Source organism: Camellia sinensis, chromosome 2, assembly GCF_055761805.1.
Source record: "Camellia sinensis isolate YWXY chromosome 2, ASM5576180v1, whole genome shotgun sequence".
NCBI classification, from domain to species: Eukaryota; Viridiplantae; Streptophyta; class Magnoliopsida; order Ericales; family Theaceae; genus Camellia; species Camellia sinensis.
In genome coordinates, this window is record NC_138962.1 from 222,693,394 (window position 1) to 222,748,142 (window position 54,749).

The 54,749-nt window shown below is 32.6% G+C and overlaps 3 protein-coding genes across 3 annotated transcripts; all 3 read left to right on the forward strand.

The window, feature by feature from the left end:
- The first annotated feature begins 14,231 nt into the window (after positions 1–14,231).
- Positions 14,232–18,858, forward strand: LOC114260760 (ubiquitin-conjugating enzyme E2 28). The gene is made up of 5 exons (XM_028200945.2): positions 14,232–14,388; positions 14,487–14,604; positions 16,715–16,842; positions 17,881–17,985; positions 18,459–18,858. Exons 2-5 carry the CDS (start codon positions 14,535–14,537, stop codon positions 18,600–18,602), a joined length of 447 nt encoding a protein of 148 aa, XP_028056746.1. The 5' UTR covers positions 14,232–14,388; positions 14,487–14,534; the 3' UTR covers positions 18,603–18,858.
- Positions 18,859–29,065: 10,207 nt separating this feature from the next.
- LOC114260805 (ethylene-responsive transcription factor CRF5-like) lies at positions 29,066–30,729 on the forward strand. Its single transcript, XM_028200990.2, has one exon. It carries the CDS (start codon positions 29,537–29,539, stop codon positions 30,497–30,499), a length of 963 nt encoding a protein of 320 aa, XP_028056791.2. The 5' UTR covers positions 29,066–29,536; the 3' UTR covers positions 30,500–30,729.
- A 16,882-nt stretch (positions 30,730–47,611) lies between these two features.
- On the forward strand, positions 47,612–48,984 carry LOC114260806 (uncharacterized). The gene is made up of 2 exons (XM_028200991.2): positions 47,612–47,959; positions 48,390–48,984. Exons 1-2 carry the CDS (start codon positions 47,723–47,725, stop codon positions 48,846–48,848), a joined length of 696 nt encoding a protein of 231 aa, XP_028056792.2. The 5' UTR covers positions 47,612–47,722; the 3' UTR covers positions 48,849–48,984.
- The last annotated feature ends 5,765 nt before the right edge of the window (positions 48,985–54,749 follow it).

Genomic DNA, 54,749 nt, shown 5'->3' on the forward strand with positions numbered 1-54,749 from the left:
CCCAAAGCTACCGGGAAAGAGCCCATGAGGCAAGGTCGAGTGTTCGCACTAGTACCGGGAGACCTGCAGAATATCGAGACCATTATGTCAGGTATTCTCTCTATTTGTACTCAAAATGCATATGTTCTGATTGATTCGGGGTCTACATATTCGTATGTATCGCATGTTTTTTCGCGAAAACTGAATAGACCATTAGAACCCATGAATTACCTGTTAGCTGTATCTTCACTTGTCGAGGGATCTGTAACTTGTGCTTATATGTACCCTGCATGTGAAATTATTGTTGGGGATATGCATCTGTATATTGACTTACTGCCTTTGAACATAGATCATTTTGATGTTATATTGGGGATGGACTGGTTAACGAAATATCATGCTACCATAGATTGTGTGACGAAACAAGTAGTTTTCCGTCCACCGGGTTTACCTAAATTTGTGTTTAATGGGGTTGGAGTAGTACCTCCTCCATATCTGATTTCCTCTATGAAAGCCTTTAAACTGATTAAGAAGGGGTGTAAAGGATATCTGTGTTCTGTATTAATTGTACCTATTGATGATAAAACTGATGTGAACTGTATTTCTATAGTCAGAGAATTCCCAGATGTTTTTCCAGATAATCTGCCAGGGGATTTGATTGACAGGGAAATTGAGTTCACCGTTGATATGATTCCGGGTACACAGCCAGTGTCTAAAGCTCCTTACAGAATGGCTCCAACTGAATTGAAAGAATTGAAAGTGCAACTGCAAGAACTGTTAGACAAAAAGTTCATCAGGCCTAGCACTTCACCGTGGGGCGCACCTGTTTTGTTTGTGAAAAAGAAAGACGGCTCATTGAGACTCTGTATTGACTACCGTAAACTGAACAAGGTAACTGTGAAAAATAAATACCCATTACCGCGTATTTATGACTTATTTGATCAGTTACAGGGTGCTCAAGTCTTTTCTAAGATTGATCTCAGATCCGGATATCATCAGTTGAAAGTTAAACTAGAGGACATTAACAAAACTGCTTTTCACATGAGGTATGGACATTACGAATTTTTAGTCATGCCTTTCGGAGTTACCAATGCACCTACTGCATTTATGGACCTCATGAACAAAATCTTTAAACCATTCCTCGATGACTTTATTGTCGTATTCATAGATGACATTCTGATTTATTCCAAGAGTATAGAAGAACATGAACATCATCTGAGACTTGCCCTACAGACCCTAAGAGAACAGAAACTTTTTTGCTAAACTGTCTAAATGTGAATTTTGGCTTGATCATGTTATGTTTTTGGGACATGTTATTAGTAAGGATGGAATTTCAGTTGATCCACAGAAAGTTGAAGCAGTAGTAAACTGGCCTAGACCAACAAATGTGACAGAAGTCCGAAGCTTTTTGGAATTAGCCGGGTACTACAGAAGATTTGTCAAAGATTTCTCCAAAACTGCCTTACCGTTGACTCAATTAACTCAGAAGGGGATATCATTTGACTGGACTGACCAAAGAGAATTAGCTTTCCAAGAGTTGAAAACTCGACTAATGACTGCACCTGTTCTTACCCTACCTTCAGGTACGGATGGTTTTACCATTTTTAGTGATGCTTCTCATAAGGGTTTGGGGTGTGTTTTAATGCAGAATGGGAGAGTTATTGCCTATGCTTCCCGACAACTGAGACCGCATGAAAAAAACTACCCGACCCATGATCTAGAACTTGTTACAGTAGTATTTACATTGAAAATCTGGCGTCACTACCTTTATAGGGCTACATATGAAGTATATACCGACCACAAAAGTTTAAAGTATTTCTTCACACAGAAAGAACTGAACATGAGACAGCGGAGATGGCTAGAATTGATTAAGGATTATGACCTACAGATTTTGTACCATCCGGGAAAAGCCAACACCGTTGCCGATGCATTGAGTCGGAAATCGATTGGGAACTTAACCTGTTTACTCACCGGACAAAAAAAGTTGCTTTGTGACCTTAAAAAATCTGAAATTGAAATTATTTTATGAGAACAAGGTGGAACAATAGTTGCTATTTCTGCTCAACCGGCACTGATTGAAGAGATTAACGAGAAATAGCAACAGGATAACTTCTTGAAGAAGATCGTCGAAGAACGGGAATCTAAACCGAGACCGAGTTTCGAATTTGAAAATAATGTACTGAAATTTCAGGGAAGATTGTGTGTACCGAATGATACTGAACTGAAAAGAAGAGTTCTGCAAGAGGGTCATAATTCAAAACTGTCTATTCACCCAGGGAATACAAAAATGTACCAACATTTGAAATTGAATTTCTGGTGGCCGGGAATGAAGAAAGAAATTGCTGATTTTGTATCAAAATGTCTTCATTGCCAACAAGCCAAAGCGGAACACCAACGACCCGCAGGCTTACTGCAACCCTTACCTATACCGGAGTGGAAATGAGAACATATTACCATGGATTTTATTGTGGGATTGCCTCGCTCCAGTAAAGATATGGACTCAATTTGGGTTATAGTTGATAGACTGACTAAATCTGCTCACTTTTTACCTGTCAAAACAATTTATAATGCGGACAAATTGGCTATACTCTATATTGATGAGATTGTTAGACTGCATGGAGTGCCTGTGTCTATTGTTTCTGATAGGGACTCGAAGTTTACATCGAGATTTTGGTAAAGCTTACAGACTGCATTAGATACTGAACTGAGACTGAGTAGTGCCTATCATCCTCAGACCGATGGCCAGTCAGAAAGGACCATCCAAACTCTGGAGGATTTACTGAGAATGTGTGTCCTTGATTTTCAGGAAAACTGGGAAAGCCATTTGCCATAGGCTGAATTCGCCTACAACAACAGTTATCATTCAAGTAATTGTATGGCGCCTTTCGAGGCATTGTATGGTAGAAAATGTAGATCTCTGATTTACTGGGCAGAAGATGGAGATGGGCCTTTATTTGGGCCTGAGATTGCAAATGAAATGACTGAGAAAGTAAAACTGATACAACAGAGACTGAAAACTGCACAGAGCCGACAGAAAAGTTATGCAGATGTCCGAAAGCGAGACAGAGAGTATGAAGTGGGTGATCACGTTTTTGTCAAAGTGACACCAATGAAAGGCCAGACTCGTTTTGGAGTCAAAGGCAAGTTAGCACCGAGATATGTCGGACCGTATGAGATTATTGAGAAAATCAATCCGGTAGCGTATCAAGTTGCGTTTCCTTCTGAAATGGAGCATATGCATAACGTCTTCCACATTTCTATGTTGAGAGACTACCTCCGGGATCCTTTCCATGTGATAAAGCCTACTCGTGTAGTGCTGAGTGATGACTACACTTACGAGAAACAGCCTGTTCAGATTGTAAATAGACGGATCAAGAAGTTAAGAAATAAAGAGATCCCGTTAGTGAAAGTTGACTGGCAAAACTATGGTGGCGTGTATGCCACTTGGGAAATGGAAGATGACATGGCTAAAAGATATCCTGAACTATTTCCACTGAATCTTGTTTACTTCCAGAACGAAGGTAATTCGAGTTTGGAGGACCAAACTCTTTATAAGGAGGGGAGACTGTAACAACCCTCACCACTGTTTACCGATTGATTACTGATTACCGTTAAACTGAGAATGATTATGATAAGTAATTAAATCGATTGAAATACTGAACTGACTGACTGAAATCTGGAACTAAATTGATTGCGTACATCTGTTTAATTGTATGTCTATCTATTGCCTGTTTGATTATCTGTTTGTGTATTTATGTTTAAACTGCAAAATGAAGGCCTTATCGGCGGCCGAATCTGAAATTAATTAATGTTCTATGATCCTTAGAATTTATGCGATTTTATGGCATATTTATCTGAAATGTGATTTAATATGATTAAATTAGATTAAATAAGCTAAATTGCATGAGTTAGTTTATTCACCATTTTGCCACCACTAGTGGGCCACTAGCTTAGCACTTTTAAGACTCATTTCTTTGTATCAAAACACATTTCATCAGCCATTTTGTTGAGCTCAACCGAACTAGAGAGAGAGAGTTAGGAGAGAGTGTTATTTCATCTCTAATTGGCTTGGAAACTTGGTAGAAGTGAAGAAATTGAAGAGTAATTTGCAAACTTGAGCTTATATTCCCATAATTGAAGACATAAGGTAGAGCTCTTACCTTCTTAGTCATGAATTGAAGTATTTCTTGCATGATTTAGAGGATTGTTGAAGATTGGAGTCAAGATATGGCTTATAATGTTGATTGGAAGCTCATTTCATGCATGCATGTTTACATCCTTGAGTTTTGATGTTGTTCTTCATGAAAGTGTACATGCATGTTCATATTTTTACAATGGACCATGATTTCATCTTGTTTTGAAAAGAAATTGGCTCATTAGAGCATGTATTTGAAGCTTTGAAGTTGTTTAAAGTCTTGCATGTCCAATTGAGGCCATGTTCATGAAAATTAGTTTGAAATTGAGTTTGATTGATCTTCCTTTGGGGTTTTGATGTTACAATTGAGCTTTGAATCATGTTAAACTATGAGTTGTGAAATGTTTTCTGGAAAATTAGCCCAAGAGGATCAAAACTGGTATTTTAAAACCTGATTTTGAGCTTGAGATTCAAATCTGGGAATTCCAGATTTTGAACTTACGCTCGAGCGGGGTGACTGGCGCTTGAGCGTGGAAATCGTGCTCCCAGCATTTTGTTCTGTTTTTGAGTCAGCTCGAACAGGGTAATTAACGCTCAAGCGGGACCTTGTGTCTTACGCTTGAGCGGGTGTTGAGCGCCCAATCGAGTGTGAATTTCACCTATCCAGCACTTTTGACTATTTTGCAGAACGCTCGAGCGGGTAAGTCTACGCTCGAGCGAAGTAACCTACGCTCGAGCGTGACCCCTGTTTTCTGAAAATGCTTTTAAAGGGCATCCTTGCATCCTTATTTCATCCTAGGCATTCCTAGGCCTAGTTTAATGCATCTTAATGAGGATATAGATGTAGAACACACCGAGGCAAATTAGGGATTAAGTTATTATCTTTCCCAACTGTGTAGCTTAGTGTGTGTTTGTCCTGTAAACTGTGTAGGGTTGGCAACTGGAGACGCGCTCTAGCTTAACTGTAGCCCAGAACTCTATGAGTAACAACTGTGTAAAGATATATTCAAAGATGAATATTTTCTGACTGTTAACTGAACTGCTTTCTGAACTGTTACTATCAACTGAATGAATGTATGTCCTATATTCTGAACTGTATTGTGGCATCCTTAGCAACTACTGTTACTGTTACTGTTACTGCTACTGTTACAGAGATCTCTGTCGGTTCCCATGTGGAACCACTGTTATGATGGCCATCATTGACTGCTCAGTCTTTTAAGACCTACTGTTTACATTACTGCTATGCTAATGGATGTACCACATATGACTGTTACGACTGAACGATTGAAATATTGATTTAATGAACTGTTTTCATTACTGTAAGGACATTCATTCTTAACCTCTTTACGCATTATGTTATTCACTGGGTTTTAGCTCACTGTTTATATATATATTTATGTAGGTGTACAGGCACCAGACCGGAGCTAGGAGCGTGGGTTAGACTCCCTTTTTGTCAAGCCAACCACTATGCCTCACTGCGAGGTTCCGAGCCTGTCAAGCTATGGCTTAGGGGTATTTTAATTTCCTCCGTCTATCTCTGTATCTGTTTTGTAATAACTGTATAGACTGATAGCACTGTACTGTACTGTGTAACAGGGATTAGGTCCCTGTTCTGATCGACTGTAAATGTTGCACATATTGTTCTGTATTGTTCATGTATACACGTATGAAAAATCTTTTTGCATACAGACTTACAACTCATTGGACATCGTTTATTTACTGTTTTGGCTTCCACCATGCCCCTGTACTCTGTATTATTGTTTGACTATTAAGCGGGCCTTTGGTAATCTTAGATTACTGGCCGGTTACGGTGCTAAACCCATATGGACGGGTTTGGGTCGTGACACCTAAAACCCTATATATACACCTTAGCCAAAGATAGCAAAAATAGTGAACTAGTCACCATACAACAGTTTCTTCAAGACCTCTCCATAGCAGGAGTTGAATGCCCTGGCATAGCTTATCAATGGACCTATACCTATGAAAATGAAGAGCAGCCCTGCTTAGAAGAAGAAAAATGCAATAAGAGGTTAGAGCATTTTGGCCGATGTCAGTGTAATTTAGATTTCAGCATCTGCCTTTGCCAGATAAATCTAGCAACATTTGAGCCATTGGAGATAAAGATTAGGGGCAAAACGCGTTATCTAACAGCCTCACAATTGTTAGATTATGGCTTTGTCTCCTGAATAGTTTTCTCAAATCCAGATCAGACAGATAGCTTTGGGAATAAACTTGCTCATGCCATACTTTGTGTAATGGAGGAGCATCATCCATATGTAAAAGCATTAATAGATAGCAGACTACCAGAGTAGAAAGGAATATGGTACAACCCAGCCAAGCATAAAATGTACCTCAGAGGAACCTCGACTTTCCCAAGATACCCAAGACTTCTCAATAGGAGACCCTGGCCATGCAGAAGATTTCCACTCAGAGAACAGCTCAATAAATGGAGAAAATTTGCTAACAATCCTCTATTAGAATATAATGGAAATTATGGACGTCTAGTTTGTGAAGATAGAAATCAGAAGATATTTTGTAATTTAGCTATCCCAGGTCATCCCTTCAGCAAAGAGACATTCGTCGATGAAAATCAGTATCCCAAATATCAGCATAGCGTCTCTCATGAGTCACCAGTAATGGGAGAAAATGACCAAGAATGGCACGATGAACCACCCATGGGGGATGGAGATGACTTTTATGACCAACTCTCAGCAGCAGACCTGGACGATCTCTCAAATAGAATGTATGGATGAAAAAAAAATAAAATAAATAATAATAATAATAATAATAATAATAATAATAATAATAATAATTAAGACTCATATAAGTTTTAAAGTCATCGATTGTTTCTCATTTTGGCCCAAAATAATTTTTGACAACTAAACAGTGAGTTGTTTTTGGTAAAAAAATTTTTAAGGTAATATTTTCTATCAGATTAATCATCTAATATATATTTATCAGAGTGCGCAGCGGATAGTTTGCACAAATGACAAATTTCGAGGACGAAATTTTAAAATGAGGGAAGATTGTAACAACCCAGATTTTTAATTATTCTGTAGAATTTATATTAATATTATTTAATCACAGTTAGGAAAATATACAATTTATTTTGTATTATTATGTGTAATTTTGTAAAATAGTATAATTATTAAGAATTTAGGGTCAAAGTATAAATAAATAAATTGGTTAAGTTTATCCATTGATTAGAGATAATGTTGAATTAAGGGGTGCAGTGATGCTAGAGACCTCTAATTTAGAGGCTCTAAATACACCTCTAATGAGGTGGAAAAAAAAAACACACAAACACACACAACACTGATGGTGGCAGTGGGGGGACCTACTCCCACATCACTAGTGGCACCTCTAATTAGAGGTACCAAGCATTGTTGTTAAGGGGTGTTATGGATATGCGACACGTGGCAGCGTGGCTGGGTGCCCACGACTGCATTTCTATATAAGAATGGGGGTTGGAAATGTGCTCAGAAGAAAAGGAAAAGTAAGAGAAAAAAAGAAAGGAAAATGAGAGAACGGAGAGATAAGAGAGGAAAAAAAGAAAGAAAAAAGTAATAGAAGCTGAAAGGGTCTTTGGTGGTAGAAAAAAAGAGTGAGGTATTAAAGTTAAGACGAGTTCTATTATACTTTTGAGTCACCAAAATGTATTTTACGTATGTTTTGATTTACCATATTTATCTTATACAAGTTATATTTTATAAATTTTTATAAAGTATACTAATATTTCAATTACGTGGTTTAATTTTTGAACCATATTTGTTAAAATGAAACCTATGGATATATTTGTTTATATTTTACAGAATATTTGACTATGACCTTATAAACAATTATGTTTTGTAAGTACCACCACAGGAGTCCCACGCCTTGGAGGACTTAAATAACCATTGGCCCTCTGATTAGTCACTTTGTGACCCTCTGTCTGTCATGGATCCATTGACCCTCTGAATTTCTGGTGTGGAGCAAAGTGCTGCACGGAGTTAAGTGTTACACTATGGTGGGAGCCACCTTTAGAGTTCGTACGAGTAACCTCTTGAGTCCATACATTTGTCCGGTTCTATACCATGGTTATGACTTCTGGTGTGAAGTAAAGTGCTATACGGAACTAAGTGTTACACTATGGTGGGAGTCACCTCTAGAGTTCGTATGAGCCATCTCTTGAGTCCATACATCTGTTATGTTCCGTTCTGTACCGTGGTTATGATTATGTATATGATTTCCGTATTTGATCTCTGTATTATATATTCTGTATTTTAATATCAAGCTCTGTTTAGCCAATAATTATCCATGGTGAATTTTATGCCCTTATACTCTTAGTATAATATGTCTCACTCTGCCATGTACTTATAGTTGTTTACCACTTTCAGATGATATGTCAGGGCCAGCGCGTGGGGTAGGCACGAAACACTTTGTAGAGATAGTTTAGCTCTGACAAGTTAATTAAATAGAAATTTCAGTGATTATTTTGATACCCTCACTTGAATATTATTTTCGCTCGCGTTTATTTATTTGTTTAAGAATTGGCTGGAGGTAACCTTAGTTATTGGCAATCACGATACTTAACCCTTGGGTACGGGGAGCGGGTCGTGACAAAAAGTTTATTCCAAACGAGACTTTTTAAGTTTAGACTAAGGCCTCGTTTGGGAACAGGCTAATTTAGTAATTTTTTGGCTATTTGGCTAAAATATGAGCTAAAAAAAACTAGTTTTTTTGAATGACTTTTTGGCTAATTATGAAAAGATGTGCAAAAAGTAGAGAGAAAAGAGAATCTTTGACTTTTTTGTATGGGTTGTTAGCTTTTTGACTAATTTAGTAACTTTTTGACTAAAACAGAGCCTTCCCAAACGAGGCCTAAAATAATTAAAAAGTTAATTCACATTCCAAATAAAGGCTTAATATATTAAGAGCTAGACAAAATTACCGACAATGCAGGAGGGGAATTGGAGACCTAGTCAATTACAAGGAAGGTAGCCACAAAGGCATTGTTTGGGAAGCTAAATCTCGGATTTTTTTATGGCTAAAATAGTCACAAAAAATAAAATAAGTTTTTTAGTTATAAAAAATAAAATATCACATCGAACACATAATTATTACATTCTTTTTTCATAAAAAAATCAAAAATCTTTTCCAAACAAAATTTTTTAACCCTAAATTAAAATTGTCAAAAAAAATCAAAAAACTAAAATCCAATCTACTTCCGAAACGAATCTTAAAACAAGTTTGGGCTATCCAATGCGCAACCCCATTGGCACTCCTAGCGCACCAAAAAAACACACAGATTACATTATTTACCAACGAACCTAATGTCTAATATAACAGTGCGGAACTCCAAAAAGGAGCATCGTCAAGCACGCAAAGGTAGAATGCTCTCTCATTCAAACGAATGACATACCACTCACCGGCCCTACTAATGGTATAGGGATAAGATTCCAATATATATATACGCGGCTGGTTTATCTTCGGTCTCGGATCAGAATAGAGAATATTATTAAATTTATAGAATTTTATTATAAATTTTATTTTGATAATTTGAACCGTTAAATATATAGAACTCGTTGAATACTGTATATATTTGTAAAAAATCATATTGATCGGATATCAATAGTTATTTTATTGGATCAGATTTCTGTCATTTTTTTTTTTTTTGTACAAAACTAATTTGATCACGTAACTATCGATATCCGATCAACGTGATTTTTATAAACATATAATACTCGACGATTTTTACGCATTGTATAATTCAAATTATCAAAACAAAACTTATAATAAATTCCCATAGACCCATTAATACTCTCCGATTCGATTAGAGACTATAAGGGAGCCCTACTCCATATTTAAATAATATAGAAGTCCAAGTTGGTCATCTAATCCTCCCTATTGGACTAGAAATTATTATTTTTTAGTTCATGAAAAAAAAAAAAGTGAACCCCACACTCTTATGCACTTTACATATCAAAATGGGTCAGGGTTACGCGGGAAAGAAACGGGTCATGATTTGGGTACTAAAAAATAGTGTAAATTAGTACGAATTATTCAATGTGTTTGGTTTTAATTTTTAAAATTTAATTTTTTAAAAATTAAATTTTTTATTTTTCATATTTTTTTATTTTTAGTGAATATTTTTTAAATTTTAAGTAATTTTTTTACTTTTTAAATGCACTTTACTTAGATGTATCTAAATAGTAAAATATTTATGAAAAAATATTTTAAAAAATTAATAAATATACAAAAATACGAAAATATACTAAATTTTCATATTTTTTTGTATTTTTTGGTATTTAGTATATTTTTTTAAAATTTTTTTACAAATATTATACTTTTTAAGTGTGTTTATGTTAAGTTTGTCTAAAAATTAAAAAAAAATACTTAAAATATTAAAAAAATCATTGAAAACATTAAAATACGAAAAACAAAAATTAAAATTTTCTAAAAACTGTTTTCTAAAAACTGGAACTAAACAAATTGATTATTATTATTATTATTTTTAAAATTTTGAAAATTATATTTCATTTTCGAGATTTTTAATTTCATATTAATCGTTCCTTTTATTAATAAATTATGAAATCAATTAACAGTTTTTAATGATGTTAAAAATATATTTCAATTCATAATTCAGATAATTTTATTATTGTATAGAAAAATAATTATAAATTTTATTTTTTTAATTAATTTTGTTAAATAAAAAATTCTGATAAAAAATATTTGTAATTTTTTAAATTAAAAAAGATAATCTATACTTTAAATAAACATCAAAAAAACGTATTCATAACTTATCTTTAAAAAAATATATATATTTTAGAGCTCTAAAATAGGGATGGCAATTTGAAACCGAACCGACGGGATCCGCGACCCCAACCCCGGTTTAAGCAGTTTTTCCCCAAAAAATATCCCCGACGGGGAGGGGACTGTATTTGAAAATCAATCCCCGATCTGTTTCGGGGCGAGGACGGTGATCAGTGTTCAAGCCCCGGCCCGGCCCCGTCCCCGAATTTCCCCAAAATTAAATTACTTTTATACCTCTTATATATATATATATATATAATAAATCAAACCCTAAACCCGTGCCTGCGTCACTCTCTCACTCTCACTCTCGTCCTTCTCTCTCTCTCTCTCTCTTTCAACTCTCTTCCTCTCACAGCAATCGCCTCTCGTTCTTCTATGTCTCTCACAGCACAGCCACCGTCGATCTCACCCTCAACTCTCACTCTCATCGACACTCCTCCCTCACCGTTGCTGTGCTCCCTCACCGCCGATCATCCCACTCTCTCTCACACATACGACGGAGATGTGCTCCCTCACCGCCGATCGTCCCAGATCTGGAAGATGGAGATGATGAAGATGGAGATCTGGAAGATGGAGATGATGAAGATGAACAACATCTGTGCTCCCTGCCGCCGATCGAAACAGATTTGAAGATGGACAGATCTGGTTCAGATTCATATGTTTATGTATATATTTTTTAAAGATTCATATATGTATATATATGTATATATGAATCTATTCAATGCAACAGATTGAAATTCATATATATATATATATATATGTTTATGTATATATAGATTCATATATACAGGTTCAAATTTTTTAATTTTTTGTTTAAGTTTATGATGATTGATGATGATAGACTGGCAGTGAGGGGTTGGGTGTATATATAGATTCATATATGTTTATGTTTATGTATATATATATATTTTTTAAGTTGATGATTGAAATTCATATATATATATATATATATATGTTTATGTATATACAGATTGTTGTTTTTGTGTTTAAAAAAAAAAACGAACAGGTCGGGAATTTTCGGGGTCGGGAAAACCCGAATTCCGATCGGGGGCGGGGGTGGGGGGCCGATAGGGTCACCGTCGGGGATCGGGGCCAGGGACGGGAAATTTTTCACTATCGGAGATTGAGGACGGGGAGGGTGGTCCCCGGCCCCACCCTGTCCCGTTGCCATTCCTACTCTAAAACAGCTCTAATGAGTTAGATCCCACTATAATATGATATATGTGCTAACTTTTTCGTTTTACTTTTATTTTTAGTTTTTTCCACTGCCACTTCAATAAAACTCAATTCTACTTTTCTGTCTATTATTGCTTACTCATTTTAGAATTCTACTTTTCTGTCTATTATTGCTTACTAAAAAACAAGAACTTATATAGTGGGGCCGAATAAAAAGGGACCCTCCCACCAATCATATGTGGATAGTGTGTCGACATCTCAATAAAGCACCCCACCTTTAAATATCCCATAAAACTATTTAGTTATGCTCGTAAATACATATTTTAAGATTAAAAATTTTATAAACAATAATAAAAAAATTACATATTGTAACAAATAAAACTCAAATTAGAAAAAAAAAACCAAATAAGATGCGTACAGAAATCTAAAAAATTGTCTACGTTTTATTTATTTTGACAAAAAATATTTTCTTACCTAAAGTATTTTAACGGACTAAAATATTATAAGGGAGTGATAGAACAACCGATAATGATGAAACAGAAAAAGTATAGAATTTACATAACGGTAGTGATAAGAGTTTTTATTTTTTAAAAAATTATTTTTCGATCGAATAAACATATTTTACACTTGACAACAAAATATTTTTTGTTTATATGAGGAAAAAATTTGAAAATATTTTTTAAAAAATAAATAATAAAAAAAATTGTATGAACCAAGTAGTTTATAGTGTAATTCATCCCATATTTTATTTTATTTTTTTAAAAATTCTTTAATTTACTTGAATACTTTCTATAAAACTGATATTATAATAAGTGCCTAAGACACAAGTAAAATATAAAAAATATGAATAACACATGACACTTTTTTATTAAATTCAATATACTTCTGTTAAATTAATATATTTTTTAATAATTTTATATATTTTGAAAGAAAAATTATTGGATACTCTATTCCATTTACAAATTAACACTTAATACCTTATGTCTTAAAATTCTAACACAAAAATACTGATATCTAAATCAATAACTATTAATTTAAGAGTAATGTTAGAGACTCAAAAATTCTATCAAAATTTTTATCAAAGGTTTCAAATGAATGTAAAACCCACACAATATGAGTCTCATATAATCCCACACCTATATAAGACATTTAGGTCATGTTTGATTCACAAGACTAATAGTGAAGTATTAATAATCTTATTAAATTAGTGTGGTATTCATTATCTAATTGGATTAATATCCATTGGATTAGTAATCCCACCCCTATCCCATTACTAATAATCTTACAAATTTGTTGGATTAATTATCCATTGGATTAATAATCATAAACCAAAATGTTAAAACAAACATAGTATAATTGGGCCCACGGATTAATAATCCCAATTCAATACTCTAATCCACCCAATCAAACATGTCATTAATATCTAACTTTTTTTTTTTAGGGGGTTAATTTAAGGGTATGGCTTCTGTCCAGTCCGGGGTCGGACTGGACCGTACTGTTGGGCCCGTGGGGGCCCACCACGGGTCCCGTTTTGATAATCCGAACCGTTCAATGGGTAGAGCTCGTCGAGTACTATATGCCTGTAAAAAAATCACGTTGATCGGATATCGATAGCTATATGATCAAAACAGTTTTTTGTCAACCGTTAATATGTTCACCGTCTAATTTTTTTAATACAAAACTGATTTGATGATATAGCTATCGATATCCGATCAACGTGATTTTTTACAGACATGTAGTACTCGACGAGTTCTACACATTGAACGGTTCAGATTATCAAAACGGGATCCATGATGGACCCCCACAAACTCAACAGTACGATCCAATCCAATCTCAAACTGGACAAAAACCATACCCTTAATTTAAAGCCTCACCCAAACTTGCTCCAAAAACGTTAAATAATTTCAACACTTTATACACATTTCTCAATCCTAAACTATATGCATAAACAACCCTTGGTATCAATTGGCTAGTATATATATATATATATATATATTGTAGTGTTTTGAAAAGTTAATAAAAAATTAATTTTTTGACTTCTTAAATTTTTTTGATGATTTTTTTGACAAAAAAAAATTAGATTACTTTAGATTAAAAAAAAAAAAATCAAAAAACCGACTTTTTACCAATCTTCCTAAAGTCCCCCATATATATGTATGTACTCGGTTGGCCCCGTCAACGTATATCTATGGCTGGCCCAAAAATGTTTCCGCGTTAGCGAACCCCGCAGAGAGAGAGAGAGGAAGGAGACTCTCGTGAGAAAAGCAAAGCTGTCGTTATTTGAATTTGTCCAAATTCCCCAAATTCAGGTCAGATCTATGTCTGAACGCACTCTTCCGCGCGCGCTCGTATATATATATATATGAACATCTCATACTCGTTCATTGTTACGTTGTTGTTGTTGTAGATTTTGTGTTAATAGAATCAGATCAGAAGCGATCGTTCTAGGTTTACAATGGCTTCCAAGCGGATCTTGAAGGAGCTCAAGGATCTCCAGAAGGATCCTCCCACCTCTTGCAGCGCTGGTAATTTCTTTGATTTGATTCCTTGTTCGTGTGTGTGCCCTTTCACCCTCGATCTCAGATTGTGCTTATAAATTGTACATGTGCTTCAATATAAACCTATCTATCTATACACATTTGTATCTGTATATTGTTTGTCTTTTGGGATTTTGGTTTTTTGTTCAATAATTTAATTATTTCGTGATTCAAGTGTGAGGTGAAATTCAAATTAGTACATAATGAGTTTGTATTATTATCATCATACAGTAATTGTTATTTTTATTCTAATTCTGGTTAACAAATTATTTGGTGGAACGATATACAAACCGACGACACCCTTGAAAACCCCCTTACAAGGGGATAGGCTCGTCACCTGGTCCTGCTCGACTTTTACCTACCCTACCCTGAATGAGGATTGGATTGGGCTTGGATTGGGGTTTTAAACTTGGTCCGCCCATTGGCTTGTCCGAGCAACCCGTTGTCCCGGCCCATGAGCCGACAAAAATATGAAAAACAAAACATGAAAAAGCTTGAAAATATAGGGCTTAACGTCGGTTCGTTGGGCTAAGCTTGCCAGCCCCACCTGTTGGTCCATGAGAGGTGGTCTATTGGCTTGCCAGGTTGCCCGTCTAGGCCAAGCCTGTTGGGTATTGCTCGACCCTAAGCTTGCCCTGGCAAAAAAAGCCCACTAGGCTTAGCTCGCGAGTTTGGGCACCATTTTTGTGGCCCGTCCTGATGCCAATCCTCAAGGGTACCCAAGAGCCTTTATATTGACAAGGCCATGCCTTTTGATACCAAATGATACAAATCACTTGGGTAGAACTCACAATTGAAAACCCACTGCCCAAGAGGCTTATATTTACAGGGCGGAACCTTTTTGTTCCGATGTGGTATTTTAATATGGAACTATGCATATATATATAATATTTGTGTTGCCCTTTTTGTATATATAATATATAATGTTTGTGTGTACCTATGATGTATAACATTTATGACTTTAAAAAAGTCTTACTTCCTATACCATATGAACAAATAAGAAGCAGCATTTTGGGTGAAAAGAAACTGGATGAGAAGAGTCATTTGTAATTGGTAAATAAAATTGGAAAGATGTCTTTGTAGCTGAGTGATAAGGTTCTAGCGGAATTGTGTTAAACAATTCAAATGGCCTAGGTATTTGTTTGGTGAGAGAGTCAAGGTAGTCTCTCGTGAAGTTGTTATAGAGTGGCAATAGAGAGAGAATCTGCCAAGTAAATTGCCTCTCTGTAGCAAAAATTTGCAACAGGCTGATAAATGCTGAGAAAAGAGCCCCATGCAGGCAGGGAGCAAATTTTGGTGTTGTCCACTGCAAATGGTCCTGTTGGAAAAGCATTAACCAAAGTCGACAATCAGTTTCATTAATAATCAAGGGGGATTTTTAAGCTCTTGTCAAGGAGCATTCCTTTCACCACATTGCACACTGTGAAGCTGAAATTTTCGTTATAATTTTCAGGTTTAGCTGCTCTAAAATAGCCACAAATGGCCTGCTATTTGATCTGCCATTGTCAAAATTTGACAAGAGAAAAAAAAAATTTCTCTCTACACGAGCTTTCTCGCTCTCTCATGATGGGGCTTACAAATTTCATTTTTATTGGATATTTTGTGAGGAAAATAGAAGAAATGACAATTGCACCATTAGAGTAGGATTGCCAAATTATAACATTTTGGTACTGTGGCATGCCAAAATATGGTACTCTAGCATGCTAAAATGGCAAACACCTATGAATTCTGTCACACACTGTGTTAGTGTCTTTGTTTTTTCGTTGATGCATGTGATCATCCTTCTTTCCCCTTCCATATCTCCTCTTGTGCATCTTTTGGAAATGAATGCATTTAGCATGCTTGCATGGGCCTGTCACAATTGTTTGATGCATTTGCTTGTACACCAGTGTAGCAACCAGAAAAAAGAGGATACATTTTAGTGACGCACACAGCCATAACTTACAAGTATGCGTGCGTGTGCAGAGTTATGCTTTCCTCATAGTTATCATGTTGCAACTTCATACGTCATGGCATTTTCATGTATCTTTATTGCACATTATTTTGTTTTATCAATTTGTTGATTAAGATCTTATATTTGGATTCTGTATATTGATAGGCCCTGTTGCCGAGGACATGTTTCATTGGCAAGCAACAATAATGGGTCCAGCTGATAGTCCTTATGCAGGCGGAGTTTTTCTTGTTACTATTCATTTCCCTCCTGATTACCCATTTAAACCCCCTAAGGTATGGTAAAAATTCCAATTTCAAGTTCTTTTATATTGTAGTCATTGGTGTGCTTTATAGCAGTCCCATGTTGTGTCATACTTTCTGAAAGTCTCCTCGATCAAATTCATTATTTCTTGGCCTTTTGGGAATATTAAGCTAAGTAATTATTTTTATTTTTAAATGGATCTTTTCATTACAGTGTGTAGGCCTATGAACTGATGATAGATCTGTACTTGGTTAAGAAATTCTAATTAGCATCATAGTTGTCAAATCGAGATTCGTATCGTGAATCGAAATGACCTTGTATCGAATTGCGAATCGAATCGAATCGTGAATCGTAAAGATTCGATCACTTTTTTAAAATATATACTTTGGGATGGCTCCTTTGAATATCCAACAATGTGAAATTTTATCCTTTTTGAGTTCAAGAACTATTTAAATAACCATTATCAAGGGAATCAACATTTAATCTATTTTATTATTTCAACACTCACACTTAGGCCAAGTTTGGCGGCAAGTTCATGAAAAGTCAAAAAGTTACTCAAAAAGTTAAAAAGTTATCACTATTCACCAAAAGTCAAAAATTACGGCTGCACAACTCTCAATTTTAATTTTTCCCTACAAACTAATTTATACAATTTTTTAATGCACATTTTTTCATAAAATGTCAAAAAGTTAACTCAAACATCCATATTTTTTTCCTCAATTTTTTAGTCCAAAAAGACAAAAAGTGCACTTATTTAGGACACCCTAAACAACCCCTTAAGTCTCACCAGTTCTTTTGGCGTGGGAGCAGTTTTGCTCTAATATCGTTACATTGATGCCACTCTGCCATGGGAGAGAGTAATATAATATCTAATTGCCGGTAACACGAGGATGTGAAACAGCTATACAAGAGAAAAAATTAAACAAAATAAAATACTATACAAAAGAAGTAACACAACGAGGCTTGGGATTCGCATATCATGCATGTTGCCCCTCTAGTTTATATAAACATTTTCTTAACTTTAATTTCTTTTCACCTTGTTCTGCTTCTTTCTACGAATCATTTTGCAGGTTGCTTTCAGGACAAAGGTTTTTCACCCGAATATAAACAGCAATGGTAGCATTTGCCTTGATATCTTGAAGGAGCAGTGGAGCCCCGCTCTGACCATTTCTAAGGTGCTAGTTTTATAATCTTTCGGCTTTATTACAATCTGCTATATAATGGTTTTCAGTTCTTGAGGAATCCAAAAATATGCCATGGTCAAGAATATGGTGAAGTTTGGTTTGCCACAAGGAATTGTTTGTAGAGACTGGGTATGAATGTTGTGCTTGCCTATCATCTATATGGGGAAAAAAAATAATCATCCCTTGTATATCAGTTTCATTGAGTATCGGAATCGCTCAGTAAGCAACGGAACATCTAATCAGATTTGTTGTCCATCTAGTTGGCTTCCCTGACATAGCCTTTTTTTTTTTTTTTTTTTTTTTTTTTTTTCTTTTTTCTTGTGGCCCCTACTCATCTGATTATCCACCCCTACCAATCATCCTTGCAAACTCTGTTGATTGCTTTTCTTCCTTAGACTGTATTCCATCGATGCTGCTTTTTAAGCTGGTGGGAAATATATTTATGTGTCTGTTTATGTTTTCAGGTTTTGCTGTCGATTTGTTCATTGTTGACAGATCCGAACCCTGATGATCCCTTGGTGCCAGAGATTGCTCACATGTATAAGACAGACCGGGCAAAGTATGAGGCAACTGCAAGGAGCTGGACTCAGAAGTATGCCATGGGCTAGTGTGCTTTCATTTCTAGGGCTTTTTTTCTAGGAGTTTGGTATGTCATAATGTAGAAATGAAGTTTGCCTTTTGTCCTTTCTACCCCTGTAATGGACAAAAACGTAGAATAGAACTGAGTTGCATCCTCAAGAAAAAAGAGAGCAAACAGAGTCCTTCAAGATTGTTTGTAAGGAAAATTTGATCTGTGAAACTATTCAAAAAAAAAAAAAAATGTTTATTTTATCTTGTTGAATATACAACTGTTTAATTTGGGGATGTTTATTTTAACTCAATAGATTTTGGCTATATTAGTATTTGAAAATTATTTGAATTTGAGACATTAATAAAGTTCAATTATAAAATAAATTTGGGCCTTTGAATTGGATCTTTGAACAAAAAATTTAATTTAAGCCTTGGAAAGAGGCAAATGTATACTCTCTCTCTCTCTTTGTCTTTTATTATTTTTTTACATAAAATTTAAAATTAATATTTAATAATGGGTGGGCTTGGTTTGGTTGGGCTTCAACTCTTAATCCCAAGCCTAGTTGAAAACGAATCAGACTCAAAATTCAACTCAATCCTATGGACTAATTTTTTTTTCCAAACCCGTGAAATATCAGGCAGGGTTGGCCACTAGGCCCATGGCCACCCCAAGTTGAAAGGACTGACTAGATAAGGCCCTGTTTGGTAACTTAAGTAATTTCATTTTTTTTTTTTCATATATTTTTGAAAACTGAAATTGAAAGAAAAAATTTGTTTTAAATGTTTGCATTGCCAAAAAAAGACATTTTTCAATTTTTTGTTAAAATTATAGAAAACAAAATATATGTTTTTTTAATTTATTATTCATTCTCTCATTCCTCTTGGTAACCCAAAAAAGCTACTGTCTCAAATTTAAGAGCACAGAATTTTCTAGGTGAGGTGATTGTATGGTGGAGATTGAATTGATATAATGTGAGTTTAAGTATGAAATGAATCTATGCTACAGATTGATATTTCAAGATAAATTTGAGACAAAATTTTCTAAAATTGTAGTATTACCGTTGGCAACCCTCTTTCGGCCACTCCCTCAAGCAGCTTCCCTCGTGTGACCTTTTCTGGTAACTCACCAAAAATATATATTTATTAATTTTGAATAGATGTATGTACTAAAAACATTATTTGTTTTTCATTCAAAAATAAAATATTCTTATTAATTTCTTTAAATAGAAAATTAACAACGTAATCAAATGCTACCTAGAATATTTAAAATAAATTAAATGAATTAGATCATTAAAATATAATCTGTGGTGGAGACAAGACCCGTCTTTGCACAAAACCGGAATGCACTTTAGTTAGAGAAGTTGAATCTTTTTTCTTTTATTTTATTTTTCTATAAAGAGTTGCTAAAAAGTGAAGATTGTTGAGTCACTCTAGTCAACTCCTAAATTCAAGTGCACTACATATATAACTGTGCCTTGGGGCTAGAAGCTTGTGCAGCTTGATCCCAGGCCAGCAAAGAGTTCTGTGAATCCATTAAAATATTTGATTACAGAATTAGATACAATTTTTTTTTATATAAAATGAGATTCATTGAATAAAAGTAGAATCCAACAAAATGCAACATTCTAATATAAGATGGGAACCATCAAATATGTGGAGTTTAAATTAACTTTAATTCTGTAATTAAATTTTGTAGAAAAACTGGGGTACATATGGTATGATTGTTTCGGTTTTTCCCACAAAAACTAAAACAATTGAAGCTGTGGGGATTAATGTAGGTGATCATTATAATAATGATGTCATGGGACATTGTGACCACCCCTACTGTCTTTCATGTCTACCAACTTTGTATTTGGACTATTGCATGGAGCACCAATTCTTCTTCCTTATTACTTACTAATCTAATCACGTTTTGTTTGAGCAATTTATATACTTTTGTTGTATTGCCACTACTAAAAAAAAAAAAAAAGAGGGTTTTCGAGTTGACAGCGTGCCATTGCAAATAGTATATTTACCGACACAAAAAGTTCTTGTGACAGAGCTACAACGGCAACTTGAGGAATGAAAATGGTCGGGTCGCAAATGTTTTTGAGTCGGCAAGTTGCCGACGCAAAAAGTGGTTAAATATTTTAAAAAATCTAACCCATGATTACTTTCTTGAAGCTCTCAAGATTTGAACCCACTTCATCTGCGTACTTTGAACCCACATACCACACTTAGCCCACTGCACTACAATACCTTCTTCTAATTTTAAATGAGATATACATTATTTATAGTATATACACTCAATATTAATATAAAAGTATATGTATAAACAAATATATTTATTAAATATAATAAACTAAATATATATATAGAGATATCCTAAGTATAAAAATATTTTTGTTGTCACGACATCAGTTGCCGACACAAAAAGGTCTAGCTTTTTGCGTCGGCACGGGTTTGCCGACGCAGTAAATTCAACTGACTCAAGTAATGTTATAAAATATTATTTTTTTGTGTCGGCCAACGGTGCTGACGCTAAAGTTTGGTATTTACGTCGGTAACTCTGTGCTGTCACAAAAAGACCAACTTTTGCAACGGAAAAATCTGTCGACTCAAAAAAACCAATTCAAAAGGCCCTTTAATTAGTAGTGTGCTCTTAGTTTCCTAAATGATAGCATATCACTTGCAATCCTAAATTAAACAAAAACCCTCGAATTTCAAATTAAAATTTTGGGTGCGAGATAGTTAGATTTAAGTTTTTGATACTAATGATCTGTTTTTGTTTATATTTAGTTGTATTTTTTGAAACGAATGTATTAATGATTAAATAGTGATGGTGATACCGGTGGCAAATTTGAGATGGTGGTGGAGATAGTGGTGGGTGATGGTAGAGTAGAGGTAGCGGTGATGATGGTGGCATAGTATGGTGGCATTTGTAATCGTTTAGTTCGAAAAATACTTTTTACCATAATGTTTTCCACTCAAAAAAATTTATTTTCTATTTACTTTCGTTTTCTATTTTATGATTTCGACCAAAAAATACTTTTGCCCCAAACGAACAGAGCTAAATCATTGTAAATTTTGTAAAAACTTTATCAATTTCATTTGGTAATTATTTCTTATTATTTTCACAAAAAATATTCCACATATTTCATTCCATGAAATTGTTGGCATTAATAGTGACAATAATAGAGTGATAGTATTGTGAGTGGTGGCAATAGCGGAAGTGATTGTGGTAATAATAATGACAATTGTTCTCGAGTTACATAAGAATTTGACTTGTTTTATTAAATGGGCTCATTTTTCATTTCCATTAATCATCAAAAATGTATCTCATTCTTATTTTATATATAAATGTCAAAAAAATACAAAAATATCCCAACCCCCCCCCCCCAAAAAAAAAAAATCCATTTTAAAATTTTGTTAGGCTGTTTGGTCTATATGTTAAGTGAAAACAATTCTTCTAGCATGACAATGCAAGTATTCTTCTAAGTATGAGTAACCATTAAGTATGAACAAACATGCAAATACAAGCTTATTAATACTCAAGTTTTGTAACGATCAAAGCAATTAATGTGGTACTAAAGTTTCTTTATTTGGGATTTTGACCAAATGAACCGTCCTCTCTCACTAGACTCCAAACTGTTTTTATTTATTTATTTATTATACATATATATATATATATATAATATTGCTAATCTCATTCATGAACTGGGTTATTTGTTTTCCAAGATTGACCTCGTTTTGATAAATTATACCGAACCAATATGTACTACTACTACTAAATCCAACATTAATTTCAAAAAAAAAAAAAAATACATGCATTTTGATGGACCGTGTTTTTTTTTTATAACTTATCCGCTAATTATGAAAGAATGTAAAGATACATGCATTTTTACATTTTGATGGACCGTGTTTTTTTTTATAACTTATCTGCTAATTATGAAAAAATATATAAAAAAAAATAGAAAAGTGATATGATTCAAATAAATTAATAATAAATTGATTTTTTTTTTGCCTTTTCCAGCACAACAGTTACTGTTGCCCCCTTGTGAGAGGTCTTTCCAAGTGTTTTTCAATTATCTGAACTGTTCATATTGTAGGGTTCGTTCATAATATTATCTAAATAAAAAATCTAATTAATTAGGTTCTAATTATTTTTTAAAATTTATGAAAGTTATATTAATCGTTAACTTTTATAGAAACAAATGTGTTTTGGTTATAGGGACTACAGATATCCAATCAACTTGATTTTTTGTATGGATGATTTACTTGACGAACCCTATAATATGAACGGTTCAGATTATCGAAAAACACTTGAGACAATCTCCCACAAAGGGCACAACAGTAACTGATGTGCTTTAAGGCACAACAGTGTCCCCTTCTCTTCCAAAAGAGGTGTGTCGTATCCTTATTTAGTGGTTTCAAAGTACAAACTCAGTATGTTATTATAATGCTCTCAAAAACTAATAAGAACCCTTAATCGTGACATACATGAGTCAACTTGACCTACCTTAGTCGGCTATATTATTTGGTCAGAAGCACCACACATGTTCATATAGTGGTGGCGCTCCATTCGAACATCACCACACATGTATATATTGGTGGTGGTGCTCCATTCAGTAATTATTATTACAAATTATGTTGTGATAAATACAATTAGAAGAAGCATTAGCAAGCCAAGTATTGTTATTTTAATTTTTTTATTTTGGTATGGCAAAAACTGTAACGTAAAGATGATGTATTCAAATTTTTTACTTCTTCTGAGATGAGGTGCAAAAATGCTCACCAATTGAACTTGCGGATTTGATTGTCACATGTAGAGTTATTTGGAACACTTAATAGCATAAACATTGAGGTGAGATGTGTGAATTAGGGACAGATACATGAACCAAATAATCAAAAATTTGTTTTATTTTGAGTTAATAATTTTTTTTATTTTATTGATAAAAAATAAAATAAAATAAAAACATTACATTGATGTTGCTAGCAAATGCCCATATCAGTTACATGACTATAATTCATTGCCAAATAATTCATACTGCAGACATCATACAAACATGTCGAACGAAGGACCTAACTAACATCTCATGATAATAACACCTTTAAATTTTCACTAATATACATTTTTTTTCCCCTAATGTTGTGTTTGGTTTGGTTGGGAGATTTGGGAAGGGATTTGGAAAGAGAAAAGGAAAAGGTGTGTGAAACTCTGTGAAATATAGGCATATTTTATTCACATTTCACCTACTTTTTCTATTTCACTTTCTAAATCCCTTTTCAAATCTCCCAACCAAACACAGCATTAAAAAAATTGGTTTCCCTTTTTATAGTTCTATCATTTTATAACAAAACATCTATCACTAAGCTTATACACATCTTTTTTTGATGAAACAAATAAAAATTCTATTTGTATACTATTTTCTATTTTTCACAGATGCTAAAGCTCCAACTTATGCCAGTTAAAAAGGACATAAAATTGATACATGTCTCTATAATGACTCAAAATCAAATTTGTTTATAGAAACCAAAAGTGAATCATCAAAATAATTTTTTTTTTTTTAAAAAAAATTATGCATGATTACTAAACATTTTTTTAATTTTTAATTTTTTTTTTAACAAGAAGGAACCTTCAAGTACTCTTTTTACCCACTTATATGCAACAATAAATTCCAAATACCTACAATTACTTGTAAATTATAAATATATAGTTTGCCCCAAAATTCAGCCCCTGACTGCTTGACTTCCTGTGTGGGTAAATCTAACAAAGTTGAAAACAGATAATAATAAATTAGAAGTTAAAAACACATATCTTCATACTTTTTAATAATCAGTTTTTTTAAAAAAAATTATTTCTACCTCATAAATTCTAAACAAAAGTTGTGCTAAACACTCTGAAATAATTATATATATATATAAAAAAAAAAAATACAAACAACTCCATAAACCACACCAAAAAACCTAATTGGGTCTCAAGTTCGACTACTGGGGGGGAGCGAAATGCTAAATAATTCCAGTGATTTTCTGCGAAAATCTCGCTCTGTATTCTGATCGAATCTTGGGCTCGTCTGTGCTTGTGGTTGAGTTCCGCTAGTGCCTCGGTGGTGGGTCCCTTCCTATGAGTTGGGTTAAATCAGGTTGGTAACCGATTATCCCAAAACCTAGGCCTATAGATACCGTGATGAAACCTCATAGCATCCCTTTTTCTTGTTTTAAAAAAAAAAAAAAAAAAAAACCAACCTAATTTGGTCTTTTGGTATTTTCCTAGGATGTTCTTTGGATGGCTGTCTCTTTCTTTTGCTTAGAGCCGAAGCTTTGCACTATACACAATAAATGGCCGATATTTTTCATATTTTTTTCTTCACACGTTTGACTTCAAATTTTTGTTTTTTTCTTCATGATGTCAACCCATGAACTTGTAAAAAATAAATTAAGGATATATTAGAGTGTCTTATGATATGTTTAGAGAAATATATTTGATTAGTAGTAAGAGGAAGATTTTTTAAATTGGTGTCAACTAAAATAAATTTGTTATACAAATATTTATATGATAAGTATATACTACTATAGTATATTACTTAATTATCCTTTCATGGACTTGGAGTGCAAGCTTACCATCGTCCTACCACGTCAACTACTCACTCTCTATTATGTAAATAATAAATTGTGAACAAGTGCAAATCACAAAGGCTAATTTAGTCAATACAAATAGATTAATGAATGGAAAATTACGTTTACACACCATTAAATATTTTAGTATACACCACTTTTCAATTTTTTTAATTACAATTACGTCCTTCATTGAAGTATTCATAAGGACACACCAATTCAAGCCTCTCCGTCGTTGGCTATGACTGCAAACTTTGCCATCGGGGTGCTACCAGCCTCCAACTCCCACATCCACTCCTCCATACACCTCTTCTTCTTTTCTTCTACGTCTTCATCCCTAGCCTTAATCCTAATCCTAGCCACAACCCTCGATGCACCTTCTTCATAGAAATTACTATTCGGCTTTTTTTTTTTTTTGATTTTTTTGTCTTTAGTTATTTTATTTTTTTTTAATTTTATACTTCAAAATTCTTTTAGGCTGGATGGACTTGAATATTTTTTGACACATTTAAAAAAAAATCACTAAAGATAAGAATGTTTAAAAAAAAAAAAAAAAAAAAAAAGTAAACTACCAATAAATCCTAATAGTTGGATTTAATTCTCATCAAGTCTTATTGAAAATAAGTTCTATAAAATATTTGCTAAAAATAATTTTTTATGACGATTTTTTGCATATCTCGCTAAAAATTAACAATTAGTATTTTTTTTTTTGTCACGATTTTTATAAATTGTATCTAAAACTTGCAATGAGTGACGTTTTTCTGTGACGATGTTATTGAAAGTTAAAAAATAATAATTTTTTTGTGACAAATTTTCTAAACCGTTGCTAAAACTTATAATTAGTGATATTTTTTGTGACAATTTTCAAATTGTCGCTCAAAATTAACAATTAGTGACTTTTTTAAATAGTGCTTGATGAAAAATGTCATAATTCTCATAGAACCAATTGGACAATAAGTCCATTTATTAGGACCCACATGTAAGTCTCCCCCTCTCTCCAAAAAAAAAAAGACTCTTTAGGTTGTTGCCAAACAAAGATAAAATTGATAGACCCATCTCGAATAAAAAACAATATCGATCACGACCATTTTTTTTGGAAAAATTATTCATCCCCTAATTTTGTCCTCCCAATTCCACTCTAATGATGTGAAATTATGATGAACTAAAAATGAGAGAGAGAGAGATGAGTGTGGGACTGTCTCAAATGGATCTTAATCACATCATTGAAGGTAGAACTGAGGGGCCACAATTAGGAGGTAACAAATCTCTTTTTTTTGTGTGTAAATTGATAACGCAGTTTTATTACAAACACATACACTAAGGGGTTGTTTGGCAAGTTACTAAAAAAATATACTTGTCTTTTTATCCTATTTAGGGATAGTTTGGGATGTTTCAAATAAGTGTACTTTTTGATTTTTTATTAAAAAAAAATGTATAAAAAAGTATAAAGAGTGGGTAGAAAAATAGAGAAGTGATATTGATTGATATAATCTAAATAAGTGTATGTATGCAAAAAAAAAAAAAAAAGTGCACTTTTTTGGTGCATGCCAAACACTTACTTAAATTACATCATTCACATCACATCTATATTATTTTACACATCTTCTCATAAAAAAAATAAAAAATTATTAAAATATTCTCAAACAACCCCCGAACACAAAAGATAGTTTTACTACAAGGGCTTTGCTTCAGACCCCAGTGGGGATTAACCCCCAGTGACGTGGCGCGCTGCCACTCGCTGAAACAAAAAAAGAAAAAAAAAACAAACAAATTTTTTTTTGGACCAATCATGGATCTACATGCACGACCCAGTGACCCCCACTGGCGTCTTGGGCATTTTTCTTACTACAAACACATACATTTACTAAACATAAAAGAGAACATAAAATATATATAAATAGATAAAATTTTGTATAATTTTTTTTTGTAAAACCCACTTAAATTATTATTCATTCATATAAATTTTGTGTCAATTTGCGTAATTCATTTCTATTTTCCTTCATTTTTATTATTGAAGAGAATAATATACTATAACTTTCCACCAACCCCACTCATTTATTTATTTATTTTAAAAGACTCAAGTAGCCTGTCAACTTGAATATTCTTTCATTTTTTTAGTTTTTATTTTTTGATTTACATCAAATAGGTTGATCATATATTTCTTTCTTGATAGACAAGTGAACGGCTAAGATTGATTTGCAACTCATGAAAAATTGGAAGAAGAAGTTGATTCTTGTTTGGCAAGCAAATAATAATAATAATAACAATTTAAATTAACAAGATAGATATTAATAAGTGAGGAAATACTGTGATATATCCTTTAAAGGGAAAATAATATGCATTTTATAATTAAAAAAACATAATTTTATAATTTTTGAGTCATATTTAAAAAAAAAATCATAATCAAACAACACATAAACTGTAACTAAATATCACTTGAGTGATAATTAGATAATAAAATTAGTCATAATTAAAGAAAAAATAACCTAACTTAAAAGTGTACATGATAAAGACGTGTATAATAAAATTTTCACGTAAAAATGTCATTAATATTAGCCAATGAGTTATACTAAGCATTCCAAATACTCTACCAAATTTTTTACCAAACTTTGCAGATGAACATAAGACCTACATATTTAAATTTTTATGATTTCACACTCATATAAAAAACTTTATAAATTATTTAACATCCATACCATTTTCTTGCTCAATTAATTCGATGACATGCCAACAAACAACCTTGTAGCACGTGACTATATAATCTCGACTTGCGTGTGACACTAACTCTCTCACCTATTGGATTGTGTTTTTCACGCAGGCTTGCGGCAAGTGGGAATACTACTTAGTACCGTGGAGAGCAAGTCCGATCGAACGATTGAGATTTTTTATTGTGCATTGCAATACACGTGTCACCATCAACACCACTCACCAGTATGCGGCTAGTCGCTTGGGATTCCGGCTGTTTTCCGGTATCTTCGGTAGATACTTTACAAATGAGTAAATTGCATTGACTTACCTAATGCTTCAAAAATATAAATCAATTCCATAAGTTTAATATAATTATATTATTATTTTTTTATTTTTTTATAAAACTAATGTAAGGTGTGAGTAAAATATAATTTTTTTAAAAAAAATATTACGAATTATAAAAATTTATTTCGAAAGTGAATGTGTGGCAAAAATTTTAAGTGAATAGGATATGAATCACACCCACAATAATAAATGCATTCTATTGATTCTTTTTTTTAGGATAAATTTGCAGATAATTTTTTTAAATTTATAGTATTGTTGTGATGTTTAATGTAAAATAGTCAATATTATTTTTAATCATCTATCCGACTAACAAGATAAAAATGGACCACATGTTATATGAATAAAGAGCTACCATAAATCAATTGTTGGACACAAAATGCATAAATTTTATAACATTTGTCAGTGTTCCCTTGAAACCTTTTCTCTACTAGTATACATTTAGAGTTATTTTAGAATCTAATTATTTTAGTTGACTTTTAATAAAAATACATAAAAAATAAAAAATAATAATTAACTTTTTAATAGTAATTATTTTATTTTTTATTTTTGACAACTTAGCCTAATGTCAGATTTTATGAGCGTTTGTAGACTTATTCAACATTTTAACAAATAAATAAGGGTAATGGTACGGACACCAAATTTTCTATCAAATAAATGACCAAATGTCTCACATGGGTGTGGGGCCCGCAATTTTGTAGGCCCCACACCCATGTGAGACATTTGATCATTTATTTGGTAGAAAATTTGGGACCTCTAGCATTTTCCAATAAATCAGCCCACAATCTAAATATGTCAAATACGTGAGATTGAGCGTAATTATTTTTTAAATCTCAAGGAATTAGTATAATTTATTTCTTTACAAATTTAGAAGAAAGAAAATCTTATAAATAATAATAACTAATAAAATAAAATAAAATAATAAGCCCACAATAAGGGGATCCTCCTCCTATAAAAGTGTGATTCCAACCAAATCTCTTTTCCTTTTCTTTGCAGCTCAAAACTCTGACTCTCTCCACCTCCTCCTCCTCCATCTTCTCTCTCTCTCTCTCTCTCTCTCTCTCTCTCTCCTACTGGTTTGATCTGGGGTTTTGGGTTTTGGGTTGGTGTGGTTTGGTTAAAGGTGTGTCCTTAATTCTTCTTCTTTTTCAGTTATATAAATCTTGAAGACTTATTCTCTCATTTCATCTATTTTTTAGGTAACTTTCACTCAGATTTTTACTCCCCAAGTCTTTAAGCTGCCATTAACTGTTTTTCCAGTCTTTTAAGGACTCTCTCTCTCTCTCTCTCTCTCTCTACTCATTCAAATCCTGTTAATGGTGAATCGTGAAAAACGTTTTCAGCAGAAATGAATCGAAACGTTTCGTCTCCAATCAAATTCACAGAGCACCGAGACGTTACCTTCAAGCTGGTGCCGCCGAAATCGAAGCAGTTTCCGGTGGAGATGAGCGCCAAACCGCCGCGAGTTGTTCGGATTTACGTGACTGATGGTGATGCAACCGACTCGTCGAGCGGCGAAGAGGACTTCAATTTGAATGTTCGGAGATGGAGAGTGAAGAAGCATGTGAGTGAGATCAGAATTGAGGATTGTTGTGATGATGAGAATCGAAGTGGTGGAAGGGTGAACAAGAAGAAGAGGCCGAATCGGCCGAGGAAGGAGGCCAATAAGCCGAAGAATCGAATTCCGGCGGCGACGGCGGAGGGGAGGAAGTTTCGCGGCGTCCGGCAGCGACCGTGGGGGAAATGGGCGGCTGAGATTCGAGATCCGGTACGGCGAGCTAGGGTTTGGTTAGGGACTTACAACACCGCGGAAGAGGCGGCGATGGTTTACGACAAGGCGGCTATTCAAATCCGCGGCCCAGACGCTCTCACAAACATCATCAAACCTCCGGCGAGGGCTCCGCCGCCTCCGGCGAATTCTCCTCCGCCTCCTCCACCGCCGGAGATTAATTTGGCGGCGGTTTCCGGCTACGATTCCGGGAAAGAGTCTCGTAACGTATCGTCTCCGACGTCTGTTCTCCGGTTTAGTCCGCCGGAGGAGGCGGAGCCACCGGTGGCAGTGGCGGAGATTGGGAGTGTTGTGGATGATTGTTTGCCGTTGGATCAATGTTTCTTGAATGATTTCTTCGATTTTCGGTCTCCATCGCCGATGTTGTTCGAGGAAGTGAGAGTGAGTTTGCCGGAGATTGATAGTGTTTTGGGGACTGATTTGTGTGATATTTCGTCGGTGAGTTTGAATTTGGATGATGATTTTAGGTCGATTTCGTGGAATGTAGATGACTTCTTTCAAGATCCTCTCGTATTGGTTTGAATGTTGGGAAGTTTTTTCTTTCTCTTTGCCGAGAAAATGTGTGGGAAAATCTTCAGTGGAAAATTTGAGTACATATTTGTTTTTTTCTTTTTTTATTTTATTTTATTTTATTTAGTTCTTGGTATTTATCAAAGTGTAATGATTTATCTTCTCTTATCTGAATTTGGAAATGTGTGATATTGGAAGTTTTATGCTATTTGAAATTTCGATAAAAATGATTTTTTTGTTAACGGCTGTTCTGAAATATTTCATTAACGAGTTTATTTAGAGGTGAAAACGTTGTGTTAAACCTGTGTGTCGTTAGTTGTTTGATTATGTGGACGTAGATTTATAACGGCTTTGACATTAACAAAAAATTAAATGATTGTAGATTTTTTTACCTATTTTTTCAAGACTTTTTTGTCATGTTTGTTTGACGAATTGAAGAGATTTGTTAATGTTGGATTGTTAGCGAGAGGAAGTAAAAATGTGTTTATTTTTATAATAGTGTGAAAGATGATTATTGATAAAATTGTTAAATTATTTTTATATAAAATAAATAAAAAAATTATTTAAATATTAAGAAAATTCTAAAACAAATATTAAAATAAATAGGTACACTTGATATAAAAAAAAAGGACCTGATTTGTTCACTATTTTTCTAATCTCACCCTTTATCCAACAAGCTAATCTCTATATTGAAAGGGATTGTTAACCCCTTTATACCACCAAGGATCCTCTAGAGTGAAATTTCTCTAAAATTTCGCTCCATTGTGTGGTTGAGATTTACTGGAGGATCCTAGAGCACTCTAGAGCACTCTAGAAAATTTCGCTCAACCACACAATAGAGCACTCTAGAAAATTTTAGAAAAAAATCACTCTAGAGGATCCTTACTCCCTTTATACTATTAATCTAACCTCTTATTTTAACACCAAATAGGTTGCTTTTTATAGTCCTAGTAATTCAATCCGGCCGTAAACAAACAGACCTTTGTATTGGTTTCAAAGGGAGGAAGTTTCTTTCTTTTTGTTAAGAAAATGTGTACGAAGTTTCCTTCCCTAGGAAAATATGTGGGAAAATCTTGAATGGAAATTTTGGGTACATATTTTGTTTATGGTAGAGAAGGCCAAAGTAAATTTTGTATAGATTAATAAATTTGAGTGGTAAGAAAAATTTTATAGAATAGGGTTCATTTTATAATTTTTTTTTTTTTTTGTGTGTGTGTGTGTTTGTAACACAATTATTTTGTACATAATTCACGTGTAAGATGATATAACTGTTTTCATCTCAACCAAGTGATTTATAATTTTATTTTATTATTATTATTTTTTTAAGTTTATCCAATTTACATAGACTTGTATCATTTTGAATGTTTTTCATGTAAGTGTGGATGGACAAAGGTTGGGCCAACATTGTATCATTTAGTAAGAATATATGTATCATTTTAAGTTTAGTTCAAATTGACGTATGGGTTCCCACCCTCCTTGGTGGAGGATTTAGCTTAAAGGGAGGTTTTTATTGTTTTGTAGTTTTTGCTTTCCACCATCTTCAAAAAAAAAAAAAAACCCTAACATATGGGTATTAGGTTTTTTTATTTTTTGTATGTGGTTCTTAGAGAATTATTAAATGAATTTAGTCCAATTAACAAATGTTAGAATTCGAACAAATGTTTGAATGTTTAAATTTAAGCAACTACATATGTTTTTTCTTATCTATTTTATTTTTCTAATATGTTATATAAATAAATAATATATAAATTAAAATTAATATTTTATAAATAACACAATTAGACGAGTTAGAATTCCTTATTCCAAGCATAACTAGAAAAACTCAAAATCCCAAATCGTCACAATTTTATAAATAGATCAAAAAACATTTATTTCAAATCTTAAAAATGATAGATTGGATTCAACAATTTGAATTCTGTAGCTTTGTTTTTTTTGTACATGTACGTAGTGTGGAGGCATGATATGATATGAGATTATGGTTGCTTTGTTTGTACTTTTGAATTATTATTAATTAATTTAATCATATAGTTAGATTGGTGTGTACTTATATATTTATTAAATAAATAAATTTTGTGAGGGTGCTCTACTACTCATGAGCGTGAGGATAGTCAAAAAGTTGATGACAAACCTCTCTCTCGAAACTTTTGTTCATATGTGAGTCTGGGACGCTCCTCTGCATGCTTTTCTCACTGTATTATTGTAGGCACAAGATACACATTTATTTTTATTTTTTTAAAAAAAAAGAAAGAAAAGAAAAAGAAATTTTATTACACTAATTATTTTTGAAGTTTGAAAAAATATACACACACCAAGTTTTGTAAATTTTGATAATTACACTGTTCTCTTGAAATTTTAATTCATACTTAAAAAAAAAGTTGAGTATTAATCTATTTTTTATGACAATTATGAAGGCAATTTTAATTCATGAGACTTCAAGTGAATACAAGAAAGAAAAACAAAATCACAAGTAGGGTAGTAGGGTTGGTTTTTCCTACTCACTTATTATTTTGGTAGTTTAAGATGAGAGAGGTAGAAAGAACTGAAAAGAATGTGATAAAAACTAGAATCTATTATAACCTATTTTTGAATTAATTCATCCAGAAAAACAAGAAAGAAAAGAAAAAGATTAGGAGTTTGGTGTAAGCACAAACCGTGCAAGGATTTTCTATCTTCAAATATTTCTACCCTCTGTTTCAATTCATTTACAACTATTAGATATGTCTTGAGATTTTTAAATCTTAAAATTTTCTTATGATATAATGGTTATGAATGAATTTGGATAAAGAGACGTAAATATTTAGGGACAGAAAATCCTTACTAGCACAAACCCTTAAACTCATCCTTGCACGACCTCAAATCTACTACTTTCTTGATGCAATAGGAAGTTTGGTGCAAGCTGTACTTGTGCTTTTTTTCTTTTCTTTTCTTTTTTTTTTTTTTGAGAACATGGAAAATATTATATTAATAAAATAATAACAATACATAAGTAAGACTTCAAATGGCCATCTCAACTAAATAATAAAACAAAAAACAACAAAAGATAACTTCGTCAAAAACAGTTACTATCTAAGGAAAACCATCGATTTGGTAAAAAATGTAGTCTGGAAAATAAAGTCTGCTTGAAAGTTCGTCGTTCCCATTGACGTCGCTCCCGTCGCTGTTGCCCAACTCCACTGTCGCTGCCACATAAGAAGGAAGTGCATCCACAATGGTATGAGAGAAGGCTTGAGAGAGGAGAAAACCATTGTGAGTGTCGAAAATTTAAAAATTTATGTCAAAATCGGAGGAGAAAACTCTCAAAACCCCTATTTCGGACATCAAAAGTCCAGATCTACACTCTAAAACTGTATATCTATATTCTAGGAGTGTATATCTATATTTTAGAAGTGTAAAATAGGTCGCCTGAATGTCGCCAAAATATTGTCAATACATGACAGAAAATCACCTAGAGAGAGAGAGCCTCTCTCTGAACCTTTACAAGCCCCGTTGTACTTGTGCTTAGTGCAAGTGGATCGGTATAATAAGTTCATGTTTGAATTCTTGGCATGTATACGTATAATTATGGCTTTGTGTTGGGTATACCTCCTTATTGGAGTGTGGAATCCAATTGGTTTGTTAAAAGAATTTTAATTTGGTTTGGTTTGGGTATAATATATTTTTTATATATTATATTTAATTTGTGGAGAGCCAATTCAATTTGGATACAACTAAGATTTTGATAAAATAAAACCAAGATTCAACAATATATATATATATATATATTGTTTTAGTTTTCCGAAAATCAGTGTGTGAGGCAATAGTTTTTTGATTATCCATTCTTTGTAAGTGTGCTACAAATTGATTCAAGTTTTGTTCTTCGAGAGCACTGCTATTCGACTACTACTATGTGAAACTTTCTTTACTTCGAATTTGGTTGGTTCATAGATTTGATTTGGGTCTATTATTTTGGATCTTCTTCAATTCTGATTTTGAAGATTTTGGTTCATCTATTTGGTGAGGTCTTTTCTCTTGTTTATTTGTGATTATTTAGAATTTACCTAAGGGTGGTTTTGTGAGACCATTCGTGTTTCGTTTGTAACCGTTTGGAAATTATTTGGTTGATAGTGGAATCGGATTTCGATCTCGTGGACGTGCCTCACATTGAGGGAACCAGGTAAAAATTCTTATGTTGCTTTTGATTTAATTTTTCCGCATTAATTTTTATTCCCATTGATTGATTTACTTGTGGGAATCATCGATTTTTCCTAACAACTAGTATCAGAGCTTACGTTGTATTTGGGTTTATTTATTTGTGTAAATCAATGGAGGAGAATGTGTGTCGTATGTCTAGTTTTAATGGAAGCAATTGGGTAACTTGAAAAACTAAAATGGATGACCTATTATTTTGTAAATATTTGTATGGACCCATTGAGGGTGATAGTGGCAAACCCGAGGGTATGAAAGATGATGAATGAAATAGGCTTAATCAAAAAGCCGTTAGTGTTATCCGTCAATGGATTGATGACAGTGTGTTCATCATGTTGCTACTGAAACTTCAGCACATGATTTATGAAAAAAATTAGAAGGCCTTTATGATAGGAAATCAGCCACCAATAAAGCTTTGCTATTTCGTAAGTTGGTTAATTTAAAATATAAAGAGGGCAATCCTATTCCGGAACATCTGAATGAAATAAAGAGTATTGTTAACCAACTTGCTTCTATGAAAATTATTTTTGATGATGAGTTGCAGGCTTTGATGTTTCTTAGTTTTTTGCCCGAAAGTTGGGAGACTTTGGTTGTAACAATTAGTAATTCGGGGTCCAATAGAGTTATCACAATGGGCCAAGTCACTAGTAGCCTGTTGAATGAAGAAACTAGAAGAAAATCAGCGGGTTCCTCTCATTTAGAAGCATTTGTTATGAGAGGTCGAAGTAAAACAAGGGGGAGGAGTAAGACTCCTCATGGTCGTGATAAAAGCCATGACAAATCAAAATATGGTTCTTTTTCAAAGAAAGACATTGAGTGTTATTATTGCGGTGAAAAAAGGCACATGAAGCGGGAATGTCGAAAGCTCAAGAACAAAGGGAAAATGCGTGACAAGAGTGTGGATAAGAAGCAAGAAGACACAACGGCAGTTACTACCGATGATCTCATGGTCGTTTGTGAAAATGATTGTATCAATTTTGTGGGCTAGGAGAGCAATTGGGTGATTGATTCCGGTACTTCTTTTCATGTGAATTTTCGAGTTGATTTCTTTACTACCTACACCAAAGGAGATTATGGTTCTGTTTGAATGGGTAATGAAGGTTTGTCAAAGATTATTGGCATGGGTGATATTTGCTTGGAAACAAATTTGGGCTGCAAGTTGTTGCTTGAAGATGTGAGGCATGTTCCCGACATTCGTCTCAATTTGATCTCTATTGGGAAGCTAGATGATGAAGGCTTCAATAACAAATTTGGTGATGGAATATGGAAGCTCACGAAGGGTTCTTTGGTGGTGGCTAAGTGCAAGAAGACTCATACACTTTATTCGATGCAAGAAAAAATTTGTAAAGATATTGTCAATGCACTTGAAGATGATACTTCTACCGAATTGTGACACAAGCGACTTGGCCATATTAGTGAAAAGGGGCTACAAGTTTTGTTCAAGAAAGTGCTTCTACCCGGTTTGAAAGGTACACATTTCAAAACTTGTGTTCATTGTTTGGCGGGTAAACAATATAGAGTTTCTTTTCATAAAAATGTTGCTTTTAGAAAAGAAAATATTTTGGAGCTGATTCATTCGAATGTTTGTGGTCCTTTAAAAGTTAGAACACATAGTGGTGCACTTTATTTTGTTACTTTCATTGATGATTATTTAAGGAAAGTTTGGACTTTTCTATTAAAAACTAGAGATCAAGTTTTAGAAGTATTTAAGCTTTTTCAAGCCACAATTGAAAGAGAAACAGGGCAGAAATTGAAGTGCATCCGATCAGACAATGGTGGTGAATACATTTGGCCATTTAATGAGTATTGTCGCAGCCAAGGTATTCGGCACCAAAAGACAGTTAAGAAGACTCCTCAACAAAATGGCGTTGCTGAGAGAACGAACCGCACCATTGTGGAAAGAACAAGATGTTTGCTTTCACAAGCTAAATTGCCAAGATCCTTTTAGGGTGAGGCAATGAAGACAGCGGTTGACGTAATCAATTTGTCTCCTTCCTATCCTTTGAATGGTGATGTTCCAGAAAGAGTTTGGACCGGTACAGATGTGTCTTATGAGCACTTGAGAGTGTTTGGTTGCCGAGCTTTTGTTCACATTCCAAAGAATAAGAGGTCTAAGCTTGATAATAAGTCAAGACAATGTATTTTTTTTGGCTATGGGCATGATGAATTTGGGTGTAGATTGTGGGATCCGGTCGACAAGATAATCATTCAAAGCTGTGATGTTGTGTTTCTTGAAGACCAAACAATTGAAGACTTTGGCAAAGGTGATCAACCGGAGCCAAAAACTAGTGATCTCATTAACATGGATCCATCTCCTTCATCTTCGGTGGATGATGAAAATGGGAGAGATGTGCAGCCATCTATTGAAGATGTAGAGGATGATGCTAATCCTAATGAAGTTGAGCCAGAAATTGAGGAAGAGCATCGAACTCAAGGACCACCACCACAACTTGAGTTGAGGAAATCTACAAGGGACCGACAAAAGAAAGTATCCTCCCAATGAATTTGTGTTGATTTCTGATCAAGGGAAGCCTGAGAGCTACCAAGAAGCAATTGAGCATGTAAAGAAAGGTGATTGGAAAAAGGCCATGGAAGAAGAGATGAATTCCTTACTTGAAAATCACACCTATGATTTAGTGAAGTTGCCTAAGGGGAGGAAAATATTGAAAAATAAGTGGGTCTTCAAATTGAAGAATGATGGCAAGAATCTGAGGTACAAAGCACGTCTTGTTGTGAAAGGTTTGGGGCAAAAGAAATGTATTGACTTTGATGAGATTTTCTCGCCGGTTATGAAGATGTCTTCTATTCGGGTTGATCTCTCCACCTAAGTCGGTAGGGGGAGAATTATTTGGTATACCTCTTTATTGGAGTGTGGGACCCAATTGAATTTTAAAAGAGTTTTAATTTAGTTTGGTTTGGGTATAATATATTTTTTATATATTATATATAATTTGTGGAGACCAAATTTAATTTGGATACAAGTAGGATTTTGATAAAACAAAACCAATATTAAACAATATATATATTGTTTTAGTTTTCCGAAAGTCTGTGTGTGAGGCAGCAGCTATTTGATTATCCATCCTTGGTAAGTGTGCTACAAATTGATTCAAGGTTTGGTCTTCCAAAGCACTACTATTCGGCTGTCGCTGTATAGAACTTTCTTTACTTCGAATTTGGCTAGTTCATAGATTTGATTTGAGTCTATTATTTTTGGTCTTTTTTAATTTTGATTTTGAAGATTTTAGTTCATTTATTTGATGAGGCTTTTCTTTTTATTTATTTTTAATTATTTGAAATTCATCTAAGGGTGATTTTGTGAGACCATTCGTGTCTCATTTGTAACCGTTTGAAAATTATTTGGTTGATAGTGGAATCGGATTTCGATCTTATAGGCGTACCTCACATTGAAGGAACCACATAAAAATTCTTGTATTATTTTTTATTTAATTTTTCTGTATTAATTTTTATTTCCATTAATTAATTTACTTGTGGGAATTACCGATTTTTCCTACCACTTTGATGATTTTGATAGTTCCAGAGATATATTGAGTATTGCTTCTTTGATTACAGTAACAATAACAATTTGTGTTAAGTACAAATGTGACCCTTCAACGCACAGATTATATAATCAACAAAAATTAGCATTGATACCTCTGTTCCAATAATTTTTTTCTCAATTTATATCGTTTTCTTTAATAATGTATCTCTTTGTAGCATATAAAAAGTCGGACAAAATTTTTACATTTTTCAGGATTAAACTAGTTCAAATAGTAAAGGGAACATTCTATGTGTGGAAATATGATTCTTTACAACAATATTCTTATAAAAATGATTATATTTTAATCTTAAACCATTATTAATTATATTTTAAAACTTAAACCAACTATTAAAATGTTACCATTTAAATCCACAACGCAAACAAAATTTTGTTGATAGAGAGAGAAGAGAAAAGCAAAAAGCAGATGGGAAAAGGGAAGGGGGGATAGGAATTCTTGGTACTTGGCACATCTCATAAAGTGTTGGGAATGATATGATATGAGGTGTGATTTTATTGTGTGCCTCTTGTCAGGACCTAGAAACCATAACACACAACTCACTCAAACCATGAAAGATCACCTTGATATTTGATATTCCATCAGTCCTAAAATAATAATTTTTTTTAGAAATTAAACTTTTTTAATACTATAATTATTATATTTTAAAAATATTAATTTTTTAAAATTATCTTTTGATAATATATATTTTTTTAAATATCAATTATCATAATTATATTCTTTATGTTGTTAATAAATTTTAAAAAATAACAAAATAGAAAATTTATATTATTTTAGTTCTAATTTTTTAAAAAAAAATTAATATTTTGAGATAATAAAAAAAAATAAGAGACTAATATTTTAAAACAGAAAGGATACTTGTTATTGGGTTTGACACAAGCTAAAGACCTATAAACATAGCGGCAGATTTACATACTCAAAATAAATAACAGTAATGCTATGTAACTCGAATCTGCCCTTCCCCGAATCCCCCCGACATCGTTTCGTCATTTTGATTTTTTTTTTTTCCAGAAGAAGAAAATCAAAAAAGAAGAAGGAAGAAGAAGAAGAAAAAAAAGAGAAGGAAGAAGAAGAAGAAGAGAGAGAGTGAGACCAAGACCAACATCAACCAGTCATCTTCATCATCAAAATCATCATCAGATCCAGAAAAAAAAAAGATCCAGAAAAAAAAATTAAAAAAAATTCAACCATTCATCTTCATCATCAACATCTTCATCAACATCACTATCATCAACATTTTTATTTTTTTCCCTTCATTTCAGATCCAGAAACACAAAAAAAAAAAAAAACAAAATCGGGCTGAGCTGCGACGGCCTCGACCCTCAATCGGCGAAGGCGGCGGCGATCAGCGACAGCCTCGACTCCCTCTCCCTCTTTCTCCATTCTCTCTTCCCCTCTCTTCTCTTTCTTTCTTTTTCTTTCTCTTCCTCTTCCTCTTTGCGTTTCAGACATAAAGGAGGAAAGAAAAAAGAAAAAAAAAAGAAACTGCCCAAAACGACGTCATTTTGGGCAGTCGGGAGATTCAGGGAAGAAAAATTTGGGGGGAAAATCATTTTCCAATAAATAAACATATATATTTTTTTAGGTACTAGCCTCTAATAAAAAGTCACTAGAAAAGTTAATTTATTCTCTTTATATTTTTATGTCTTTTTATAAAAAGTTAAAAAATTATTAAAAAAATTAATTTATCGAGTAAAAAACTAATAATCAGAAAATAGATTTCAAAACCACTTATCTTCAAACTTTTAGATAATCAACTTATTTAAGTTATTTTTTTTATCTAATATGTTATAAACAAAAACTGCACTAAATAATAACACAAATTTTCAAATTAAAAAATATATATATATATATATAAATAACTTAGAAAAATTTCACCATGTATTGAAGAGAAGATTGTACTGCATATGTGGTATGCCTTTTCCCAGATGTGGCTAGGCATGCCAGTCTCAGCATCTGCTTTTCAGATCAAAGAAATCCCCAGCAAAGCTAGTCTCTTTCGGGTCAAACTTGTCCACTAAAAAGGGGTTAAGTTTACTACAATTCCTACTGTGTTGCATCTCTGTCAGTGTTTGGCTTGAGTTAAAAAAAAATAATAATTTATTTTAGTTAAGAAAAGCAACTAAAGGGCTAAAAAAAGTCAATTTTATCCCCAAAAAAAAAAAAAATTAAAAATTTAGTAATTACCAAAAAAATCAATTTTAAAAATTTTAAGAGAACATAAAAAATATAAAATATAAAAAATTAGCAAGGCAATGGCCAAACTCTACCAAAATAGTTAGGCCAAATGTTGCAATGAATCCATACTCAAAATCTGTGTAATTTTTAGAGGTGTTATGTTCGGATTTCACAGAACGTGAACAAGTTAAAATTAACTTGAAAATGAACATGGGCCCACTTCAATAATTTCATTAGTTAAGTCTATTTTATGTGATATGGAAAGAAATAACGTATAACCAAAAGTGAATAATCTATTAAAAAGAATATTTTACTTGATTTATGAGAAAAGTTATACCACATGTAGGACTTACACTATCATAAATCAAGATAACTTCACTTATATGTCATTTATGACGGTGGACGATTTGAATATTGGAGCGCACACGGTGATTTTGCTTGTCCTTTTTACTAGAATCTCATCATCAATTAGTAAATTATATTTTGTCCTCTCACAAAATACAAAAATATTCAATTTGATACTGATGATTTCTTACCGATATTCAAATGAAGTCATGTTTGTCTATTGTGGTGCGTTTGTTTTTCCTAATAAGATTTTTTGCTTCAATGTAATTTCAGTGGTGACAATGATCACATCTCACCATCAATCCTAGATTGGAGAAGAAAACTTGATTCCAATCATCTGCTGAGAAAATTTTCCACCTCCACTTTCTTTTTCTTTCCAACCAAACAAACAAGGCCATGATTATTCACCCAAAAAACAAGGCCATGATAGCTTCTAAAAAAAAAACCCGGTTCGGTCCAGTGAAGGTTTACAATGATTCGTCTCAAAGTCCAACTTTTGTGGGCCCTTCTGTCACACACTGACACTGTCCTGTTCTTTTTCTGTGCCCTTTAAATCAGCCCAAAAGGCCCACCAATAAAAAATATACATATTTTTAATTTTCAAAAATAATAAAAAATATATGCAAACTCACTTTTTAAATTTATTTTTTAGACTAATGATATTTAAGTGATATGATTAATTAATAATTAGATAAGATATAAAGAAAATATCATTTTTAATATCTTATTTAATTATCAAATCATTAAATTTAAAAATTAAATCTAATTTTGATATGAAAAATGATGCAGACCACTAATTAGTGGTTGCTCTAATGATGTGGCAGTGGGTCCCATCCACTGCCACATGTATTTTGTGTCTTAGTTTTATTTTTTTATTTTTTTACTTTTCACATCATTAATAATGGTGTTAGTCATAGAAATTTAGCGGTATGTACCATTGTTTGTTTTGATATTGAATAGTAATGCTCAAAACAATAATAACAACGGTCGACCACAAAATCTCTTCAGCAAATGGATGCCCTCCACGTGTGCAGTTTTGGACGGTCTTCATTCGCCGCGTTCAGTGAAAGTAGATGCGGTCCCCATTGGTCCAGCTCAGATTCTTCGCTTTCTCTCGCGAGCAAAAATTATAGTAGGAGAAATTAAAATTCAGATGTGATTTTTAAAAATAATTACATGAATAATTTTTTTTTATAATTTTAATAATTAAAATTTATAAATTTTATCATGAATTTGTACAAAAAAAATTTCAATTATCTACGGATGGCTTATTTTTTCAAAATTATATACACAGAATTGATGGGCAAAAAAAAAAATAAATGGTTTAGATTCAATTTATGTATTACGAGACTTACATTTAAAATGAGTTTTGATCATGTAATCAATTTTTTTGACATATTTATGTGTTCTAATTTTGTGTATGTTTTAAAAAATAAATAAATAAATGAATAGATCAAGTGTTCCCAAGACAAAAAGGGTGCAAATTTGTTTAACACTCAAATGATGTAAAGTTTACAGCACAACACAAAAAAAGAAGGCCCTTGACATCACAGACAAGAGGTGCCTTCCAGTTCTTGCAGTTAAACAATAAGGAAACTACTTCTTTAATCAAAAAGTTAGAATTGCAGGGTCTGGTTTTGCTGCTGTTGGGTTTGTGGACCTTATATGTCAATGGTCTGAACCATTGATTCCTGAAAAAAAAAAATTAGTTTCATCAGATATCAGATATATGTAAGCAGTAATTTTTCTTGTTTGCTTATCTCACACGAGAAATTATTGTTTATTTTATAAGTCACACGATCACGTGGAATTCACACAATCATAAAGTTTGTTGAGATGTTAAGACAATGACCTCATAAGCACATAATAATTTTGTCCCACACTTTGTCTTTGCTATATGATGCGCCAAAATAATTATTTTTTAAAATTAAAGATTGACACATCGTGTGGTATTAAGAGCCTGATTGGAAATTTGGTCATTTTAATAATTTTGACTTTTTTATGAAATGAAAAAATTAGCGTGTTTGGGATATTTTTTTAGTCAAATAGAGATGGTTGTAAGAAAAAAAAATGATTGATTGAGGTGTAAGTTGTGACATTTTGATTTTTTAATTTTTTTTATGACTTTTTGATTATTTTAACTAAGAAAAACTTTCCCCCAAATAAGGCCTAATGTTATGTTTGATTGAGAGATTTGAGAATGGATTTAGAAAGAGAAAGGAAAAAAATAAATAAAATGTGAATAAAATATATATACATTTCACATAGTTTCACATATATTTTTCATTTTTTTTTCTAAATTTCTTCCCAAATTTTCTAATCAAACACAACGTAAAAATGTTTGAGCTAGGAGAATAAAAAATCTCATAGAAAATTTTCTAATACCAAACAAGGTGTAAGCAATTGGACTAATATATTCTGTTCAAAAACAGTGGACTAATCTATTGAGACGAACCCGTGCATTTAAGTAGATCTTAGGTTTGTGTACCCATTCCAAGATTTCAAATGTGTGTCATTGAATTGAGTGGTTGTATTCAATGGATATCTTGAGAAAGACACAAGAAAGTGAAATAAATTTGGTAGTAGGACAAGAAAGTGACTTAATATTTAGCCATGGACAGTCTAATTGTTTTGTTTTGACACTAGCACTCCATTTGTTATTGAAAATGGTAGGGAGAATCTCATTTAAAATAATAAATTATATTCTTTTTAACTAATTGGATAAGGGAATTTTGTTTATTTATTCGTTTGGTGAACAAAATTAAAATATTTATCAGCGTTGATGGCAATATTTGACTATTTATGTTACACAAAAAGATAATAATGTTGTTTGGTGTAAGTTCAACTTATGTGCAAGGCTATGATTGGTCGCCTACAAAATGAGGAGAAATTATTAGATATTCATAAAAACAAGAACACTAGGTTAGTTATCATTTGTCTCTTAATTACCTAACGAAGCTAAGTCATCATGTTCCACTTGTAAAAATTTTAATGTTTGCTACGCAATTCGTTTAGAACATCATGTACGTAATGCCATATGATACTCTAAAATCACTATCTACAAATTCAATTTTTGTATAGAAAAATTTACATTTAGAATGAATCTAAACATTCATTATTTTTTTAGTATTTTTGTACATTTTCTTATTTTGTATTTGTTGTGTGATTAATTTTGTATATGAAGTATTTTGTTTAAATTAGATGTTAACGAAACATTTGAAAGTAACCTACCCTGTTGATGTCTAATTTAAGGAAAATGTTTGGAAGCTCTAGAAAATGAGTTCTAATAGCTCTAATGTGTGTGAGTCTTATCTGATGTGATATTTTGGCCTTGTGTGTTCTTTTTCTTTTTTTTTTTAATTTTCTACATCACTAGAACTCAATTAGAACTCTAATTTTAGGGGGATAAATCACTACTGCTATTTTATTTCAATTCAATTCAACAAGTTGAAGGTAACCTACCTTCTTTGGAACTCTAGTGTCACAGACCCCACTAAGAATGGTAGCTCAAAGTCCTCATAGTTAGAAAATGGGTTTCCTTCTTTGGGCCTTCTATTTACATGGGTCAATCCCTGTTTGTCCTATATATATGATTACTATATCTAAAGAAGATTTTGGTTCTTAATTAAACAATGTGAGACATGATTCATTCCCAAAGAATTCCAAAGATTAAAAGACCAACATGAAGAGATATAAAGATTGGAAAATAAAGAGAAACCTATATATTCCTAGCTAGCATCATGTTTAATAATATTTATAATTATTTGTTTTTAACATATATTTGGATTGGGGTATGAAATCATGAATCCATTACGAATTCAATATTTGTAGAATTTTCTTAATTGTACAAGATGAATAAGATTTCTTAGATTTTGCCTATAAATAGAGTACTTTAGGTTGTGTTCAAATTATGAATTTGAATAAAAATTTGAAAATGATAAAATAAAAGGTGAAGACAATGTGAATGAAATATAAACTATTTTTTTTTTCTTTTTTTTCCTTCTTTTTGTTTCTAATTTTTTTACCAAAATCCATAATTCAAATACAGACTTTTATAATTGTGGTAGTGTGAAAATCAGAAAGTATTAGGCTTATAGAAAAAGAGGAGTGAGTTTATACTCCCACCACAAAAATCCTAAATAGAATGAACCCAAGTTGGATGAGAGAGAATATGAAAAAGAGAAAGGGAAAGATTGAAACCGAGAAAAGGCTATATCCACTGACAAAGATGTTTATTTTGAGAGCTCAAGCACAAGCAGGTAGGACCTATGAAGTCCATTTGATCACCTGCCAATAAGATTTTGAAAGAAGGGACTAATTATGAGATTTTTCAGGTCATCAATGTATTATGTTGGCTCTTATGCAGACCAAGTGATAGAAATATGAGATGTATACAAGATAAAAATTTGATTTAAGAGAAATAATTCAAGACCTGATCCTATATTACAATTATTAGAGATATTTAACTTAAAATCTATTGGATTCGGATGGAGAGACCTCTAGATTGTATTAGAGAAATGATATTGAACAAGTTTTTAATACTAATCTTGAAGTGTTGGTATTAAAATTTTCAAAAACTAGAACTATTAAAATAAAGAGATTTCCAAAACTTTGGATGATTGTCCCAATCACCCTTCTTGAATCCAATCTTGTGTGCTTAGAAAAAAAATATATAATCATACTGGTGATGCCATTTTACATCAAAGAACGTATCGCAAAAAAAATTAGATAAGTCTTCTTTCACACTAATTTAACCATGTTATGATTCTGATTGCAAAACGAGATTAATTATTAGATGATAATATTGCTACCCAATATTTATTAGTGTGCTTACACATGTGCTAGATATATAGATGCCTATGAGTCAAAAAGTTTGCCCAAGCAAGAAACTAGTGAACAACAGAATCTGATTTTCTTGGTCTACTCTGCTTGCTCATTGAGGAAAAAAGAAAATCTATAACCCTTCCAACAAGCCATGGGACATCTCTCTGTCTCTGTTTCTGTCTCTGTCTCTCTCTCTGTGTCTCTCTCAAGTACTGCCTCTCTGCCACTCTCTGCCAGAGCCAAATAAAGAGCATCATGTGGGAGGGTCTCAAATATATATCAATAACATGGCTCTTTCTTTCTTACAACTACTTGCCAAGGAATTCAACTTAGTTAATGGGCATCCATCTTGTTGTGAGGTGTATTGGCATTATAGGATGTGTATAACCCTTTTCAATTTATTTATTTATTTATTTATTTTTGTTAATTTGGCTTAACTTCTTCTCGCAATTTATCAGACATAAATTACTTAAATAAATTGAAAAAATTTATTATTGAGACACAAAGAAATGAGTGTTTTTAACTTTACTTTTTTGTTATCAATTTTTATTTTGCAACAAGTTGCACCAAACAAACCTACTGTTTCTCTGTTGTATATTAAAATTTATTGTAAGGGGCCTTATATGGATGACCGCATTTTTCAACTAGGGTTTTAGTGTGTAAGTGTGATAGTATTATAAAGAATCATTGGGTTAAAAGATTACAGCTTATGAGTTGATAATTGACAAAGAAAGATGCACTTTTAACTTTTACTTTCTAATTATTAACTTCAACTTATAAAAAACTACGCCAAACAAAACCCAAAATACAATTTTCATTTCACAAAATCTTTATGCAAAATGAGTGCCAACATTTTGCTTTTGGTGTCCAACTGGAGAAGTTCAGAAATGCCTAACTTGGCCCAATATGTTATCATTTGACATTGAAATGGTGCATTCAAGGTTTTGGGGGCCCTATGTGACCTATTATTATCTTTCAAAAGCACCAAACAGTCTGAGCCCATGTCCCATTCTTCCTCAGAAGGTGCTATACACACTGAAAGTATTGTGAGTCCTCAACTTGATGCAATCAAATAGCTGCCCTACTGCTTCGGATTTTCTTTTTGCAAGACCCATCATGTTCATGACACCCTCCACATAAAATTCCTCTGTACTCAAATCTTCCCAGTCCCTCTGTTTTAATGCACTATTAACTATTGAATTATATGAGAATATCGAGGTATGTAAATTTTAACATATGATCTAATGATTGAAAGTGTATTGGGACTAAAGAATAGAGATTTGGAGACGGAAGATCCGAAGCTGCCAAAATATGATTAGTACAATCAACCAGGGCTAATCCAGTTAGTTAGGATCTTCACTTTATAAGGTGAGATTAAGAGTTCAATTATTATCACAGATAAAACTCCCTGTACCCTACTATGACCCACAAATGTACCCAAAACAAAAACAAAACAAAACAAAAAGTGTTACTCAAGATACGTGGAATCAAGGACGACATGTATCTAAGAATTAGTTGAGGTGAAGCCCCAAAATAACTACGACCTGCATAATGATATGCTCTCTATATAACACAAAACAATAAGTCTCACTAATATTTATTAGAAAAATGATTGAGAGCACTAAAAAGAGATCACTAGAGGGATCACTAATGATGTGGCAGTGGGCCCCGCCCACTTTCTATGCCTTGTTTTTATTTTTTTATTATTTTTTTTGTCATTCCCAATATATTAGTGCTATTAGTGATGTAGTTTTTAGTGGTCTAAATCATTGTTGTATTTATTAATGTAAATTTCATTTTCTTTATATCTAGTGAAAAGAAAATCGTATAAAAATTCGTTAATGCATAGCATTTTCCTATTGCAAAACATTTATGATCATAAGTGCACATGGTGAGGGATTGGATTGTGGGGGCATAGACAACAAGGCCTTACAGTCCCAAACAAAACTTCCCTTTCAAGCAAACCCTAACCCCACATTAAAAATCAATAAATAAATAAATAAAGAAGAAAGAAAGAAAGAAAGAAAGAAAGAAAAAGTGAACAAAATGATTTGATTACCCCAACAACATCAAATGGGAAAACCATAAAACAAAGGGTTGGCCCTACTTTCCAACCCCAAATGGTCTCAACTCAACTCTCAAGGTTGATATGGAATTGATGAATGACAACTTGCAAAGTCTCATTGAGAGAGCAAAGGCATTGCATGATGAGATCAGCTTCAAAATAGAACAACATGACAGTGTTAGATTATGCAGATTTTGTTCAGAGCATGGTCAGCACTATTGTGGTGTTACAGTTACAGAGACCCCATTGGAGGAGAGGGAAAGCTTGATTGCTACTAGAGATTCACTCAAGAATGTTGAGAACATGCTTGTTTTTTTTCAGGTTTGGTTCCCTTCTCTTTTCCCACTTTAATTGCAAATAACTTTGCTTTCTTTCTAGGAAAACATTTTCATATTAAAAATACTTTATTTTTTAAATGCAAAATTTTTTAATATTGGATTGTTTCTATCGTCTCTCCTAAAATCAATTAGTCTTAGAGAATGCTTTACTTATATCTTTTATGGCATTTGACATCGCGTCTTCACACATGTTTTTAAAGTGATCGTAGTTAGTGGCATTATGTAGCTCCTCACAATGACACTCTTGCGACTCGAACATGTCCCTAATACCAATTGAAATACCCTTTTTCTTGATTAACAGTTATGGATTGATTAGGCAAATCATCAAACACTTGATGCTCAATTAAAAAATAAAGCATTTTTTTTTTTATTATTTAGAATTTCTTGAGTATGGCCTCAATCTATTTGTGCAGAGATTGAATTCATGGCAGCAGAAAGACCGGTATGCAGCTCTTGCGCGAATGGAAGAAAGCCGACAAATCCTAACGGAGAAAGTGACACACTTTCAGGGGAGAGCACTAGATGTAGTTGAAGAGTTGAAAACATTGAAAACATGCTTTGAAGAAGATGATACAAAAACTGCTTCCAATTCAAAAACAACGGTGGTTGACAAAATCAAACAGAACATCCTCTGCTTTGGGAGTTTGATCAAGCCATGGAATTGGCATAACACTGCTAAAGAGGCTATGAAATTGATTCTGGTTTCAGCATTCATTTCATCTGCATTTGGGTTTTGTAGAATCAGGCAAGGTTGTGACGGTTCTCGGAGAAAAATGCTTTCGTTTGCAGATTCAACAACAGCAGGAGGGAGAAAGGATTTTCGGCTAACTGCTTCGAAAAACAGTTTTGATGTTTTCCATGGAAGAGGGTGATTTTTTGAAATCATTTTGATTAGTTCTTTATATTGGTTTGTCCTCAGAGTTGTTTTTGCTTTGAAATCATGTTTGTTCCAAATACTGACAAATTTCACATCTCAATTATTATACCTAAGCACACATATTTTTTGAAGTTGGATTCTAAAAATAATGCTTTTACGGCAGTGATAAAGAGAGTATGGAGCTCTATACAGTTGGCAGTGAAAAAAAAAAAGAAAAAAAACAAATCATAAGGTGAAAAAAGACAAATTAAAACTCTTTTTTTAGAACTCTAAAATATTTTTCTAATGCTGTAGGTTCATTTTAAACTTTGGAATAAATTTAAGTGCATAAATGATTTTTACCAAATGAGATAGGGATGCATTGATTCTTAAAATATTTTGCTTCTCTTCAATGCCACTTTCTTCTCAAACAAACATCTCTCAAAACCTTTAACCATGTGATGTGATCACTCTAAAGATCAAAAAAGAGAGACAGGGAGAGGTGTGTGTAGTACCTTACCAAATTAAAATGAGAGTTTTTGTCTCAGTTAATTAATGGGAAAATTCCTTGTCAATGATTTTTTCAAAATTTAATTACAAAATCATGGAATAGTTTATGATTTTAAATATTAATGTTTATAAAGAATGTCACTAATTTGTAAATATTTTTTTACATTAGTAATTTCCCCTTAATTAATTGAATTCGAGTATGTGGAGTTACTGTGAGTCTCACTTTAATAATTCAATCCGCTTACTTAACAAGTCTTTACGTGTAGATTTAGATTATTCTTGAAAAAAAATAAGTTGCTTCCATAATCGTAAGTATATACTTTAATCTTAATTCTGTTTAAAAAAATAAACGACAAATATGATATTAAAATAAATCGTCTATTATATTAAACACAAACATGATGAAATATTGTAACTACAATTATTAAATTAATTAATTTTATTTTTTATAAAATAGTTACATACAATAGTTTAAAAGTTTTAAGTAAAGAGTCTGATTGGCTGATGAACCTAAATTTTGGAGATTGAAAAGATGCTTATTCTAAATGGACAGATATCAAGGATTCATATAAGTTTTATATTCATTCCAAAAATTTGTTTATTATTTTTTGTTGTTATACGGTAGATAACAATTTGATAAACGGAATTGAGCCGTAGCTCGAATTGGCTCGAAAGAGGGAGAGAAGAGGGGAAGAAGAGAGGAGAAAGAGACAGAGGAGAAAGAGGGAGAGAAGAGAGGAAGAAGAGAAAGAGGAGAAGAGCCAGCACCACCGTCGCCGCCGAGAATCGTCGTTGCTCGTCGCCGGTCGTCGCTGCTCGTCGCCTCGTCGCCCGCCATCGCTGCTCGTCGCCTTTGCCTCGCCTCTGCCCCCCGCCTCCAGCCCCATTTGTTGGGCCTCCTCCTCCTCCTCCTCCTCCTCCCTCCTTCCTCCTCCTCCTTCCTTCTCTTCTCCTTCTCTGCTTTTAATTCAAGCCAATTTCGAGCTCTACCTTTCGAGCTACGTAGCACTACCGAATTCTAAAAAAAATCCTGTAAATTTCTAAAGTTTTGTAAGCCTTTTTGGTTGCATTTTAACTTATTATATTTTTGGAATGGATATAAAACTTATTTGACAAACTTTAAAAATAATAATAATTGAATGTTTAGCAAATACCAACACACAAAAAAAAAATTAAATTAAAATTTTTTAGCAAAAAAAGAAGAAGTAAATAATGGAAATTTTGAACCGTTTATTGATAGATTAAAATAATAATAATAATAATAAATAAATAAAAAAAAAAAACCCGCAAAATACAAGGGTCACCTTCCAAATCGTCTTAGGCTTCAACTCTCTGCATAAATTGGGCCTGAGGTCGGACCCAGAAAATCGGCACATTTAACATGATCCCAAAATCGATTGGGCCTAGAATTTGTAAGAGGTTTTGCATCAACTCAGGCTAATCATGAGGCGCCACGTGTCATGAGTTCAGATTTGTTTTAGTTAACTCATTGTGGGATTAATCGAACGCCAAGGATCCTCTAGAGTGAAATTTTCCTAAAGTTTCTTAGAGTGCTATATTGTGTGGTTGAGATTTATTGACAAGTCACATCAGAAAAATTGATGTGACTTGCCAGTAAATCTCAACCATACACTGTAGCACTTTAGGAAACTTTAGGAAAAAATCACTCTAGAGGATCCTTACTCCTAATCGAAACTCATCTTAATAATCTTGACCGATCATTTCATATAATAAGTTGAAAAATATACATATAGAAATAAAATTAGGTATTGTATAAAAATAATTACTTGATCAAAGCACATATATGTTTTAATAAACAAATGGTACATTTTAAAAAATATATATGTCATATAAATAAAAATAATCTAATGTTATGTCAATTAATATGGGGTCAACTTAATTTTTACATAAATAAATTTTTTAATTGACTATATAAGATAAATGGTTAAAATTAAAAATAATTTATTTCCCGTAAAATTAAAAATTTTAAATTTAACAAATCTAAACTCTTGCTTGTAAAATGTTGGAAACAAATTATAAAGGCTTCGTTTGGGAAGTGGGTTGGTTTTTGACTTTTTTTAGCCTGTGGTTAAAAAATCTGATTTGGGAAAGACTTTTGATTTTTCTGACTTTTTTGTGAGAAAAATAATATAATGACTATGAGTTGGATGTGATATTTTGTGGCAGGACTTTTGAAACTAATGCATAATAATAGTGTCTCATTTTATGGAGAAAATCTCTCCCTTATCCTAAAGAGAAAATATTTCCCTTATTCTAAGCAGAAAATCTCTCCCGCACATGAAAAAAATATCAAATTATGAACTTTGAACCTTTTTATAATTTGAAAATTTTAAAAATAACGCAACAAAATATCTGAATGAAAATCAAAATGTTCACAGTAAACAACAAACATGCAACAAACTTTTGAAAAAATAAAATACATATTAAAGTACGACATAAATGTTCACAATAAATAACAAACATACAATTAATTTTTGAAAAAATAAAATTCATACAAAATACAATGTGAATATTCACAATTTATAATTAACATACAACTAGTCTTAAAAAAAAATAACTCATATCAATGTAAACATTTATACTGCAACGTAAAAACATGAAACAAAATTAAAAAAAGTGAAAATTGACTATTTCAATTGGTCAATGATAACAAAAATGATTATTTAACTAACAAATATAGTAACAAAAACAACAAACATACAATTAACTTTCAAAAAAATAAAACTTATACCAAAATACAATATGAATGTATACAATTTATAACTAATATACAACTAGTTTTAAAAAACAAAAAAAATATGCTCATACAAATGTGAACATTCACATTGTAATGTAAAAACATAAAATAAAATTGAAAAAAGTGAAAATCAACTATTTCGATTGTTCAATAGTAACAAAAATGATTGTTCAACCAACCAGCCTAATAAAAAAAAAATAACAAAATACAACTAACTTTCAAAAAAATACTCATACAAAAATATAATGTGAATACTCACATTTACAATTAATATATAGCCAACCTTAGAAAAATTAAATTCATACAAATATAAATATTTACACTGCAACATGAAACAAAATTAAATGTTTGGCAAATATCAACACAAAATTTTTTTAGCAAAAACAGAAGAAGTAAATAATGGGAATTTTTGAACTGTTTATTGATAGATTTAAAAAAATAATAATAAAAAAACCCCGCAAAATACAAGTGTCACCTTCCAAATCATCTTAGGCTTCAACTCTCTGCATAAATTGGGCCTGAGGTCGGACCAAGAAAATCGGCATATTTAACATGATCCCCAAATCGATTGGGCCTAGAATTTGTAAGAGGTATTGCATAGGGCTCAGCAAGGAATTCGTGAAATTCGTAATCCGATCCAGTCCAATCCAATTCGATAAGTTTGGATTGATTTTTTGAATCCGCGGTTCGGTTCTGGATTGAAGAATTAAAAATCCGTAGTCCACGGATTGGTTCCGGATTGGAACCGATCCGGACCGTATACAAATAGTCTATATTTTTATTATACATCCTCCCCCATAGTATCTTCTCTTATTCTATATAAAATCTAAACTCAAACCTAAAACCGTATAATATCTTCTTTTATTACTTTTGTTTGTTAGTTTTTAGTTTTAATTTGTAATGGTCTAAATACTTATGGCGAAACCAGTTTTCTTATAGTTATTTAAATTCTAAAACAGTATGTCGCTATTATAAAAAACATGTTGCTATTGTGGAACTAATATAGCGCTATGTTTATATTTTTATGAAATTAAAGTGTTATATATATTTTTTTGTTATTTAATTATGTGAATCCGTGGTCCTAAACCGATCCAATCCATATTTAAATGGATTGGTTCGGATTGGTTCATGATTTAAACGGATTGGATTGGTTCCTATTTTTTAAAAACCGTAGATAATGAATTGGTCCTGATTTTACCACAATCCAGTCCAATCCGGACCATGCTCACCCCTAGTATTGCATCAACTGAGGCTAATAATGAAGCACCACGTGTCATGAGTTCAGATTTGTTTTGGTTAACTCATTAGGGGACTAATCGAAATTCATCTTAATAATCTGAACAGTATATTTCATATAATAAGTTCAAATATATATATATATATATACATAAAATTAGGTACCGTACAAAAATAATTATTTGATCAAATCACATATATGTTTTAATAAACAAATGGTACATTTTAAAAAATGTATATACCGTATAAATAATAATAATCTAATGTTATGTCAATTAATATTACATAAATAATTTTTTTAATTGATTATATAAGATAAATGGTGAAAATTAAAAATAATTTATTTCCCTTAAAATTAAAAAATTTAAATTTAACAAATCTAAACTCTTGCTTGTAAAGTGTTGGAAACTAATTATAAAGGGCTTCGTTTGGGAAGTGGGTTTGTTTTTTACTTTTTTGACTATTTTAGTCTGGGGTTAAAAAGTCTGGTTTGGGAACGACTTTTGACTTTTTTGTGAAAAAAATAATATAATGATTATGGGTTGAATGTGGTATTTTGTCTAGTTTGGGAATAACTTTTGAAACTAATTCATAACAATAGTCTCCCATTTTATGGAGAAAATCTTTTTATCATCCCAAAGATAAAATCTTTCCCTTATTCCATGGAGAAAAATCTCTCATTATTCTAATGAGAAAATCTCTCTCGCATCCCATGGAGAAAATATCAAATTATGAACTTTGAACCTTTTTATAACAGTTGTGCTAGGGACCCCAGCGAGGGCACCCCCAGTTTTTTTTCATTGGCCAGTTTTTTTTTTTTTTTCAATCACCCATAGCCATGTGGGGCTGGGGGTCACTGGAGGTGGGGGTCTGCCACATTTTTCCTTTTTATAATTTGAAAATTTTAAAAATAACGCAACAAAAGATCTGAATGAAAATCAAAATGCAATGTGAATGTTTACAGTAAACAACAAACATGCAACAAACTTTTGAAAAAATAAAATACATATTAAAGTACGACATGAATGTTCACAATAAACAACAAACATACAATTAACTTTCGAAAAAATGAAATTCATACAAAATTCAATGTGAATATTCACAATTTATAATTAACATACAACTAGTCTTAAAAAAAATAACACATCCCAATGTAAACATTTATAATGCAACGTGAAAACATAAAACAAAATTAAAAAAAGTGAAAATTAACTATTTCAATTGGTCAATAATAACAAAAATGATTGTTTAAGACCATCTCCAACGGTGAACCAAACCTGGCATCAAATTTAAAATTTGGTGAAAAAGTCACTTTTTTAAGCTCCAACGGTTTCACCAGATCGATATCAAATCCAGAATTCAGCAAAAATGGTACCAAACTGAGTGCAGGCGAAGCGTTTAACCAAATCATTG

Coding starts and splice junctions, on each gene's coding strand:
- LOC114260760 (XM_028200945.2), top strand. CDS start 14,535: ATGGCTTCCAAGCGGATCTTGAAGGAGCTCAAGGATCTCCAGAAGGAT. Junction 14,605..16,714: donor TCCCACCTCTTGCAGCGCTG/GTAATTTCTTTG, acceptor GTATATTGATAG/GCCCTGTTGCCGAGGACATG. Junction 16,843..17,880: donor ACCCATTTAAACCCCCTAAG/GTATGGTAAAAA, acceptor ATCATTTTGCAG/GTTGCTTTCAGGACAAAGGT.
- LOC114260805 (XM_028200990.2), top strand. CDS start 29,537: ATGAATCGAAACGTTTCGTCTCCAATCAAATTCACAGAGCACCGAGAC.
- LOC114260806 (XM_028200991.2), top strand. CDS start 47,723: ATGGAATTGATGAATGACAACTTGCAAAGTCTCATTGAGAGAGCAAAG. Junction 47,960..48,389: donor ACATGCTTGTTTTTTTTCAG/GTTTGGTTCCCT, acceptor CTATTTGTGCAG/AGATTGAATTCATGGCAGCA.